Genomic DNA, 72,089 nt, shown 5'->3' with positions numbered 1-72,089 from the left:
AGAGAAAATTAGTCAATAAGCACCACTTAGGAGGAATAAAATATTGAAGCATATGATCACACATCATAATTGCCTACAAAAACAATGTAGAACTTATGTGACAAACTTCAAGAATTGAATGCATATACAATGTAGAGTTAATAAAATGATTTATGATTGGGATGTAAATCACCAAGGCAGTTGCTTACATATCTATCATCAATGATTGAGACTTGTCACATTTTAAAAAACATCATGGATAGTTGGAGATTATAATACTTTCAAAGTGTCTATTATCTCGAGTCCTTATATATATGAAATGCATATATAGTGGCACATACACATATGCACCCTCTCTCTCTCTCTCTCTCTCTCTCTCAACATAAGTCAAACAAAGATTTTTTGTCCATGAAAGAAACTTTATCATATACATTGGAATAGATTTGGAAATGTGGCATGTCTTAGCTCCATCAAACTGATTTGTAAACCACAACACACACATACACACACACACACACACACAATATATCTCACATACACACACGTGAGGCATAAACATTTTTTCCATGAAAGAAACTTTATTAGTAAACATTGGAAGATGATTGATGATGTAACATTTGTAGCTTCATCATAAGCTTTGTAAACCAAAACTATCATTAAGATGCTTGCTCAATCGCAAAGTGAACTCTAGAATAAACTCCTTGACGTCATTTAGAATGAGTTGAACCATTGTACATCTATCAAAACTTGCAAAGACGAAATGTAAGAGGTCATATAAATAATCAATATATATACTTGTGCATATAAAAAAGTGGAGAAAAATGTTTTTTGGTAATTCCATGTATGATTTGGGCAAATGAATTTATTGCTTTGTTTATGTTCTTGAATGGTTTTTTTTTCTCTCATGCATACGCCTCAATCTAGCCAAGCTCTAAAGAGCTACTATGGCTTGTTCATAAATATAAAAGGCTTATGTTATAAGTGACTAACAACTCACTTAAGAGCTACTAGTTGAATGCAGATCCCTTTGTTAGGATAACTATGAAGCCATGAGTCTATGGAATGTAAAGAAGTTCATTCGTGGATGGTAGATAAGTCACAAATAAGTGAGACAATCGAGAGAGGTGAGAGTAGCTAGCCATTAGGAGAGCTTTCAAGTTTTGAAAATGCCTTTTAGGAGATAGAGAGAGAGTGCTCTACACCAATAGGAGGAACGCCTCCATAATGGAACTTCTATTTTAAAAAAGAAAAAAATCATTTTACAAAAAGATATATATATAATAATATTACGAATTTGCATTATCAATATCTATTTTTAGCCTCTTATATTCATGATTATGACATTCTTTGCATTAATGATGTATAGTCTCAGCCACTTTTTTTTAGTAATATGCTTGGATTAATGATAATGACTAGTTTAATCTAAATTCAAATTAGTAAAAAAACTTGACACTTTTTTTTCCTTTTTTCTTTTATTCCTTGTGTTTTTCCCTCCTTTGTGGTAGCCTAGTCCCCCCCCTCTCTCTCTCTCTCTCTCTCTCTCTCTCTCTCTCTCTCTCTGTGCCACACACACATACACAATGTGTGTGTGTCTATGCCATGGACACATAAATTCGACCTTCAACAAGGCATCCAAGATCCCAAATCACATCTATATCAATGTTTAACTCGTTCCAAAAAGATGAATGATGGATTCTTATCATCATTAGCAAAGGCACTTGGATCACCATGCAACAGGCAAAACATGGGAAAACATAAAGATTTGAGAGCTCATTCATCTCTGGTTGGAAAGGTAGAATCCGAGATTTCAATCTTGGAGTAAATAAGAATAGCATAAAAGAGGTACTGGTGCAACATGTGTTTATACATAGGGAGCTATATTTGGAACTTGGAACTTCAAATATTCCAATGCATAGACCAACTTGTAAGATTTTGATTCTTAAAGTCTTTCTTTTCTTGAACTTGGTTTAAGGTTTTTCATTATAACATTTTTTTGTTTGTCTTGTAGATGTCTATCCCTTTAATATTGAGAAATGACAATCGGTCGAGTCTATTGTTGATGTTATTAATGTTATGCATGGTTTGATTGGAGAAAAGATGTACAAAGGTTGAAATAAGATAGAGCTTGTAAAGAATAGAATATTATTTTATGACCATTCTTATATTATCTCCATGCAACGCAGCTAATGGGGATCAATATCCCCCTTTCCTTTGTTTGATTTTTCAAGCCTTGAGTGGCCTTTGCCAAGTCCAGCTCCTAGTGAGTGTTGTAGATATAAAATATTTTCTGAGATACAGAGAGCATTAAAACCAAAATCTCAAGTAGGCTAAGAAAAGTTACTTTTTTCATGCCTATTAATATACTTGTTGACTTCTTTCCTAATGCTAAGATAAGAATATCAAAGAGCATTATGTTGGTGGTAGTCTATTTACTTTAGACCAAAATTTTGATACTTTTAGCAAAGATCCTAGTATAGTGGATCTTGATGTTTGGTTTAATGAGAACATTATTGCAATTCTAAAGATTAGATCATCATGTATGCTATATCAAGTGAGGATGGATTTACAGAATGAAGATATTGAACTACCATGCTCATTTGTGTTTCAACTTAATAACAAACGAGTAAGATTTTATATCATATTATATCCACTTAGGTATATATCTGATTTTAGTAAATATTTGTAATATATTATTTTACAAATATAAATTAGAAAGAGAAGAATATACAATGCAAGGATATTGAATAAAATATATCTTTACTATCAATATAGAATACATGTACAAATTTTAAAGAAAAATTTGTCAACCATATCCATGACTCATACACACAAGGTCTTACAAGTAATGAGGCAAAAATACTACTTTTTTTTTTAGAACTTTTTTTAGGAGAAGGGATATCCTTTCTAAGAGTCATTTTTCCTTTCTTTGATGCTTTGGTTGCCTTGGGTGTTGAAGGCATAGCTCTACTTGTTAGAGTTACATGTACCTCCTCTCCTTCAATGTCCAAGCCCCCACTATTGTCCATTCTTGTTAGTTGTATACAATTGACCATTATATACTTCATGAACTTTGCTCTTATATACCAAACATGCTCACTCATATAGCAATCCCTTATAAATTATCATACATTTGTAAGAAAATATTTTTAGTTCATTATTATTTTTTACAATGGACTATATTATTATCATCAATAGACTATTTTGCAACAAACCTCTATCTTAAAGTTTAGTATCTTTCACATTACCTTTATAAGTTTATCATCATTGAGATAAATAAACTTAACCAATCTTCTTGCATTTGCAATTACTCACCAAGTATATGTTGGAAACTGCAAGGAAGACGAGAGACGAAAGGAAGAGAGGAGGGAAGAGAGATATGAGACACCGGAAGTGGAACCCCAGAAGTGTGTCAACTGAGCACACATGATAGAAGGTGCCGCGGGGGGCCTGTGGGGTTTCGCATGGAAATCCTTGGTGATAGGGTCTCTGGTGGCCACCAACATCCTCAGCCTCTACAGCCTGACGGTGTCACGGGAGGTCGGCTGCCACCTGATGGCGCTCGTCAACACCAGCATCTAGCAGCTCAGCCACCTCGCCCAAGAGCTCGCCTCCCTCTGCCAGTAGCTCGACTGCGACTACCGCAACCTCACCGAGTGGCTCCATCACCAGGAGCCCCCCTCCGTCACCCCCACTAGCACTGTCAATTCCGACGATGACGCCATTGACCAGAACTTCTCCTTCACCCCGTGGCTAATCCCAGAGCTCAAGAAGAAGGTGGAGACGAAGAACTCGCTTTTCTCCATCATCTTGTCATTGTCTCCAGCTTTTGCCCTCTCATGTCTTCCCCGTTGCAGTTATAGGCTTAGGCCTCATAGGGTCGGCAGCGTGCCGCCATCTCTCGCAAGCGCTGCTGGGTTCTGATACCATGTTGGAAACTACAAGGAAGACAAGAGACGAAAGGAAGAGAGGAGAGAAGAGAGATATGAGACACCAGAAGTGGAACCCCAGAAGTGTGTCAACTAAGCACACATGATAGGAATATATAGAGGGGACCTGGGGCGCTATATATAGATAGACTATATATAGCTAACAATACAAGAGTAACTATCATCCTAACGAGAACACTCCAATCAACAATATAAAGTAAGACTATAAAACTTGTGTATGGTAGTTTATAGAATAAATTTTCTTATTATGTTCCAACCATTAAAATCAAGACCTTACTACAACTTGTCTATATTGCATTGGTGCAAGTAAATCAAAAGGCATGGGAGGCTTTTTCTCAAAGACTTCAGTCAATCTTTTTACATCTCTATACTAAAAAGACTAAAATTTAGAGTTATACAAAAAAAAACCAGAATATTTAGAGTACTTGTAAAAAAACAGATCAAAATATCAAGGAGACCATGGATTATATAACTTACCAAAATATCAAGGAGACCATGGATCATATTTCAATAAGTTAGCAAAATAAAATCTCATCAAATCTAATAGGATATCAAATTACTTACTTCTCATTGTATGAGATTAGGAGTACCTCCAAAGTTTCAAAGTCAATTGGGTTGAACCAATAATCAAATGCATTTTTTTATAGTGGAATGGAAAAGTGGCCTCATGGTTTGCAAGATGCATGAGATTAGATTTGATCATATGGCCGAACGAAACAAGAATGGGGGATTCTTGGATGCTAGCATTGATAACAAAATGAAAGATTTGACCATATGGCCATTTTTTATTTTGTAGTGGAATGGAAAAAGTGGCTAATTTGTGGCAAAATGTTATGATATTTATATATGAACATATAGATAGAAAGTTATGAAAAATTGAAATGAAAGAAATGGTTTATGGAAACAAAGTGGTTTGTTTGTTGCACAACAAGTTTTGACCACATGGCGAAACTTCCTATAAATATAGTAGGTAATCAAGGAGTTCCAAGTAGAACATTGTCTTCCTTTTTGGAGATAATAAGAAGATGTTTTTCTTAGAATATTTTTCCATATAACCAAATCTAGCATACCCATAATTTATGTGATCGAACCCACCATAGATTTAGTCTTAATTTTTCAGGATCAATTTTCAAAAAAGTGGTTTGTTTGTTGCAAGACAAGATTTGATCACATGGCCAAATTATAGAAAGTAAGGAATTCTAAGTAGAAACTAGCCTTTCCTTTTGGAAGTAAGTAAGAGTTGATAATATAAGAAAGCATTTGACCAAATGGCGAAATGTCATTCTTGTAGTAAAATGAGCAAAGTGGTTGATTTGTTGCAAGATATTGTGATACTACAAGAGTTTTTATTTTGGCCAAGAGATAGCTTAAGGAGAGAAATCTCATAGTATATTGGGAAAAATAACATAAATTACATCTTATATCATAAGAAAAGATTTGATCTCATGGCCAAATCTTAGATTGTACTGAATAAAATAACAAAAAATACTTCTTATATTGTAAGAAAATTTTCGATCACCATATGGTCTAATCTATAGATTGATGAAAGATCATGATATGTGTTGTTAGAATATCAAAATACATTCTATGGCAAAATCATGTTGAGTATTGGTAAGTATTGTATAGCCATATGCTCATTGCAAAATTATAAAGAATGTAACCATAAAATCTGATGGTAATACTTTTACTATGAAAATATAGTATAATGGAAAGTTTTATATAGTAAAGTATAGTACGATGTATATAAAAACTTGATAAAATGCTCTAATATTACTGAAGGATACAAGAAATATAAGGCTAGATTTATCATTGAGGCAAAACCTTGAGGTATATAGCATTACAGAATAGAAATAAAGGTTAGTATATTGAAAGCACTCATTGATAAAAGCATTGCGCAAACCATTTATTCCATATTCACATGGAAGATAGTTTTTTCAACATTACACAAATCATGTATTTCATATTAAAAGCAAAAAGAGTATTTTCAATAGTGCAAGAAATCATGTTTTTCATATTCACAACAAAGAAGCTATCATTTGCAAGGTAGTGGACAGCAAAAAAGATAGGCGCTCAAGAAGATCAATCAAGCAATCAAGAAGAAGAAGAAGACATTGAATTCTCAAGAGTGAGTGCCTAATCTCATTGCTACAGAAATAAAGATTACATTTAATATTCATACATGATTCTTATTTAGAAAATGCTTTTGGTATTTGATCTGAATATTATTCAATACTAATCATACAAGTGTGATTTGTAGTAATTGTATGGATTGAAATGATTAAAATCAATGTAGTTTAACTCAAAATCAAAAATGAAGTAGGGAAGAGTTGAAAATGTATTGTATTTAGTAGAATTCAGTAATGTGTGCCAACATAACAAAAATCACCTGTGAAGTACAGCTGACACGTTGTGGAGTGGCGATCATTCACTGCCCTGTTGAATTGCTGAAGCCCTAGAGCAAGATTTCTAATTTGAAGACATGGGTAGTTTTGGTCATAATACCTTGATTCGAACCAAAATTTCCACTACACAATCTGTTTCAGTTTGAGAAAATCAAACAATCGAGAGCAATCAAAGAAGAGCAGGGGGATAGAAGCGCCAAAGATTAGGGCTGCAAAACCTACAGTAAAAGAGGGGGGATAGGAGCACAGATAAAAACGCAAAGGATCAAAGATACAAAACCTGCAACTGTAAAAATGCAACAAAGAAAACACTCAAGTTAGAGAGTTACATGGAAGAGAGAGGAAGGGGAAGAGAAACTCATTTTGAAAAACATCATGATTAGTTGTAAAGATTGACCTCATGAAAGGGATCATTTAATGTATCATGCTATTCGAATAACCATAACTTGTTACGGAATACGAGTAGATTTAGATCTTATTTTTGAATCTATTTTTTTAAAATTAAATATTTCAAGTCACGGTTTTTTCAAAAATCACATAATGCTTGCTACCCCTCGGACATTTCCTCAAACTCTCACCAAGGGCATTTCTCCTAGACCTACTCCTTCCCCCTCGCCCTCCTTAAGAACCCACCATTGGGATATTTCCCCTATTTCCACAGCTAGAGATTGTGCTCTCGAACTATCACTAAGGTGGCTTCAAAATCCGCAATGATATTACACATTACATATTAGATACATTAAATATACATAATCTTACAAAATTTGATTTAATATATTTTAATTATGTTTATTATTTATCACTAAATTTTATATATATATATATATATATATATATATATATATATACTATATTCCGTAATATGCATATAGTACAATATACTAATATAACACGATTTAGACTAAAATAGTATAACTTAAAAATAAAATGTAATATGATACATTTTACTATTATCAACAAGTAGGTAGTATAATATTTATAAATATTTAACCATGATAAAAATTATCTTTCCTTCTCAAATAGCTTCTAATTGATGCTGAAATTTTCTCAATCTTTATAACTTTGTGTCAAAGGAAATAAAATTTCCTATTCTTTAGAGGCCATTGTGGTTTCAACATTTAAGCACAAGGTCAAAGTTTCTCATAAAATATCTTTATCCTTGTTGTCATGTGGAATACATGAAATAAAGGTTTTGATCATTTGATCAAATATTTTCTAATGGAGATCACAAAGATTATTTATCTTTTTTAACATACAATAAAGACTTTGACCATGTGATTAAATCTTGTTCTATAGACATCACAAACAATTATTATCCTTGCTATCATCTAGGTTACATACAATACATGTTTTGACCATATGGCTAAATCTTTTCTTGTGAACATCACAAAGATTTTTAATCCTAAGTCTTGTGTAAATAGTTGCAATAGAGGTTTTGACCATCTGGCTAAATCTTTTTCCATAAAGATCACAATGAACTTTTATCCTTGTTGTATGTATTTTGCTTTAGGTTTTGACCATCTGGCTAGATATTTTTCTATGGAGACCACAATGAATTTTTATCCTTTTTGTCATGTGAAATGCATACAATTAAGGTTTCAATCATTTGATTATGTTTTCTCCTATGGGAATCACAAATAATTTTTATATTTGCTATGGTATGGAATACATACATTAGATTTTTGACCAGGTGGCTAAATCTTTTTCTATACACATTATAAATAATTTTAATCGTTGTTCTCATGTTGAATAGATATAGTACAAGTTTTGAACATCTGCTATATCTTTTTCCAATGAAAACACACAAAGAAGTTTTTGCTTACTCAAAGAGTAGCTAATAAAATAAAGCAAAATCAAGGGAAACTAAAAATAATAGAATAAACTTTTCTTATTTACTTTAGGGCATAGTTCATGAGAATGTTTGTTTTTGGCCTTATGGTAAAATCTATCCCCTTTCTGTACAATGTTTCCATTAATACTTTCTATTATGGAAGTTGGACTCATTCTATCTAATGTTTAAGTGATTTTTTTGTTTCAATGAAATTTGATACTTCATTGTATTTAGCAATTTCATTACTATTTTTTTCTTTCTGAGAGGTGACAACATACAAATGATAAAATCTCCATTTTCTCACTTATAGAGGTATCATGAATAACAATTTTTATTTTGGAGAAACTGTGAATTTGCTAGTTGATCATGAGATTGTTGCACTTGGGAGAGTGCATGTAAATAAATGAGACATGCCATGGAGAAACACTTGAAGATGGATATATTTTAGTGGCTATTGATAAATGTTTAAATGTAGCAGCATATTTGCCATTCCCAACCATTGACGCAATGAAGGTTCATGAAGCTTTAGGTGGTTTTGCAAAATGGGAAAAGAAAGACATGGTGATTGTTTCAAACTCAATAATAATTCATGACGGAGGAGATGATTACGAATCAAACCATGTTCTACCTTCTAAGGATATTGATGTGCTTAGCATTTGTGAAAGTTGCAAAGAACGTAGAGTGATGCTATGGACAGAAGGCAAAGTGTGTGTGTGCTCGGACAGGGGTTATATTATTGTCTTTTCCATATGATGTGATAAAATTTGAATTGCTACGAGAAGAGGATGTTTTTGTGGTGGTAGATAAAGCCCTTGATCAAACCATAGGAGTATACATAGGTGACAACCTCCACTATGTCACTTTGGAAAGATGGCCTATTAAACAAGTGACCTTTGATGATGGAATATCGTTGCTACAACAACAATCATACATGCAATTTATCTCTACAAATGCTTGTGCCAAAAACATGAAAGATACCAATGAAGATTATGTTTCTATAAAAAAATAATTTTTTGTTCAAAAGAGATCATATTTTATGGCCAGTAGAAAGCCTTGAATTATTGCCCCTAAAGGTGCAAACTTTAGGACTTTTATGGACTCCATTTCACAAGTTTCCATGATTGATTGTTGCCAAGAAATTAAGTGTTGTCAGTTTGCTGATACGTAAATACTTTTGGGGATTGCAATTTGAAGACCGCACAAACTATGTTCATGACAAGTTTGAATCATCATGCATTATTGATTACTTGGGAACAAGGAAGTACAACTTCATCTTCAATGGACAAGTGGTATGTGGAAGGGCATGGTATGAGATTCATGGAAATCCCAAAGATATCTTTTTACAGGTACAAAACACACTTTGAGCATGGCGTGAGGAGGGCAATGCATGGAAACAAGGGGGTAATAAGAGCAGCTTGGGATCATAGAGAGATGGGAAGAGCCATCCTAGATGCTTATAAGCAGATAGATATATGGGCAAAAGTAAATACAACATTGAGTGGTGTTGAATGTGAGAAAATGTCCTTGTCCAACTTCAATCGTATTTGGAACATAGAGTTCAAGCATGTAACCTTAGCAAAGACAAGTGAGTTCTCCAAATGTAGTATTTGCTCAGAGATTAAAGAGCAACTTGCAGCAACAAAGTGTCTTCAAGAGTGAAATGTTCTTCTAAAGAAGTGTAAATGTCACATGCTACAACAACAAAGTTGTCAAAACATATACTACATGTTAGCTATATATAGTCTGTCTATATATAGCGCCCCATGTCCCCTCTATATATTCCTATCATGTGTGCTCAGTTGACACACTTCTGGGGTTCCACTTTTGGTGTCTCCTATCTCTCTTCTCTCCTCTCTTCTTTTCGTCTCTCGTCTTCCTCGCAGTTTCCAACATGGTATCAGAGCGAGGTTCTACAACATCACAAAGATAAGTTTTCTTTATTGTTTTATTTCTTTGCTCATTAGTAGACCTCTGTTTCATGATATTTTGTCAATTTCATTGATGGGTCGTGCCACTTTCGATCATGGTAATTGTTTTCAAGCTGATCATGGTAATTGTTTTCAAGTTGAGGTAATAGTTTCTCTACCCACACCATCTGATTGTTCAGATGTTTTATGCCTCATGGTTTGAATCGTGGAAGAGCGAGAGATTGTTAAGATGTTTTATGCCTCATGCTTTGATTACTGGAAGCGAGAGAGGACATTCATGGAAGAGAGAGAGAGGACGAGGAAATGATCTCCTGGAACTGGAGAACATTTCCTGCTCCTTGCATTTGGCTTCAAGGAGGACAAGGATTTCTGTGTGCACCCAGTTCCCCTGCCAGTAGGCTCGGTCCCTCTCATCACTAGCATTCAAGTTCTGGGTAGGCTCATCTTGTTTCGCCTGCTCATCACTTTGCTCGGCTGGATGATCAGTGCTCTGTAAGAAAACCTTGGTATCTGCCCTGGTTTCTGGAGCCCGAGCCCTGTCTTCACTCTGGAGGACTTTTCAGGATTACGACTAATTTGCTTGCATGGCACGACAGTTTGAAAAGCATCTCTATTTTCACATCTTATGCCGATTTTAGCCTATTGCCGACCGCGCTGTAGCTTGGCTTCTTTGGCATTGCCTTGAATCACGTCATGGCCAAGGGCTCGATGCATCAGGCGGGTGCCTGCAAAACGATCGCCCTGGACCTCCAGCCGATTCTCGAGCTTGAGTGAGTTGGCCACTCGGCTGATCAGTTCCATCGTGACGTGCTTTGTGGAAGAGGAGCAGCAGGCGAAGGCAAGGGAGAAGGAAAAGGGCCTAGTGCTTCTTCCATGGCCGCACATGCCCGCCCTTTCTGCAGGCTGTTCGACCAGCTGACTGTGGTGGTGGAGACTTCTATCCAGGCCTCTGCCTTTAACTCCTCTAATCCCGTCATTCGCTCATACGGCTTGGTTGCCGTTCGTCCAAATCACTTTGCTTGGCTTCCATCTATGTGTGTGAAGCCCAGGGAGTCTTGGGCATTTCACCTCCATCTATGTGTGCTGCTTGTGTCCCTAACAGATCGTCCATCTTTTTCGTCTTCTTATTATTCAAAATCTTTATTCTCAAAAGCTTTATCCAAAGCTTTACATCAGTGTATCACCAAAGTGATTATAATTATGGTTTTGTCTTTCTACGTATAAACTACCTAGATTCGACAAGATACTCCTTGTCAGGCGATAACGTTAATATATCCAGGTTATTGTTAATAAGCTTCAGTATCAATAGCATCGACATTACGAAAAGAACCAATAATAGCAATGTCATGTCTTATGTTATGGATTCTGTGTCATGTCATTGTTTCATAAGTTTCATAGCTTATATTTTATATTTTTCATTCAATCAATGTTATTCAATTATTATTTCATTCAATGCTTTGGTATGTTGGTATTGCAATGCTTCATGATGCTTGCCCTCGTTCATTATTCTATTGATGCTTCATTCCCTACTTTTGGATGTTGATATTGCCATGCTTCATGATGATCGTCCTCGTTCGTTATTCCATTGATGAGCGTCTATATTCTAGTTGATGATACATTGTTTCGTCTAAATTCCAGCTGATGACACATTATTTCGTTTATATTCGTTCCAGCTGATGAGCGTCTATATTCTAGTTGATGACAAATTGTTTTATTTATATTCTGTTCATGGGGCCTCACATGTGTTATGTTGTCTATAGAGTGGCGTCGCGAACCGTCTCTATAGACCTTGTGTTGTTCTAATGTCACTGTAACGTTTTTCTTTAAGTTTTGATGTGACAGATATACTGCTTATATCCCAAGTTCAGTTGAACAAATTTCTTGGAGATTTAATCTTTTGTAGTGATGTCGATTATCCTTATTTTACATGTTGTATATTTAGGAGTGATAAAGCTCTTTTGATGCCTCTGAATAGGTTGTTGTAATTCAGGAGTGATGTAGCTCCTTCTCTGTTGATGTTGTAATTCACGAGTGATGTAGCTCCTTTGACGCCTATGAATAGGCTCTTGTAAGTTCAATTTTGTAATTTTATATTTTGAATATTAATATAACAGTAGGCCTATATAGAGCTATGGGTTTTTCCATTGAGCCCCCAAGGGTTTTTTCATCCATAGTAAGGGACCTTTATTTGAGTGGGGATGTTAGCTATATATAGTCTGTCTATATATAGCGCCCCATGTCCCCTCTATATATTCCTATCATGTGTGCTCAGTTGACACACTTCTGGGGTTCCACTTTTGGTGTCTCCTATCTCTCTTCTCTCCTCTCTTCTTTTCGTCTCTCGTCTTCCTCGCAGTTTCCACTTGCAACAGACCAAATGTAAGAGATCGTATACATAATCAATATATATACTCGTGTAGAGAAAAATGTTTTCTCGTCATTCCATGTATGTTTTGGGTAAATGATTTTATTTCTTTTTTAATGTTCTTGAATGGTTTTTTTCTCTCATGCATATGCCTCAATCTAGCCAAGCTCCAAAGAGTTATTATGGCTTGTTCATAAATATAAAAGGCTTATGTTATAAGTGACTAACAACTCACTTAAGAGCTACTAGTTGAATGTAGGTCCCTTTGTTAGGATAACTATGGAGCCATGAGTCTATGGAATGTAAAAAAGTTCATTCATGGATGGTAGATAAGTCACAAATAAGTGAGATAGTGGAGAGAGGTGAGAGTAGCTAGCCATTAGGGGTAACACACACAGTAAAAAATTGGACAGCTCATTCATTATCTTTGCTTCAAATTTGAGCATAGGAAGAACCTGTATAAAGAGCTTTTGTTTCCAAGCGGGCTTCAGAAATGTAAGGTTTCCCAAGAATGATAGGATAACTACAAGAGTCTTGAACAAAAAGTGAAAATTGTCATTTATGTCTCCAATAGTTACCTACACATTAGAACATGCAGCATATAACTCTCCAGAAGAATTGTTTGCAGCTCTCATTTTCCAACCCGGATAAACATCTATGGGCTATCCACCACTTTCATAGAGACTCCTTACCATGACGTTTATCTCCGAGCCATGGTCTAAGAGTCCAATACTTGGTGTTTCTTTTTGTCCAATTTTGACGACTGTCTCTGTTGTTGCTGTTGCCTAATGGGTACGGGAGTAGTGACTGCTTGGGATGAACCGATCCTCTTCTTCCTCGTGCATGTGTTGTAGACGGCCTTCTTTTTGAGAGGTGGGCTGCCCAACTGGTTTGGACCAGCCGACCATTACATTTTCAATTTTTGCATTCATGTTTTCTTTATCTTTAGCTTCAATTACTGTAGTTAATTCTTTAACTGCTTCAAGTTGAATTCCTTGTGAAGTCAGCTTCTCTTCATCCTGCACAAAACTTGAAGAACTTGCAAAAAAGCATGCACTGTTTCTTCAGCTTCATCACCAACATATTGTCTTTTCCTTTTTATTACATTAATAATTACATCATGGAATTCACGTTTGGCAATACCATGATCGGTTGCAGATTCTATATCAGACTGCAATTTGTAGCCTAGCTGCTTGCCTTTCTTCTTTCCTTTGGTCTTCTTTGTTTGTGGCACATCTTCCATCTCTTGATCTGAGATTATATTTTTAGTTTGGTTGTTCAGGCGTTCTTCTAGTTACCCGTTTCGGAGGGCCAGAAGAGGAAGACCATGGTTCATCTTCTCTTCTTCTCTTTTCTTCAATCAAGACTTCTTTATGATTGACGTAAGCCAAATGTGCAAAGGTAGAAAAAGAATCTACTGGTTCTTTCCAACTAGTTATTCCTCGAATATACTGACCGGCGTTAGCCAAATCTTCTTTAGTTGCTTTACCATGTTCCATTTGATCTAGTGCCTGCATCCATGCTTTAGATTTCACATTATCTTTACATGCTTTCAAACTTGATTTAATTGGCTCAATTTGCAGCCCATAGGTAGCTACATCAATTGCTGCATAGGCATTCTTTACAGCTAGATCTTCTAATATTTTCTTCATTCCACCATTGCCAAAATTTGGCTCTAGTGGAAGACTAGTTTCATCCGCATGAAATTTTCCGTCTTTTCAAAAGACGAGCTTCTGTGCTTCAGCCTCATGGAAGGTAGAACACTCCCTCTTGTCATGTTGTTGGCTGTCACACCAAATACATCGCCTCTTAAAGCCTTCTCTCATGGGTCTTTGAGTTGATGCTCGTCCTCGCTCTTCGACTTTGACATCCAACTTCTCTACTTTGGACCTAATTTTTGTAAGATTCATATGAAGGTCACGCATGCTTTTAATGAGTTCATCCATTACATCATTTTTAGAAGGAACAGAAGAAGAAAGAGTTGGTTGATTAGTTAAAGGAATAGGGGATTTTGATTTAAGATTCCAAGGAACATGTGGGACCGTAAAAATCACCATTCGTGCCACAATGCTTGGATCCACACACAGCCAATTTCATGTGGCTGAAATGAAAAGGCTTTGCCATGATTCTTTAACATCTGCATGAAGATTTGCTTTTCAGCCGGCAAGAGGAAAGAGTCTTCACCAATTTTCAGCTTTTGTAGACTTTCTGCTGTAAATTGGTGACCAATATCTTTAGGATCACGAAGGCTTGGCTGTTCGGATATCTTTTTTGCCAGTCCTTCGCTTTCAAGCGGTAGAGGAGTAGCTACCGGCTTGACCTTTTTATCAACTGTTTTATACTTTGTTTCTACTCTTACTTCATCCTTGTTTGGCTGTCCAAAAGCTTCATAATCTGCAAATTCTTGAATTGTGTCATACATATCCAATGTACATACCTGTATGGACTGATTTTCAGCTTGATTTTTTGCATGAATGACTGTATAAATTTCAGCCATTGTATCATTATAATTCAGCCCATAAAATAGTCCTGAAATTTCTTTATCTTTAGGTAAAACATCAATTTGCTTCAGCTCTTGTTCCATATGACACAAATACTTTCTTTCATCCCTGTTCATGGCTGAAAACTGTTTATAACAGCCCACACTATTGGTTGTAAAAACTTGCAAATCAGCTTTTGGCCTTGCCTCCTTTATATGTGGAGGTAATTTTTTGTGACATGATGCACTGCCATAGCCTCCACTTATAGCAGTGCTACCCGAAAACCCTTAAATTCTCGGGCATTAGGAGGAACAAGATGATCTCTCAATCGATCCCTATTCCGGTGGTGATTAACACATATGATCAGGAATTGGATAGCTTTGTCATTATCCTTACTTCTTATCCGAGCATATGATGAGCCATCATTAAGAGCCTTTGTCTCTAAACGAGACTCAGAAATAAATGGTTGTCCAAGAATGATAGGATAGCTGCATGAATCTTGAACAAAGAAATGAAATTCATCTTTTATATTACCAATAGTAACTTGTACATAAGGACATGCTACATAAAGATCGCCAGAAGAGTTATTGGCTGCCTTCATGCGCCATCCTGGGTCCACATCAATGGGCCATCCGCCATTCTCATAGAGACTTATTGACATAACATTACTTTCCGAACCATGGTGTATAAGGGCAATGTATGGAGTTTCTTTTTCACCGATTTTAACAACAGTTTCAGTAGTCGCCCTTGCCCAATGGGTATGGGAATAGTGACTACTAGGAATAAAGTGAGCTTCACTTTCTTCTTGCATGTTGTGAAGAAGAGCCTCCTTCTTATGCATGGGCTATACTTTAGATTGAGAAGTCCCCACCATAATGGTTTCTTCAATTTCTGCTTCATAAATGTCTTCATCTTTGGCTTCTATGGCTGCAATCAATTCTTTGATTGCCTCCAATCGAATCCCTTGAGTTTTCAGATTCTCTTCATCCTGCAAATACACATGAAGTACTTGCAAAAAAGCATGTATAGATTCTTCAGTTTCCTCACCAACATATTGTCTTTTTCATTTAATTGTCAAGAATTGCGTGGTGGAGGGGGTTGCTCAAGATGCTGCGCTGAACACACACAGAATCCACAAAGAGAAGCTCACTCAAGAGACAAGAAGAGAGATGGAGGCCAAAACGTTTTCTTGCTGGTTTCTTCTTCTTCTTCCACACTCTTTACAATGTACACAAAGTATAGATAAGATACAACATAAAAGGAAAGTGGCCTACTAAGTCAAACAATGCATAACCGACTACACTAGTCGACTGGCGCTATAACTATGCTAGCTGTAAATAGGTGTAACGACCTGAATATAATAAGTAATGAGTCAGTGGCCATGTGAGATGCATAATGACCATCGACGTACTAAGTGTAGACGTGTGGACCCATCTAACCAGGCAGTCCATCATCCATGTCCACATGTGTTGAGGTTGTCATCTCAACACTCCCCCTCAAGCTCAACTGCATTTCTGCAACTCCAAGTAAGCTTCGAAACTTTTGAAGCTTCTCTGTACCCAATGCCTTCGTGAAGATATCAGCTATCTAATCCTGTGTGCTGACATACACCAAGTCAATCTCACCTGCTAGTACCTTCTCTCTCACAAAGTGGTAGTGTACCTCAATATGTTTTGTCCTGGCATGGAACACAGGGTTCCTAGCCAACTGTATACTGCTCATGTTGTCACAATAAATGACAACTGGACCTTCCACCTGGACATCCAAATCGACCAATAACTTTTGCAGCCATACTACCTCACATGCTGCAACAGCAGCACCTCTATACTCAGCCTTTGTACTTGACAAAGCAACTGTAGATTGCTTTTTGCTGCTCCATGCAACTGTTGCACTACCAAGAGAGAACATGTATCCGCTGGTAGATCTTCTATCAGACATACTACCAGCCCAATCTGCATCTGTGTATCCAAATACCTGTACATCTGTACTTGTCTCATAGAAAATTCCATAATGTAATGTGGACTTCACATATCTCAATATGCGTCTGACTCCATCCAAATGTGGCTTTCTAGGTACTTGCATAAGCTGACTCACAAGACCAACAGCGTAGCTCAAGTCTGGCCTTGTAATGGTCATGTAGATCAAACTCCCCACTATCTTCCTGAACATAGTAGGGTCTTCTATATCATCCCCAACATCAGCACTCAGCTTTACATTCTGCTCCAACGGGACTGAAAGTGGTTTGCATGCAGTCATACCATACTTGGACAACATATCCAAGCCATACTGTCTTTGGGACAGCCATATATCATCATCACATCTGATCACCTCAATGCCAAGGAAGTACCTTAGCTCACCTAAATCCTTCATCTCAAACTTCATCTTCAAACAGCCCTTGACTTCAGCAATTTCACTATCACTATCACCTGTAATAATCAAGTCATCCACATAGATGACTATGATGACCAAACCTGCATCTCCCTTTCTCACATAAAGTGAGTGATCAGCATCAGAAACATAAAAGCCAATATTGACAAGATACTCTCTGATCTTGTCAGACCATGCTCTAGGTGCTTGCTTGAGCCCATAGAGTGCCTTCTTTAACCTGCACACATACGTGGGATGCTCTAAATCTTCATAACCTGCTGGCTGATCCATATACACTTCTTCCTGCAAATCACCATGCAAGAAGACATTCTTTACATCCATTTGCTGCAACCTACAACCTTTGGATGCTGCCAAAGCAATCACACATCTGACAATTGCCATCCTAGCAACTGGATTGAAGGTTTCATCATAATCTATGCCATATGTCTGGGCATAGCCTTTTGCAACCAGCCTAGCTTTGTACCTGCTAATAGAACCATCTTCATTGTGCTTAATCTTATAAACCCACTTACATCCAATAGCTTTCTTTCCCTTCGGCAATGATACTAGATCCCAAGTCTTATTGGCCTCTAATGCAGCCATCTCCTCATCCATTGCTGCATCCCAATGAGCATGACCAACAGCCTCCTCAAAACATGTGGGCTCAACATCCTCAACTAGTTTCACCATATAAGCATAATGGTGAGCTGCATAACCCTCAAAACCAAATCTTTTAACAGGGTATTTCACCCTGCTAGACCTGCGTACCACTGGATCACTCAATGGAGTCTTTGCATTAACACGTGCTCTCTGCACACCTGGAGTCCTCACTGAAGGAATGCCAAGCTCATCATCCAAGCTCTCTGAGCCACTGGAGTCTCCATCAAGAACTGCATCAATGCCTTCTGACACTTTACTCTTTCCTTTGTCTTTACCTGTAGTGCTACTAGATGCACCTGAAGATGTAAAGCTACTCCTTAGTCTCCCAGACCAAGGACTACCAGATGATGTCTCTGGTCCACTAAGAGTTCGTGATTCTTGCTTTTCAGCCTGCACATGAGTGTCATGATCATCATCATCATCCAATGCATCACCACTAGATGCATACCAACTGTTCATTTCATCAAAGATGACATCCATGCTCACTCTGAACTTACATGTGACAGGGTTGTAACAGCGATACCCTTTCTGCTCTAAAGAGTATCCAATAAAGACACACTTTTCAGCCTTTGGATCCAGTTTCTTCCGCAACTCATCTGGCACATGAACATACGCAATGCAGCCAAATACTTTCAAGTGTGAAACATCAGGTTTCTTGCCTGTAAAACATTCTTCGGGGGTCATACCATGAACTGCAGCTATGGGAGTTCTGTTCATAATATAAACAGTAGTATGAACAGCCTTAGACCAAAAATGCTTAGGCATATTCTTTTCAGCCATCAAGGCACGTGCAACTTCTGCAATATGCCTGTTTTTCCTTTCTGCAACCCCATTTTGCTGTGGGGTATACCTGCATGTGAACAGTCTCTTTATCCCATGAGACCTCAGAAAATCACTGAACTCATTGGAGAGGTACTCTCCCCCTCCATCTGACCTCAAGCACTTTACTTTCAAGCCTGTTTCTCTTTCAACTGCAGCCTTGAAAGTTCTAAAGTGCTCAAACGCTTCACTCTTTTCCTTCATAAAATATACCCACAGCTTTCTAGAACAATCATCAATGAATGTGACGAAGTATGAACTACCTCCAAGAGATACATTTTGTGTAGGCCCCCAAATGTCTGTATCCACAACATCAAGGATATTTCTGCTTACATCTCTTTCATGTGAAAAGGGTTGTCTTGCCTGCTTACCAAACTGACATGCTTCACATACCTTCTGAAATTCTGCAACTTTAAAAGTAGGCAAACCTGTAACCAACCCTTTGGACTGCATTAATTTCAGCCTTTGTACATTTTCATGTCCAATGCGTTTGTGCCAAATTTCAATGTCTGCAACAACACCTTTTCCTTTGACATACATAGCAGCATTCATAGTAGGAATTCCAGCATCTAGAGTGAACATACGTCCAACTCTACTTCCCTTTGCTACCAACCTGCACTTGTCATTGAAGTCTTCTACAAAGCAGCCCTTTGCATTAAATCTGACTTGCAGCCCTTGCTCTACCATTTGACCGACTGACACCAAGTTCTTTGTAATAGATGGCACATGTAATACATCTGAAAGACTCTTTGTCTTACCATCATGCAAGGACAAGGGAACTTTTCCAATGTGTGAAATTGGGTGGCATGAGTCATCACCCGTCTGCACATAACTTGCATTCTGCAAATCCTGCATCTCTCCAAACCATTCTGCATGGCTGGTCATATGATTGGATGCACCTGAATCAATATACCAAACATCTTCATGTGTTCCCTTTCCTGTAACAGCATTCAGCATATGCTGCATAACGAACAAACGTTCATTTTTGTCTTCATTCTGTCGTGAAGACGATGCATAGTTTCCTTGCTGCAACTTACCACTGCGGATATCATCTCTCTTAGCATAACATTGGGCTGCAATATGACCTGTTTTGCCACAATAGTGGCACACAATACCAGAGTTGTTAGAACCTCTATTCTACCATCCACCTCTTCCTCTAAAGCTCCCCCTGCCTCTAAAGTTACCACGACCTCCTGAAACCTGCATATCGCCAAATTGCTGATTCAATCTGTTTTGCTGGTTGTCACTACCACGTCCTGTACCACGGCCTCTTGAAGAGAACCTACCACGTCCCCTTCCAGAACTGGAGTAGAAAGCTTAGACCTGTTCACCACTTCTTTCAGATGTCTCACTCTGCATGTTGATCTCTTCAGTGATCATAAGGGAGACCAACTCATCGAAATCTGGAAATGGCTTTCTGACATATACAGAAGTTACAAAAGACTTCCAAGCCTTTTCATTGTTAAGTCCACCCAAGGTAGACGACACCAAATCATCATCATCGGGCATTGCATCAATCGTTGCCAATGCATCTGCAATGCTTCTTACCTTCACTGCATACTCATTGATAGACATCTTCCCTTTCTTTAATGTATTCAACTCTTGCTTGAGTTGAATCTTTCGTACCTTGGTATTTACAGAAAACATACTTTCAAGTATGGTCCAAGCTGCATATGCATTCTCTGCATTTCTAATGTGTCCCAGCATATTATTGTCAATTACTGCAGACAACCAATACGTGACCTTCTTGTCTTTTGCATTCCATTCCTTTTGTGCCTTTGTCTCTTCTGCAGTTGGAGGATCACTCACCTCCGGCTCCTTTTCTTCACCTGAAACGAACTCGTAGAGGCCTTTTCCAATAAGGAAGTTCGTGACATGGAACTTCCATGAAGGGTAGTTGTACTTGTCGAGCTTCTCAATGATGGGGCTTCCACTGTTCTCTGCCATTATCACAAAATTAATACCAACAGCAAGCAAATCTCCTGCAACGCTAGACCTGCAGTGCACAGCAATACACCAGACAGCCTTTTTCACTGTCTACTCAACAAAACATGCAATGTGCAACCTGTTTGCAGATAAACCTTGTGTTTACTCACTGGTAAACACCTTTGAACTTACAGATCTGAAATCTGTAACCTACGCACCCACGTTCGGTCAATACAGTCAAAGTCACAGTGTACCCCGAAACTGCTGTCCGCAACCTTGCGGCTCTAAAACGGGCCCTGAAACGGCCTCAAATGCCCAAAATCACTGCGGGAAAACCCTAAAGGGCTTATCTGCTGAATATACAGTGCTCTTCGCGCACACCAAATCTCACTGCAATCTGAGATTTTTGCTCTGCCCTGCTTCCGGTGCCTCCACAGGCACTATCCAAGAGAAGGAGTGGAAGAATGGGAGAGATTCTTACCCGTAGCTTGCTTGCTCGAACCTTGCTTCTTCTCCTTCACTTCAACCTTCGAAATCAGCCTCTCTCAATGACGTGGCTCTGATACCATGTCAAGAATTGCGTGGTGGAGGGGGTTGCTCAAGATGCTGCGCCGAACACACACAGAATCCACAAAGAGAAGCTCACTCAAGAGACAAAAAGAGAGATGGAGGCCAAAACGTTTTCTTGCTGGTTTCTTCTTCTTCTTCCACACTCTTTACAATGTACACAAAGTATAGATAAGATACAACATAAAAGGAAAGTGGCCTACTAAGTCAAACAATGCATAACCGACTACACTAGTCGACTGGCGCTATAACTATGCCAGCTGTAAATAGGTGTAACGACCTGAATATAATAAGTAATGAGTCAGTGGCCATGTGAGATGCATAATGACCACCGACGTGCTAAGTGTAGATGTGTGGACCCATCTAACCAGGCGGTCCATCATCCATGTCCACATGTGTTGAGCTTGCCATCTCAACATTAATTACATCAATTATTACATCATGAAATCCTCGTTTTGCAATACCGAGAATTTCACCTAATGTAAATTCAATTATACTTCCAAGAATCCTTTCTTCTAGGATCCGTTTAAGATCCGTTGCGGTCTCTATGTCAGATCACTACAACTTGTAACTGGGATGTTTGCTTTTTCTTTTTCCTTCTGTCTTCTTTGCATGAGGGGCATCTCCCATATCAAACTCTGGCGGTGGTGGATTTTCAACAGCCTTCTGTTGGTTTGGTTTACTTCTTGTTATGCGTTTAGTCGGTCTTGAAGAAGAAGGACCGGCAACATCTTCTTCTCTTCTTCTCTTTTCTTCTATCATGGCTTCTTGATTATTAATTTCAGCTAACCGGGCGAAAGCTGAAAATGAATCCACAGGCTCGGTCCAACCGGTTCTTCCTCGAATACATTGACTGGCAGTGGTTAAATCATCTTTAGTTGCCTTGCCTTGCTCCATGCGATTCAAGGCCTATATCCACACTTTAGATTTTGCATTAGTTTTACATACTTTAACAATTTCATTAGTTGGCTCAATTTGCAGCCCATAGGTTGATGCATCAATAGATGCATAGGCCATTCTTGTTGCCAAATCCTCCAATCTTTTTTTCATTCCACCGTTGCCGAAGTTTGGCTCAAGAGGAAGCCCGGTTTCGGTTGCATGAATTTTACCATCCTTCCAAAAGACTAGATTTTGTGCTTTAGCTTCACGGAATGCACCGCACTCCCTCTTGTCATGCTGAAGGCTATCACACCAAATACAACGTCTTTTAAAGCCTTCTCATACAGGCCTTTGGGCAATTGACCGACCCCTTTCTTCTACTTTTATATCAAGCCTTTCCACTTTAGAATTAGTCTCCGTTAGATAAAGATGGAGATCTCGCATGCTTTTAATTAGCTCGTCCATGACATCCTTCTTTGGAGATGGAAAAACAGAATTTCTTGGTTGCTCGGCCCCATAGAGACAGGAGGTCGAGAAATTGGAACAGGCTCCTTCATAGATTCAGTTGTTGCAAGGGTTGATCCCCATCTTAGGCGCAATCTCTCTCTTCGAGCAATCATATTAACTACTTCAGTGACATCACTCCAAGCAGTCTTCAATCCCGTCTCAGAGTCAGGGTCTTCAAGTCGATCAGTTAATTTCTCCTGAAGAGAAGAATCTGCAGCCTTCAGAAATAATTCAATCTTTTGACTTTCCATACCTTGTTGGTCGTCAGGATCTAGTTGGGCAAATTTGCTTTCAAATTCTCAATGAAGAGCAGTGGCGGTTAGACCCTTATTGGGCCTTTCTACCCATTCGGTGAAGACTTTCTTTGCCATAAGGCGAGAATCTTCAAGGAAAATTTCTTCTCAAAGAGCCTTCCATCCTGCATCTTTTTGGAAAAGACCATAAATTCGATCCTGGAGACCATGCACATCCAGACGGGAAAAATAACGGCTCCAGGCATGTTGAGGGACTCCAAAGAAGACCATCTTGTCAGTATAAAGGCGGATAAAAGAGGATACATTTTGCCCATTAAATTGCTTGAGCTCTTGTCCAACTACTTCTAAGGCTTTAATGGCAGCTGCATCAATCCACTCTTCTTCTTGTCTCCGTTGTTGTTGCAATTCCAACTACTGCTGAAATTGCAATTGTTGTTGTTGGCTTTCTTGCATTAGACGAACCAACTGTTGCAAGGCATCTCCTCTCGAACTTGATGATTCTCCCATTGGACTTCTTCTTCCGCAGCGGACCTTCACGTTGGGTTCACCACTGTCGTCGTGTTACGGGCTAAAGGTCTACCACCGTGGCTTTAGTGCAAAAGAGGAGTTTAGGATTCAAAGTTCAGGAAGGGGTACTAGATTGGGGTTTAATAAGATCCGGGATTTAGAAATGATTTAGGTACGAAATAATAATTCAAGCTTTTTCTCTATGTATTTAGCATACATGAACGAAAGAAATAAGTCTATCTTGATTACATCAAATGCCTCTGGATACATACATCATAACATAAAGGATATTTTCAGCTTCTCGATTCAATCATGAATATCAAATGCAAGTTCTAATGGCTTTTATTTCAAGTACATAGATGGATTTCAACCCTTTGGAACAAGTATTATGTTGATAGACTCAAATACATTCAAGATTTGGGCCAATGATACATGAAATGAATTGAAGAAGCATAATTTTAGCTTCAGTCCTATTTTAAAACAGAAAATTCTAGCCCATAATCAAGCTCAAAATGAGAGCATAAACTCATGAAGAAGCTCCTCTAATCATTAATGAACAAAGTCCTGATGAAAAGAGGTATTTTCTTTACATTACAACCACATAAATCTCTTGTATGCTCATAAAAATGGACAATAACAGTGGGCTGCCCTGTTTATGTGACTGGTTATTTCAGCCCATAACAGCCCATATATCTTCAAAATCCTCACTGATGATATGCCAGGGTGACCGTTGTACATTTATGTCACCGACTTGTCAGTTGCAGATGCGGTTGGTACACCGCCCATGAATAATAGCTAGATGACATCTATCCTTATCTACTCTAGTTCGTGGCTCAGTTAGTATGCCACCTTAGTTAGTTGAGTTTGGTTTGAGACCCATATATAGGGTTCTTCTATTTCTATGTACTCGAGTTCTTTTTGGCTTACACAACTAAGAAGAGGAAAACTGTTTTCAGCCTCCACCCTTGTGTGTATTCCCCCATTGTGCAAGCAAGAAAGCTACAAGTGAGACTCCTTCCTTCTCTCCCACAATCTTAACATGGTATCAGAACCTTGTTCGTGATAAGGAGCTCAAGAAAGCAAGCCAAGTTCGCGGTGTTCTGGTAAGAGGACCAGTGTTGCTTTCATTTTTCTGTTTTGGGAGCAAGTCTCTGCAGGTAGCACAGCCGGAAAGTGCAAGAGTTTATTGTCTCAGATTGAGACGCCCTTCGCGGTGTAGCAAGAGGGAAATATATGCTGTGGGAGAGGCCTTTAGCCCTAGGTTGCTCTATTTTTTTGATTTGAGACCATTTCGGGGCCTGTTTTGGAGGCGGAAGTTTTCTGCACGCACTCAGGAAAAGGCCCTGTTTTATGCTGTGCGACCACTGTTCTACAGGTTGGTGAAAAGTTACCATAGAAATTGCATCGTATGCTTGTGTGCAGAGACATTGGGAGTTACAGGATCAGCCTTGGTTATGCAAAATCGTCACTAGGAAGTGACTGTGTGGTCAAATACCACTTTTGCTAGTTTTGCAGATTTACCCTTGTGAGGGTGAAGCTGTGTTTTTTGCAGTGACATAATTTTTTGCAGTGTTCTGTAATGGCATCTGATTCTCTTTCACAGATTGTAACTGAAAAGCTTGACAAGAACAACTTCCAAGCATGGAAGTTTAGAATGACGAATTTCCTTATGGGAAAAGGATATTGGGAATTTGTTGCAGGAAATGAAGAAGAACCAGTTCTTCTTGATGTTCCCAATCAACAACAAATGTAGGCATTTAAAGCATGGCATGAGAGAGCCAGGAAAGTTATGTGCTGGCTATCTATCAGTATTTCAGACTCTATGATTGTGCATATTCAGGATGCAAGTACGCCAAAGGAGGCATGGGATACTTTGTCAAAAATGTATAGCACAAATACGCAAGCTAGGAAAATACAAGTCAAGCAAGAGTTGCATAATGTGCAAAGAGAAAGTATGAGCATCAATGACTACCACATGAAGGTGAAGAAGATTGCAGATGCACTTGCTTCCATTGGGTCGCCAGTGGAAGAAGATGATTTAGTTTCTGTGACCTTGAATGGTCTAGGAAAGGATTATGCACAGTTTTGGACATCCATTTCAGTTCGTGAAAGATTTCCTGATTTTGAGGAGTTGATTGCTCTTCTAATTTCGCAGGAGCAGAGAAATGGTGGTGCATCTTCTTCAGGAGGAACTTCAAAAGAAACTGTCTTCTCAAATGATGGAAGAGGTAGAGGCAGAGGTAGAGGAGGCTGATCTGGAGGCCGTGTTAGAAATCAGAATATGCAGTAGACTCAAGAAAACCAATCCTATAGAGGAGGATGTGGTAACTCTAGAGGCAGGGGGAGCCAAAGAGGTCGTGGTAGATGGCAAAGAGGCCAAAATGCAAACAGCAATGTTGAATGCTACTACTGTGGTAAAATGGGTCATATGGCTAAAGACTGCTATAAAAAGGAGAATGACATCATGAATGGGAATTTGCAACAAGGAAATTATGCATCTTCTAGTAGACAGGGTGATGACAGAAATGAGCATTTGTTTATGGTGCAGCACATGAACAATTCTGTGACAAGTGCAGAAGAAAGCAATGAAGTGTGGTATGTTGACTCAGATGCATCAAACCACATGACAGGTCATGCAGAATGGATGCAGGATGCAAGAAAAATAGAAAAACCAGGATTTGTGGAGACTGGTGATGATACTGCACATCCTATTGTGCAGATTGAAAAATTTCCTTTGTCTATGCAGGATGGGAAAAAGAAATACCTGTCAGATGTATTTCATGTCCCGAATATCACCAAGAATCTGGTTTCTGTTGGTCAAATGGTTGAGCAGGGCTTGCAGGTCAGATTTAATCCTCATGGATGCTTTGTTGAGGATATGAAAATTAAAGGTCACTTGATAGCAAAAGGAAAGAAGAAGGGCAGAATGTTTACATTGGATGCAGACATGCCTGAATTGAGTGCAGCAATGTTTACACATGGGACCGGTGTAGTTGTAGATATTGATATCTGGCATAAACGCATTGGTCATGTTAATATATAGCGACTTAAATCAATGCAGGCCCAAAATATTGTCGCAGGATTGCCTAAATTCAAGGTTATAGAAATGCATAAGGTATGTGAAGCCTGTCAGTTTGGAAAACAGGCAAGGAAACCATTTCCTAGACATGTTCAAGAGAGTAAGAAGCCACATTGGAATTAATCCACTCTGATGTGTGGACAACTAAAGCTGCATCTCTTGGAGGCTGTCATTATTTTGTCACTTTTATTGATGACTATAGCAAAAAAGTTTGGGTGTATTTTATGAAAAAGAAAAATGAAGTTTTTGGGCATTTCAAAACTCTTAAAGCTATGGTTGAAAAAGAAACAGGCTTGTAAATAAAATGCCTAAGGTCAGATGGAGGGGGAGAGTACCTCTCAAATGAGTTTGCAAGGTTCCTGCAGGAGCATGGCATAAAGCAGTAATATTCATGCAGTCATATCCCACAACAAAACGAAATTGCAGAAAGAAAAAATAGGCATATTGGAGAGGTATCTTGTGCCATGCTCAATGAAAAAGGCCTGCCAGATTTTTATTGGGCTGAGATAGTTGCTACAGCAGTCTACATAATGAACAGGACTCCCACTGCAGCAATACATGGGATGACTCCAGAGGAGAGCTATACTGGTAGGAAACCAGATATTTCTCATTTGAAAATTTTTTGTTGCATTGCCTATGTTCATGTGCCAGATGAGTTGAGATCCAAGTTGGATCCAAAAGTTGAGAAGTGCATCTTTATTGGTTACTCTTTGCAGTAGAAAGGGTATAGATGCTATAACCCTTCTACTCGTAAGTTTACAGTGAGCAGAGATGTTTTTGATGAGATGAGTAGCTGGTATAAACCAGTAAATGTGATTGATAATGTAGATGCACAAAATGGTAATGCTGCACAGAATTCACAGCAGCAGTCACAAGATATTAGTGGACCTAGAGCATCCTCTAGCAGTGGTTCACATTCTTCGCCATGGACAGGCAGATTGAGATTAGGAGAATCTTCTCAAAGCAATGCAGATAGTGGTATGCAGGTATCACAAAAAGGAAAAGAGAAGGTAGATCAGCCCATGTTTGATGTGAATACAGGTCACTCTTATGTGGATGGTGAATCCAGTGGCTCAGAAGCAAGCATTGATGATGAGTTGGGTATTCCTTCTATTGCTACACCTAGAGTAAGGAAGACCAGGGATGTTTTGAGAGCACCTAGAAGTGAGCCTACTTTGCGTAGTTCTACCACAGCTAGATATCCTGTGGATAGGTTGAAATATGATGGATTTACAGCCATTCACTATGCATATATAGTCAAAGTAATACAGGAACCAAAACCCACTTCTTTTGAGCAAGCCAAGGGAAAAGAAAAATGGGAGAAAGCCATGGATGAAGAAATGGATGCCTTGGAAGCCTTCTTGCATGGTGATTTGCAAGAAGAGGTCTATATGGAGAAGCCACCAGGTTATGTGCATGATGTTCATCCTGAGTTTGTTTGCAGGTTGAAGAAAGCCTTGTATGGCTTGAAGCAAGCACCTAGAGCATGGTCTGACAAGATAGGACAGTATCTTGTCACTATTGGCTTTCAGATTTCCAAGGCAGATTTCTCACTTTATGTGAGAAAAATAGAGAAAGGTATTATGCTGCTTGTTATTTATGTTGATGATTTGATTATCACAGGTGATAGTGATGAAGATATCCTTCATGTGAAAATGCTATTGAAGCAAAAGTTTGAGATGAAGGATTTGGGAGAGCTGCGTTATTTCTTGGGCATTGAGGTGATTAGATCACCAAGTGGGATATGGCTCTTGTAGAGGCAGTATGGATTGGACATGCTGTCCAAATATGGGATGACAGGCTATGAGCCTATTTCAGTTCCTTTGGAGCAGAATGTGAAGTTGAGCACAGATGCAGGTGAACTTCTCGAAGACCCTACTATGTACAGACGCATAGTAGGAAGTTTGATTTATATGACTATTACCAGGCCAGATTTGAGCTATGTTGTTCGATTGGTAAGTCAGTTTATGCAGGCTCCAAGGAAACCACATTTGGATGCGGCTAGACACATACTCAGATACATGAAGTCCACATTGCAGTATGGACTATTTTATGAGACTGGGGTTCAGATACAGTTGCATGGATACACTGATGCTCATTGGGTTGGTAGTATTTCTGATAGACGATCTACTAGTGGATATGTGTTCTCTTTTGGGAGTGCTGCAGTCACTTGGAGCAGCAAGAAACAACCTACAGGTGCCTTGTCGAGCACAGAGGCTGAGTATAGGGGTGCAGCAATGGCTGCATGTGAGGTAGCTTGGTTGCATAAGCTACTTTATGATATGCATCAGCCTACAGATGGGCTAGTTGTCATTTATTGTGACAACATGAGTAGTATACACTTGGCAAATAACCCAGTCTATCATGCTAGAACAAAGCACATTGAGGTGCATTATCACTATGTGCGGGAGAGGGTTTTACTAGGTCTTATTGATCTAGTTTATGTCAGCATAGAGGATCAGGTAGCTGACATATTCATGAAGGCATTGGGCGCAGAGAAGCTGCGCAAGTTCAGAGACCTGCTTGGTGTGTAGGAATTGGGATTGAGCTCGAGGGGGAGTGTTGAGATATCGAGCTCCACTCGTGATATGCCAGGGTGACCGTTGTGCATTTATGTCACTGACTTGTCAGTTGCAGATGCGGTTGGTACACTGCCCATGAATAATAGCTAGATGACAGCTATCCTTATCTACTCTAGTTCGCGGCTCAGTTAGTATGCCACCTTAGTTAGTTGAGTTTGATTTGAGACCCATATATAGGGTTCTTCTATTTCTATGTACTCGCGTTCTTTTTGGCTTACACAACTAAGAAGAGGAAAACTGTTTTCAGCCTCCACCCTTGTGTGTATTCCCCCATTGTGCAAGCAAGAAAGCTACAAGTGAGACTCCTTCCTTCTCTCCCACAATCTTGACATTGCTTGCCCCAAAGTCGCTCAAGTACTTGGGTACAAGTCGGGCTTCATTGGACCAAGAACGAGGTAGAAAAAATGAGTGAAGTCGTGCATAAGAGCAGGCTCAATACTTTTCTCTTAGATTTCCCCCTTTATAGACAGTTTCAACATGCATTTTCGTCAGACCAAATGGGCAGAGAAGTGGAGCTCTCACCGTGTTTACATCTTCAGCTTCTGGGCCTGTTGATCTTCAGTATGCATGCTCCAAAGCAAGCACCATAGCTTCAGCTTTCTCAAGTTGTGCTCAGACTGTGCAGCCCGCATTTTGCGCCGAAAAATGCGGGTTGCTCCCTGCTCAGGCCCAGGTCACTTTTTGACCTACCCAAGTCACTTGCTAGTCACTTAAGTCTATTACTTCAGGTCCACTGTGAACTTAGTGGACTTTTGGCAACTTTTGACATTTTTCTTGAGTTCTGACCATATTTTTGCACCTGAATCAATGTGATTTATCCTGCAGACTGTCAATTACTTCCAGTTGACCAAGTTGTAGGTTCCCATAGACTTATTTTTCATCAATATACATGGTATAACTGAAAATTATATGCTAAATACAAAAGAACTTATGTAACTAAGTTGGTTATTGGATAACAATGTCTGAATTTTGTATGCAAATTCCTCATATAACTCCCAGTGAAGTTCTTCTGTGCTCATAAGAATCCCATGATTTATATTATGAACAGTAAACTCTTTGACAGCGTAGGATTGAAGGTCATCACAGGGGTTTGGCAAGAGAAGAATGTATGGGGGTTCAAGAGCTTAGACTTTGGAGATGGTAGAGATAAGAGAAGGGTTGAAGGTTTTAAGCCAAGTTCTTGAAGATAAGAGACATCAGGGTGTAGGTAGATTCAAGGAGAGGAGTAGACAGAAGAGAAGGGGTTTGAAGATGTAGAAGAATACTCCCAAAAAGAATTAGAAAATATAGAAAAATATTAACAAAGATTAAGCTTTTTAGTTTCTTTTAGTATTATGAGAAAATATAACTCTAATAGACAAAAACGTGTACAAAATAATACCTTCCTCTATGCTGCTCAAATCGCCAATCTAATGCTTCCAATGGCTCCAAAAGGGGGATTAAATACCAGGACACCTGGCCGGAATCCTACCAAATCACTCCTTCTTCATCTCCCACTTTCAAAGTGTTGCTCACTGCCTGAAAATAGCGATCGTGCGTCATGCGATTTCGCTAATCTCTTTTTTTACATAAAATCCTCTCAAATTGGTTGAAAGCTATATGCTTTCTTTTACATGTCCTCCCAATCTAGAAGTTATCTATAGTTTTATGGATTTTTATAAGAGAGAATATCTAGAATATCAAAAATTGACTAAAAACTTCTTCAAAAAAATCTAATATTTTGAACCATGGACACTAATACTAATGCCTAAAATGGCATGGGCTCTCTAAATCTAAAAGGAAGACACACTCTAGATTTTTTTACACAGTGTGCACGTAACAGCACGACATCCACCCCCTCCTAACCTACACATCCTCTGGCATGTGCTAAAGTCTTACAGATTTGCAGTGTCAGAAGAAGTATCTTCTGCCATGTCAATGTATTCATCTTCTGCCTCTTCTTCTTCCTCTATGTCTTCATGCTCTTGACTTATATTCAAGTCTTCTATCTCATATGTTGAACTTTCTCTTCGTTTGAAGAGCTTGGTTCTCTTTTCAGCTATGGGTATCTTCATGCTTGTTCCATCCAATTCAGCCAATGAATATGTGGCATTGTCATGAACGACCTTTACCACATATGGGCCAAACCAACGCTTTACTATCTTCCTAGAAGCATTGTATTGATTGTCTAGGCTGCTATCATAGACAAGCACCCAATCATTTTCTTGAATTGCTCTTGGCCAGAGTCGATGTCACTTATCAAATCTTCTTTTGTTCTTTAGTCTTGCTATCTTTAGCTTCTCAATAGCTGCTTGAACATCTTCAGGCCTTCTTTCTAGCTGCCATATGCGCAAAGTCAGCAAGTCTTCTCTACTGATGCCTTCCTCCCAAGATAGAAGACTCCATGTGGGAATATATTCTTCAATTGCCATAATTGGTTTTTTTCCATGCATAAGTTCAGCTGGCATATAGCCAATCACTAAACTGTGAGTAGTCTGGTCAACCCATAATGGAAAAGGTAGCATTTTAGGCCATTCTTTGATCTTTTCTCTACAAGACTTTGCTAGAGCTTTGAGAATAGGTTGATGACCTCTCTCACTCTTTCCATTGCCTTCAGGGTTGTAAGATGATGTTAAGGCCAACTTAATACCCAATTGAGCAAAGAAGTTGCATGCCTCATTAGCATCGAACTCTCCTCTATCTGCAGTTACTTTACCCACACAACCATATCTACAAAACACTTCTTCAAGCAAAAAATGACAAATAGCTTGAGTGGATTTGGTTGTTAAGGATTGGCCTTCAACTTGATTGGTTAGATCCCCTCTTGCAAGCACTAAATATCGCATATTCCATATTCCCGTAGGCATGGTTACAAGATCAATAACCCATCTATAATGTATATACAAAGGATAAGTTGGTTGTAACCCATCTTGATGCTTTACCATAGAATACATTTGACACACATAACTGTAAGAGAGGGGGAGCTAATAACGGGGAAACACTAGCTACACTGGCTGGTATATAAGGTGAGAGAGACTTAATTTTTCATTATCTGATAAATATACAAGTCTTCTTTCTCCTTCACCTTGCTCTCCAAGCTTCCATGTCTTCCTTCCCTCTTTTCTAGTCTTTCTCTCTCTATTTTTAGTCTTTCTCTCTCCTCATAACTGTATTTCTCTCTCTTCTGCCCTTCTTCTTCTTCTTCTCTGTAGTCTTCTCTCTCTGCTTTCTCTCTCCCAATTCCTCTCCTTGACAATTGGCATCAGAGCCTAGGTTCTTGGTCCTAATTAGTCTCTCATTTTACCCAGTTACAATTTTCTAGTTACATGAAATTTTGAGTCACAGGTACATAGTACAGGGAGCAGTAGGGGAGTTCCCAAAGACTTCTGGATCATAAGGACTGTAGGTAGGAGCATTAATGGCAACTTGGACCAAGTTTGGAGGGAGGAAGACCGACTTTGGCAGCTCGTGGGTCATTTTTGGCCCATTTTGAAGGAAAACTCTTAGTAATCGTGGTCACAGGAGTTAGAAGAAAGTCTAGCTAGGGTTACTTTTCAAGGAGAGTCTTCTCTTTCCTCCTTCCACAAGCTGCCTCCAAGCTCCCATGGAGGAAACCAGCCCCAAATCTTGCTCTCCCCCTTCTCCCATGAAGCATCAGCCTTTCCCCTTCCCTTTCTAAAGCTTAGGAGCCATTGATCAAGTAAGGCTGAGCTAGGTGGTCATCCCCAACCCTCCTGGAGCAGCCCCGTAATTTGCGGTGCAAAAAATGGGCTGCTTCCTGGCCTGCTGGACAACACCCTAGCCCTCCTCTCCTCCCTGGATCTCACTCCTGGCTCTTGGCAGGTCCCTTGGGCAACATTGAAGGCTTCCTCCTCAGCTCTTGGACTCCTCTTTCCACTTCAAGAAACCCTGATCTTGTGTAGTCCATGGTAGCCATAAAAGCTTGGCATCAAGCTCAAAAATCTTGAAGATTTTGGTCTTTTCTTGGTACCCGGGAGTCCCTCTTCAAGCCTAGCTCAAGATTTCAGCTATCAAGAAGCACGAGAAGAAGATTAGAAGCAAGATTTGAAGACATGCACTTGTGGGCAGCCATGGCTATGGCAGTAGAGCTTCAATTTCAGCAAGAGCTCTTCATGGAAAGGTCCTGAGCCATCCTACCCCCAAGCTATAGCCACATTGGAGCTCATTCTCAAGATTTGAAGGCTTCTTGGAAGCAAGAAGGCATTATGGAGTGCTTATTTGGAACGAATCACCCCCTTGATCAGTCTATGCAAGCAATACCCTTTCCCCATGGAAGAATCCTTCTTCCCCAAGCTTGACTTCATCCTTTCTTGATGGAGCACAACCATTTTGGAGCTATGGAGCATGCGGGATCAAATTGGATCTCTCATGAAGGATTGAAGTGGCATTAATGGCTGCCTTCTTCTTCAAAAGACTCAAGGTAACCGATTCTTGGCTCTCATTCTCTCCATTTAAGCCTCTTGTTGAATCCTATCCACTTGTTTGAGAGAATGTATGAGTCCAAGTAGGTAATAGGAGTCCCAAACATTGTGTGCATGCTAAATATTAATCTCATTCATTTCCCTTTGATCTTATGGCATTGGAATGGATTTTACTCATGTTGAAGCTTCATTGAGATTATATTTTTTCTTATCCATAACCCGTTTGGCTTCTTGTGAATTGGCTGAGCCAAGAATTGATTTAAAAAATCAATTGTATAAGGGTGAGTAGGTAGTGGGTCACTACCGGTAAGCTCTTATCTCTATTCCCCATTCCAATTCCATGCACTTCATGAAAAGCCCAAAATTTTGACTCCTAAAATGCATCTTATGCTAGGTGTTTAATTCATAAATGTCTGCCATGTATATTCCGAGTGAGGAAAAGTCCGATGCCAGGCGAGATGGCAAGACAAAAGAGGGGTGACCCCCTTGCCATCAAAGACCCTGAAGGGGTGTACAACCCAACCCGTGGAATTTTGATGAATATGACATGACACACTCTTGTGTGCATGGGATATACGGATGTACCTCAGCAAATGTACCCTTAGATATGCATGTAGCCATGTATGCAGTGATGTATGGGAATGCATTGTCTTACTTGGGTTGAAGATGGATGTATGTATCATTGGGTACACCTATGCAGTCATGTCTGCAATAATGGTAGTGATTATGCATGTATGAGAGCCTACCTTATTGATACGGTCATGGAAATGCTTATTCTCGTGCTCAGTAATGCTAAAGTGATGCCAAACATGCTAAAGGGTGCTCAAGTGATGCATGATTCCAAGCAAACAGTGAATCCCACAGTGCAATAGAAGGAGAACCTAATCTCTGCCCTCTTGTGACTGTTTCAGAGTGCTAGAGAAATTACTTGCATTTGCAGAGGTGTTGCCACTCCCAATAATTGAGGTGCTAACCTTGGAGAGTACCTTCAGGCCTTGCCAAGAACTCCATTCAGTTTTGGATTCCCACTTAGAGCATACAAAGTACCTATAGCCCATAACAGGCATTTCCTAGGTGTGGATAGGGTGCTGGACTACACAGAACAGTCCCACATTTCTGATTACAGAAATTTAGGTATAAAAGCTGGGAACACTTGCATATTCTCATCTCTAAGAGGGCATCACTGCCTCCATTTTTAGCAAAATAGTAAGTCAATAGGAGTTGTCTAGCTCTAGTTATAGCCAAAACAATGACATGTGGTTGCACGGGACTGCACCTAAACATGGTGGGTAATAGGGGGAAAAACAAAGCAAATGAAGATGTTCAGAAACAAATAAGGGATGCATGCACCCCGAGGGATGATACCAACTTTGAGGTTGAAGAGGAAGACCTCTCCCACTCCATGGAAAGTCTTAGTGCACTCAATCACACCCTCAGCTCACACAAGACTAGACATGCAGAGAGGCATAGGGAAATAATGGAAGGTCAAGCTCAAATGGTGATGGAGATGCACCAAATGACCTCTACCATGGAAGAACTTGCAGCCAAGTTCTCAATGTGGATGGAGTCCCAAATAAAAGGCAAGGAGAAAGAGGATAGAACAAGCATGCAAACTGAAAGAGTGACCATTCCAAGCGTAAATGCAGCCTATGGAAGTACTCAAGGTATTTTGGGAAGAATGGGCATTCCCAACATCAGCTTTGAACAAGGAGAGCCCTCTCAAAGGCATGAAGAGCCCACAAACAATGGGATAAGAAGTACTTCTCAGCCACCAACTGCACCGATGCCACCTATGCCTGCTTAGCCATTTTTGGAAGGAACCACTCAAACAATGGATCATTTCTTGGCAGCCCAATGGATCAGCCCCATTTTGGGTATATGGGACAGTCCCCCCAACCATGAAAGGGAGTTGAGAGACAAAAGCATTTTCTCAAAGTTCAATGGCTAGTCATCCTCCCCAGTTGAATTCGAAGAATTGCTCTTGAAGCTTGAAGACTACTTTGACATAATGCCAAGAAATGATGATCAAAAGATACACTTTGCCACAATACACTTAGAGGGCTTTGCCCACACGTGGTGGCGGTACATAAAGAGGGAAAATCAACAGCTTGTTGACACTTGGGATGCATTCAAAGCCCTTATGATTCAAGTCTTTGTATCTCCGGTTGAGAAGGAGAAGTTTGCAAGGCAATGGTATGGTTTAGAGCAACATGGGATGACAGTGCGTGACTACACAAACCAATTCCTCAATCTCACAATGTATGTTGAGTCCATTAGTGACGATGCAAAGCTTTACAAATACATTTATGGTTTGGATCCCCAACTCTCGGTTGATGTTTCAGCTCAAAGCCCATCAGATTTGTTCAAAGCTATTGATTTGGCTGAGAGATATTCTTGTAAGTACTGCCGAGATGCTTCATTTCAGGATGGGCAACAAAGAGGGGCATCTCAACCACTATTTGGGCATCAAAGAGGACCTATGCAGTCACATTTTGGGTAGTAAATAAGTGCTATAAGACCCGGGTAGTTTGGAGCAGGTTATGTTGGTGGAAATATGCCATCCAGCACCCCAAAGATCCCCACATACCCCACCTTTAATGCCTCTAGGAAAAATGGTAATTTTAGGACTGCAAACCAAGGGAGAGCTGAAAATAGACAAGGGGACAGCAAGGGGAAAAATGACTCAGCTTTTGGTGTTTGCAAGGAATTAAAAACAGTAGTGAATTTCGGCTTACTATAGCCAAGCAGCTCAAGAAAGAGTTCAAGAAACGCTCCCAGATTTTTGTGCTACAATTAAATAAGGAAAACCCAGAACAGTCCCAGAAAATGCAGGATAATTCAGCCCTTAAGGCTCTACTTGCGGAGTATGGTGACTTGTTTCAGCTACCTACATCATTACCTCCCAAGAGAGCGGTTGATCATCCCATTGATTTGGAGCCCCATTCCAAGCCGGTCTCAACAAACCCCCTTACAAGCTGTCCAAATGTGAAAGAGAAGAAGTGGCCAAGCAGGTCAAAGATTTAGTAGATATGGGATTTATTGAGCCTAGCTCATCCCCTTTTGCATCACCTGTCTTCCTGGTCAAAAAGAAACATGGCACTTTCAAGATGTGCATTCATTACAGAGATCTGAATAAGATCACTATAAAAAATAGATACCCTATTCCTAGGGTGGATGTCCTGTTAGATGAGTTGAAGGGAGCTAAGTATTTCACAAAGATTGATTTGAGATCCGGCTACCATTAGATATGCATGCGTGAAGGGGATGAGATAAAGACTGCATTCAGGACCGATCGTGGGCTCTACCACTTCTTAGTCATGCCCTTTGGCTTGACTAATGCACCAGCCACATTTCAGAGCCTCATGAACAAAATAATTCAGCCTTACTTATTCAAATTTGTATTGGTATTTTTCGATGACATCCTCATTTATAGCCGCTCACAGGAAGCTCACCTTATGCACATGAGGCAGAAATTTGATATACTTATATAGCATAGACTATTTGCTAAGGAGACAAAGTGTTCGTTCATGCAGACTGAGGTTGAGTACTTGGGATGCATTGTGAGTGAAGCAGGCATTAGAGCTGGCCCAAAGAAAGTGCAGTGTGTCAGAGATTCGCCAACACCTACAAACACCACCTCCTTGAGAGAATTCTTGGGTCTCTCCTCATTTTACCGCAGATTCATTCGGCACTATGCCACTATTGCAGCCCCTCTCACTGATAGGCTGAAGAAAGAATCATTTTTCTGGGATGCATTGGCAGATAGAAGCTTTAATCAACTAAAAGATTTGCCTACTTTAGCCCCTATCTTAGTATGCTCTGATTTTTCAAGGGAATTCACCATTCAGTGTGATGCCAGTGGGAGAGGAATTGGTGTAGTTTTGCTGCAAGAACATGGGGTCATAGCGTTTGAAAGCCAAAAGCTAGCTGAAAATGAGAGGGTTATGAATGTCTATGATTAGGAAATGTTGACCATCCTTCATGCCATCAAGAAATGGCATCACTACTTGTATGGCATCCGATTTAGAGTGAAAAGCGACCATAGAGTACTCAAGTACTTCTTGTCTCAATCGAATTTGACTCGGAAGCAAAGGAGATGGGTAGCCACCTTACAAAACTATGACTTTGACATCACGTGCACTCGTGGGAAGGACAATGTAGTGGATGATTCCCTATCTAGAATGAGGGCATATAAAGTCTCTACTATCATGGAATTACACAGTGATTGGATACATGAGCTTCAGGAGGCTTACCTACTAGATGCTGATTTCAGCAATGCATTTCAGAAATTATAGCAAGGACAATGCGTGAAAAACTCTTCGTATCAGCTGAAAAATGGGCTTTTATGGTATAATGGCTGAATTGCCATCCCTCATACCTCCCCATTCAAGCAGGAAATCATGCAACAGATGCATTCAGCCCCCATAGCTGGTCATTTGGGAGTCTTTAAGACCTATGAAAAATTTGCTAAAAGCTTACTGAAAGGGCCTTTGGAAAGATGTGAAAGACTTTGTCTTGGGCTGCATGCCTTCTCAGCAAAACAAGGACGGCACCTTAAAACCAGTTGATCTACTTCAGCCATTGCCTATGCGTGAAGGCAAGTGGACACACATCACCATGGACTTCATCGTCGGCCTACCGGTGACCAAGAAAGGTTGGGACATCATCTATGTAGTTGTGGACACACTCACAAAGGCAGCCCATTTCATTCCCACAAAGACTCAGTATAATGCTTCTCAAGTAGCCAGCCAATTCATGAATTGTATGGCTTACCACAGGTCATTGTGCAGGACCGAGATGCTAAGTTTATGAGTAACTTTTGGCAGGTAGTTTTCAGCTCTATGGGCACTCAGTTAGCACCTTCCACTGCTTACCATCCACAGATAGATGGTCAGACAGAAAGGGTCAACAAATGGCTGGAAACTTACTTGAGGCATTTTTTTCATGATGTGCAGCATGCTTGGGACTCATGGTTCCACTTGGCTGAGTTTGCCTATAATAACTCCACACATGCTAGTATTGGAGTTTCACCTTTCAAGGCCTTGTATGGCTACAAGGTGCCCCTTCCTGTGGTGATCTTCAATGATAAAATAAATCCACAAAGCAATGAAGAATTGGAGAGAATGTAGCCCTTACTTCAGTAGTGTAAAGCTAACTTGAAGAGAGCCCAAGATAAAATGAAGCTTTATGATGATGACAAAAGACGGGATGTGGAATTCCAAGATGGGGATTTAGTGCCCTTGAAAGTGCCTAAGTCACGATATGCCTCCCTTAAAGATGGGTCTACCAATAAGTTGGCACACAAGTTCTATGCATCATACCAGATTATCAAGAGAGTGGGAGACTTGGCATATCAATTGGCATTACCCCCATCTACAAAGATCCATAATTTCTTCCATGTGAGTCAATTGAAGCCCTTCATTGGCTCAGCCGTGGACTATGTTGAGGAACTCCCACAAATAGATGAAGAAGGCATTATTCAATACATACCCGAAAAAGTCATAGGACAAAGGGAAAAGAGGCTTCACTCTCACTCGATCATGGAATACTTGATTAAGTGGCAAGGTTTAACACTTGAGGAAGCTTCTTGGAGGCCAGCTTCAGTTTTGGAAGAGTTCCCATAGAAGCAGATTTGGCTGAAATCTAGCTAACTATTTCCCTATTTTCTCCTAAACAGATTGCAGACAGCACTCTGTTTTAAAGCATTTTTTTCTGCACTATGGATAGCAAGGCACACCCTACATGGGCTGAAAGTACTTCTCGAGAGCTCTGTTTTGATGTATAGCACACCCTGTTCGGAGCTCCCACAGAAAGTTATGACAGATTTACTACAGCAGGGTCCTGTAGTAAACAACATGCTGTCCACTGTCTGTAGCCCGCATTTACTCCAGATATTTGGGTAAAAAACCCATGTTTATAACTCCCCAATAAGGCCCATACATCATACATATGCCATGGCCCATCATACACAATAATACCTCTTCATTCATCAGTATACCCTTATAATAGTGCCACAGAGTAGTACTCTGATCAGCCCCTCCCAGCTCTACCACATGTTCCCAAATTGTTTTTGAGGGAAAAAAACCTTTGGGTGGGGATGGAATGTAAGAGAGGGGGATTTAATAATGGGAAAATACTAGCTACGCTAGCTGGTATATAAGGTAAGAGAGACTTAATTTTTCATTATCTGATAAATATACAAGTCTTCTTTCTCCTTCACCTTGCTCTCCAAGCTTCCATGTCTTCCTTCCCTCTTTTCTAGTCTTTCTCTCTCCTCGTGATTGTCTTTCTCTCTCTTCTACCCTTCTTCTTCTTCTTCTCTGCAGTCTTCTCTCTCCTCTTTCTCTCTCCTTGTTCCTCTCCTTGACAATAACAGGTTTCAACAAAATGTGCTATGTCCTAATACATGTTTTGCCACCAATATTTATCTTTGACTTTACTAAAGGTTCCTCATATGCTTCTATGGCCAGCCCACAGGCTTTCATGAAATTCCTTCATTACCTGTTGTTGCAATCTTTTGTTACCTAAAACTCGAGCAGGCACTCCTTTATTCTTCTTTGCATGCTTCCATAGATGTTCTTCTTTAAGAAAAAAGCCATAAGCTTTCCTCTTGATATGCTTGAACTCCTCATTAGTCCAAGTCTCCTTCTTCTTCATTGTGCTCAAATATTGGCCGATCTTTAGCCAATATTCTTCATAATCTTCTTCAAGGAAATGAACTAGAACTTGAGCAATGCAATGAGCATGCTGGCTTCTAGTTGACCATCCTGTTGTTTTTAGCTTTGGACTAGTATATGCAGTAACTGTAAATGTATTTTTAGCACCCATGGAATGAAATTCAGCAAGTATAGATTCTTCAGCTTCATCTTCTTCCATCAGCTCTTCTTCATTGTCATATCTTGCACGTGATAGCATTTCAGCAATTGGATTTTCCTTTCCTGCAATATGATTTAATTCGGGGTTGAGAGATTTAATATATACAATCCATCTTATCATAGCAATGTCGACTGTAGAGAAGTTGGCAATCATGCCCAAGAGTGGAAGACAATCAGTTTCTACCACTATGGAAGCACCTATAAAGTATTCACGATCACACTTTAATGTTGTTACAACTCCCCACAATTCCCTTTTTACTTGTGCATACCTTCTTTGGCGTTCATTGAGAACTTTTGCTCCAAAACAAATTGCATACCTGTTACCTTCGAGATCCTTTTGGCCAACAGCCCATCCTATCCCAATGGGACTTGTATCCATAGTAAGGATGATGGGTTGACCATTTGAATAGTCAGCCCTTTTGAGAGTGGGGGCTGAAATTAATAGCTTCTTTAATTTATGCATAGTGAGAGTATGCTCTTTATTCCAAGAGAATCTTTGGCTTTTTCTTACTAATTGATAAAGTTTTTTGACTATATGAGCAAAATGTCGTATCCATATGAGATAGAATACACATGCGCCAAGAAATCTTCTCACCTCTGAAACATTTGTGCATTTTTCTTGCATCCTGCTGATGGGATCTATGTTGATTGGAGAAGGTTTGCGTCCATAGGGGCAACATAGATGACCAACCACTAGGACTTTTTCTACTCCAAAATTTAACTTAGTTCCAAAAAGGGTAAGATGTACCTCTTTTAGCCTTGTCAAAATCATGTCACAATCATGAATATGGTTAACTACAAATGTCGTGCAACCATCTTCATCAAGCTCCTCATTCTTTTCATTTACTTTGCATCCCTTGATAGGTATATCATCAAGAAATGGAAGGGTAAGTTGTGGAATAAAGTCCCTTAAGACTTTGTGCATGGCATTCATCATATGGGCTACGGAGTTTGTTGCACCTTGTGGTAGCGTGCACATGTGGACCAATCCAAGAGGTGTCTTCATTGTGGTAATGTTTCAACTTTCTAATGAAATCTGAAATTGGTCATATCCTGAATATAGGTCACCCATAGAATAAATTGATCTACCTGCAAAAGCTTCAGCAAACTCATCAACAATTGGACCCGAACCAACATTTTGGATTGTGACATGATTGACAGGCTGTAGATCTTGAATGAATTGTAAAGATCCATTTTTCTTAGAAACAGTAAATCATCGGCTATGCAAACTATTGCCACTCGCAATCTAGTATATCATTATGCTTTACCAAGGAAAAGCCGCTTAGATCTATGTGAGGGCTGCATATATGGCAAATTAGCAAATTCAAAATACCCATCTAGTAGAACATCAACATTCAATCCTCTTGAACTTGTGCAGTCTGATTTGTGTGGCCCATTACCTGTTATGCTCACCCACCATCACTATTTCATCACCTTTATAGATGACTTCACTAAATACACAAGTGTGGCATTCATCCCAAACAAAACTGGACACACTGTATTGAATGCTTTCAAGTCCTACCATTCTTTGGTGACTAATCATATAGGTCTCCCTTTACGATCCCTTCAAACTGACAATGGAGGAGAATATACATCACATATCTCAAATCCTATTGTGAGCAGCATGGAATTCGCCAACGGCTTACTGTACCACACAATCCTCAGCAAAATGGCATAGCAGAAAGAAAGAACTGCTTGCTTATGAACATGGCACGTAGCATGCTTAAGACAGTTGATCTTTCTCCCTCATTTTGGGAAGAAGCAGTTTCCACCGCCTGCTACCTTCAAAATCGTGCTTTCACAAGGAGTATCAAACAAATTCCATACACTTTGTGGTATGGTCAAAAGCCAAATTATGCCATCTTGCGAATTTTTGGGTGCACTGCTTATGCCTATGTTCCACCTTCTCAACGTCACAAGCTTGGTGATCATGCAATCAAAGCCATTTTTGTCGGTTATGGTGAATCCTATGGCATCAAAGGCTATCGCCTATATGATTTTTCACAACGCAAGTTCTTTTACAGCCGCAGCCTCATCTTCGATGAAGATTCTCTGTTGACAACTAGAACTCACCTCCCTATGTTACCTCCACCCTCAACTACGTCTTCTTCTACCTCTCCTTCTCCTATGACCCGGTCCACTACTTTGTGGTGTGCATCACCTGATCCTGCACCTATAGCAGCTGCACCTCTACCTGCTGCCCCGCTCGCTCATGCCCATGCTCTTAATCCACCCCTCAACCCTCCCGTAAACCCACCAACTCAGCCCATCACTCCACTGGTTCCCTCACGGATCCCAGCCAGCCATGGAAGTTCCCGCCACACTCGTTCCTTTACTCGCCTTGATTATGGCAAAACCATTCCCTCTTCATCCTCTCATCCTCCTTGGGACCCAACCGGACCTAATTTAACACGAAGCAAGCCTCCATCTTTGGCACGTGGCTCTTCATCCTCTCGTAAGAAACCTACCTATCAACCACTCGCCATTCAGTGGGATACATTGGAGAAAGATCCTGGTTCACCCTCTTCTACACCCTCTTCTATGTCCCAACCTGTTTCTGCCCCTGAACCCCCATCGTTTGATTGCCCCAGCTCGTGGCCCACTTTGCCAAATACAACCTCTTCTCCTACTACCTCTTCATCACCTCCAGTACCGCCACCTCGCATCAGATCTTTGGCAGAAATCTATAAGGAAACTGAGCCTTCTTTAGCAAATCTTGTGTCCTCGTCTTGTGACGATGACTTTATTGGCTCTACTTTCACTTCCCCGGCGTTACCTGCTGATGATAGTGATACTGACCCTTTATCGGTAGAAGAGGCCCTTGCTGGTCCTCACTCACAACAATGGCAACAAGCCATGCAAGAAGAACTTATCGCGCTGCAGAAAAACCAAACTTGGACACTGGTTCCACTACCCCCTGCACGCAAGCCTATTTCATGCAAGTGGGTGTTGCGACGCAAACTCCATCCTGATGGTTCAGTTGCTCGATATAAAGCTCGTCTTGTGGCTAGGGGTTTCAGTCAAGTTGCTGGTTTCGATTATGGTGACACCTTTTCACCCGTTCTTCGCATGTCCTCATTTCGTCTTCTGCTGGCTCTTGCCGCTGCCCTTGACTTGGAGCTATTTCACCTTGATGTTCAAACTGCCTTTCTTCATGGTGAACTGCCTGAAGAACTCTACATGGAGCAACCACCATACTTTCAGTCGAAGACATCTCCTCACTCTGTTTGCAGACTCCATCGCTCTCTCTATGGCTTAAAGCAATCTCCCCGCCTATGGTTTCACAAGTTCAATGATTTCATGCTTTCGCACGGCTATCAACGGCTTCACTCTAAACCCAATGTGTACATTCGGCATACTCGTGATAGCTTTTTAATTGTGGCACTCTATGTTGATGACATTCCCTTGTTAGGCTCCACTCGTGCAGTCATTGATTCAGCTGTACGTGAGCTCAAATCTGCATTTCCCATAACAATTTTAGGGAATTTGACATACTTTTTAGGGCTGCAAATAATTCGTGACTGCTCTCATCAAACAATAATTGTCCATCAATCATCTTACATTAGTTCTATGTTAAAAGAATTTGGCTTCTCTGACATCAAACCCGCTATCACACCTCTTCCCGTTACATGTAAGCTTTCTATCAAAGATTGCCCAACCAATGCGCATGAATAAGAATACATGTCGCAATTCCCATTCCGGCCTCTCATTGGTAAATTGCGGTACTTAGTTACTGGAACCAGACCTGATATTTGTCATTCATGCAACCTCTTATCCCACTTCATGCATAATCCCGGCATGGCGCATTGGAAATCACTCCTTCGGGTTATCCGCTACCTCAAACATACTACTAATTATGGGATCAAATTTTCTTCTCAATCTACGAGTCAACCCATTTCTCTTCTTGGATGGTCTGACTCCGATTGGGGGGGGGAAATAGATACCCGCAGATCTACTGCTAGATTTGTGTTTATTCTTGCAGGGGGTGCTATCACTTGGCAATCCAAAAGGCAAACTTCAGTGACACTCTCAACAGCTGAAGCGGAGTTTGTAGCTGTGGCATTAGCTGCCAAAGAAGGACTATGGCTACAATCAGTCATTGAAGAACTCAGGCTAATTCCTAAACCATCTTTAAAGATTTTTTGTGATAACATGTCATGTATATTTTTAGCCAGCAACCCAAAGCATTCCGAAAAGACAAAGCATGTGGATTTGAAGTACCATTTTATACGCGAATTGGTGGAATCAAAGAAACTTGAGCTAGAGCATACATCAACACAAACAATGTGGGCTGACTTCCTAACCAAAGCTCTACCAGCTGATAAACACAAAGAATGTTCAGAACATGTTGGCTTACTCAGAGCTCTCACAGAAGAGGATGCCCTCGTCAAGGGGGCGTGAAGAAATACTTGTGACAGCTGGCATCCACTATTTTCTATTTTAAATATTAACTAAGCGATGCAAGCCAAAAGGCGCACCGAATGTGTATAAAGAAAACAGACGCGCCTAATCAAATAAACCGATTCAGTTTTCTGTCTCTGCACGTGCTTCACAGCGCTGTCTCCCTTCTCTGTGTGTATTTCGTTTTTCTACAAGAAATTAGGTCTCACACTTACCAGTGCCCCCCAGAAGAGTGACTATTGAATAAAGCTACATCCTGCTTGCAAACACTGTCAATCAGTGCAGACAGCAAATTTGCCCGCTAAACTCTGTGAGACTCCCCAACCACTGTATATCTACCAGCTGCATTTATGACGCTGATCGGAACTGGTGATGGGAAACATGACAACTAATTGTGAGAGTAGTATGTGGCTATTCGCTCAGTTCAATCTGAAAAACTCTGAAAAAAGCAAAGTAGACTGGAAAGTTGATAAAAGCCAAATTTGGTGGATAAGATAAGAAGAGCTTGATATAAGATCAGGATCACTGACAATTTTTGGAGACTACGCATCTTTGAGTAGTTCAAGGGTATTGAGCGATAGAAATGGTTGTTGTCAAGTTGCCTGCATCACCCACAACAAAACTATTCTCACCCGGCATTTCTGCTCCAGTCTAAAAGACAAGCACTGGTGGTGATTCCCCGTTCAAATCATTGCTGTCCAATAACCTGCACTCCAAAAAACATGCTAACATGCAGCAGTGACCAACTCTGGTGGTATTGTCCGTGTTACCACTGAGTAGCCTGCAAGTTCAATTTGTTACCACTGAGTAGCCGGAAGTTCATGTTCTGCTAAGTCCCGCTAAGTTTCCAAAATCTGGTGCGAGAGTCCCAGTAAAGTTCATGTTCTGCCGTATCAGAAGACTAAGCAGGAAGGGGCAGGAGGACGTACAGCGTTTACATCATCTTCTAACGTTTACATCATGTTCTAATTTAGTATTTGCAAACCCTCATCCACGAGAGTTGATCTCTACCACACCCCTACGCATGCTTGCTTCTATCACCCCACCCCTCCAAAAGTATGGTGCCTTATCAATATATTTGAAGTGGAAAGCTCTCGAGAGAACAATTTGTAGAATATTGGAGTGCTATTTATAAATGTAACTTGTGTAACTCAATCTACAAAGAGACACGCATCCAACTCAACCAAATGAAACCATCAACCACAATTGTAGCAATTTGTAATCAACGAATTTAGCAACTTCAAATAAGATTTGGTCTCTTTATTTATAGACCTATGGATGCATAGAGATGTAGGCGCATCTATAAATGATTGTGTTCACACACTTTGTTATAGGTGTTAGTGTAGAAAGACATTTATCAAAGGCGGTCCCATCTACCATGAGAATGATTTTCTCATCTTCATTTTTGAGTAACTAAAGCTGATCATGACCTATTAACTTCAATAAATGATAGGATTTGTGGATCGACTCGGAAAATGAGTTATAAAACACAAAGTGACTCTGCTTCATGAAGACAACAAAGATTGAACCAAATAGATTTATTTTGTCCAACTCCCATGATATGCTCTCTAGTGCAGTGATTGATCATCGAATCACTTAATTTCTAAAATGTTACAAAATCTATATTTCTCTTTCATAAGTATTGTTAATACACCCTCTCTCTTGCTAACAAAGGCATGTATACACACAACTATACTTCATAATCATGTTCGATTCGATTTCATGAATGGCATGTTCAACTATGCATCTTTGTTGTCCATGCAAGCTAAACAAACAACTTGCAAAACTGTTGAGTGTTCACCCAAGCAAGTAAGGAACATGCACAATGGTCTCACATATTTTTTGTGGTAATGTACCTAGTAAGGTTGCCTTCTTACTTTAAATAGGGTAATGGTGGAGATATATGAGTGTACAACCTTAATTCAATACACAATATTATTTTCATGAACAATTTGGTTCACTCCCACTCAAAATAAGCACACTAATGTATCTATTCTATATATTATTTAGAGTTTTGCTTTGGGGTTTCTGAACCAACTAGAAGGCTCCCAAGCCTATATGGCACAAGGAGGAAAAAAGGCTCTCAAGCCTATGTGGCACAAGAAAAAGAAGTTTTGGTATTCAAGAAATAAAGAGGGTTTTTTCTTGAAGGATAAGTAGGGGCTATATATATATATATATACTCTCTCTCTCTCTATTGAAGATAAGATATGAATATGGCAAGGAGAAAGGTAAGTATTTGCTTTGAAATTTTTGTTGTGTACAAATATATATAATATTTTAATGTTTGAATATGTGTAAACAATGTGTACACACTCTAAAAACATCCATAAATGCACATACACTATAAAAAAAGAGTTGAAATTCTTTTTTCATTCAGAATATGGGATGAGATAAGAATTGAAATGGTCGAAAATTTTTTTGCAATGTATACATACTCTAAAACCACACGTATATACAATTATATACATATATATGTATGCGAGCACGTGCACACACACATATGAGAGAGAGAGAGAGAGAGAGAGAGAGAGAGAGAGAGAGAGAGAGAGAGAGAGAGAGAGAGAGAGAGAGAGAGAGAGAGAGAGAGAAGAAGAAGAAGAAGAAGAAAAAGAAGAAGAGAGAGGAAAAGAAAGGAAAAATGAGATCGAAAAAAAAGAGATGAAAGAAAAATAATAAGAGATGCATACTTATGAGTTCACATAGATAGACACATAGATATTAAACACATACACACTAGCACACATCTAAACATATATATGAGTGAGAGTAAAAATGGAGAGAGAAAGAGAGAGAGCTTAGAAGAGAGATTAGATACACACTTATAAAATACACAGTTACAAACATGCATACACACATATATAGACACACATCCACACACAAATATGCATGTATAGATATATGCAATGTATGCACACATGTACATACATGTGTGTACATGTGTATGTACATATCTGTATATGTATATACACATATACACACATGCATAGGTAACATACATATATACAAGATGAGAGACACGAGGAAGAAAATAAAAGGAGAGAAAATAAAAATAACGAGAGAGAGAGAGAGAGAGAGAGAGAGAGAGAGGGTGTGTGTGTGTGTGTGTGTGTGTGTGTGTGTGTGTGAGCACGTTTATAGGACCACACAAATAGACACACTAGTATTAAATACAAACATGCATTCATACACATATATACACATGTATACATATATATATGTAGATGTGCACATGTACATATACACATACAAAGCATAGAAAAAAGAAAAACACACACACAAAGTATGTATATGTACCCTCCAACAAATATGGAAGTCTTACAACACTTTGTACTCCCTACCACATATCACAACAACAATAGCTGTATAAAATAACTTTTTAAAAAAAGAAAATATATTGCATTGCATGTTGCATATATTCTTGAATGGACATATTGAGATAGCAATCAGATACCAAAAATAAAAATCAGGCAACACCAAATGACCAAGAAGAAAAAACAACACCTTATCGTGATGCTATGCGGACACAGTGTGAAAAAACATGAAATGCATCATTATCTGACTTCTTTATTGATCTAGATAGTCAATGTGATCTGAGTCATTAGTACTAGTGTGACTTGCATGGATTATCCAAAAATACTAGATTTTTGGATAACTTTAGCCTATTTTTGATATTATTTATTGTAAAAATCCAAAAAGTTAGAAAAGCTTCTAGATTAGGATGACATGCAAAAAGCAAGTTGCTTTTTCAACCAATTAGGATATTTTTCATAAAAAGATAGATTGGCAAAATCGCGCATGTCGTGATCACTATTGACAGACTGAAAACTGCAATTTGAACTAGAAGAGGAAGAGGAAGTGATCTGGGAGATCCATGATCAGGTGTCCTTGGGTTTTAACCCCCTTTCGGAGCCAACGGAGCTATCAAATTTGGATTCCAAGCAACAAAGAAGGAGCTGTTATTTCTGATCCACGTTTTTGTTCTACAAGGGAGCTCTAGGAGATCTAATGCCTAGAGAGTGCTTCTGAGTAGTACCAGACAAAGGATTTTAGGTTCTGTCAATACATATTGATTTGATTCATTGTTCTTTGTCATTATTGTGTTTACCTCTTGTGTATTATTTATCTTCTCTTCCATCTCCTATCTCTACTTCCTTCTACATCTGATCCCCAGTGGATTTGACCTTTTGAAAAAAGACCCTCCAAGATTGATGAACCCGATGTGAAAGGTCGTCAGAAGAAGGAAAGACAAGATGGGAGAACCTTCGAACATAATCTCCACTGATGTTTTTCAACAGTTGGTGCAAAATATGAATATGATTATGTAGGTACAACAACAATAAAAGGTGATGCAAGCTTCTGCTCAAATTGAAAGTGTTGTAATGAATGTATCTGCATATGTACATACCTATGCTTAGAAGATGGAATTCTTTGGGGCCGCTCAACCTGCATGGAGCCAGTATTTTGTACCTGCCACCGTACATGAATTGAAAGCGTGAATCATTGAGTTATACATGTAGGATGTTGATTGGGTAGCTTTCAAGAAGACAGTAAGGGAAGATTTTTACATTGAGGATACCAATTTCATTATGCGTAAGACTTTTCAAGAGTGGGTTTTACAACCCAATAAGGGTCTTGTGGCAGAATTGTTAATAGAATCTGAAAGTTGATTTAAATAGTTGGATCTTGTAGAACAACAAGCTCTTGCAAGTCAGAAAATTGAATTATTTCTATAGGTAGCTAATCCTAAGCTTCAAGAGAAGCTTGATGATTTGGTAAAGGATCAGACTACAGAGACAAGTCTTAAAATAGAGTGGAGACATGTCAAGGAAGCTGTTACTACACTTGTGAAGAAGCATAGAAGAAGAGAAATATTGCATGTCTCTAGCTTGCCCATTGTTATGTGCAAGACAGTTGATGTATCCAGTAAGCCACCTACTTCACTGGCTAACCCTATGGCTGTACGTGCTATTATTCCCTCTGTTAGGGAAGATGTCTTAGATGAATTGGTCAAAGGCATGTGGGATCTTCAATTGAAGGTTGCAAACTTGGATGAAAAAGGACAAGAGGATAGGGGACGGGCAACAGTCCCTAAGCCAGGAAAAAGATGTATGTGGTGTGATAGTTTGCAGCATGAGAGAAAGGATTGTGCTACCGATCAAGAGGCCTTGGCACAACAACTCATCTTTTGGAAAGATGGCAAGATCCATGCATAAGCAATGGGATTGCCTCTTGCTTTGAATTTCGAAAAGGGAGGTATGCAAAAATTGTTGGAAGACTTGGCAGTTTGAAATGCTTATGCGGTGATACATGCTTCTACTTTTGGTCTACAGTTGGATAGAATGCATAACCAAGTGATGGTTGGTCCAAAGGCTGAAATATGAACACATGCTTTACATGCAACTAAAAAGAGAAAGGTCACTGATAGTGAAATGTCTCATGTGAGACAAGACATTCATGGCATAACTGGTTGGGAATCACCAGTAGATGCATATTTAGTGTATACATATTTAGCAAAGGTACAAAATACGGATGTACTTGTGGAAGAAAAATGAAAAAGAGATGAAGATAATGTAGGGACATGTAAAAGAATGACAAGAAGAAGTGTGGATCAGCCTAAAGCTACAAATCAGCCACCTCTCAAGCATGTTATGGAAGAGGTTAGTAAGGAGCAACAACAGGATAACAAACAAGAGGGAAAAAAGAAGGGCAACCAGCCCAGATATAAGTTACAGTTTGACATTGACACAGTCACAGATCTTAAGAAGGTTCTTGAAGAACGGATCTTAAATAGTTGGGTGGAATTTAGTACCTTGGGAGAAGTGTTTAGCATCGCCAAGTGAGAATTTATGAAATCATTGACATAATTAAGAGGAAGTGTCCATTTCTTTGTGATACCTCTAGTGCATTGCTGCAATTTGAAGAGGAAACTAGTTTATTGGGTATTTGGGCTGAATATGAGCATGAAGTAAGTACTGGATTATCTATGCAGGATGCTACTAATAGTGGATAGCATGTGGAAAAGAGAAGAAAGTGGCTGAAAATGCATTGTCTTATAGCAATATGCATGGTGGAGTAAGGCAGATGCAACAATATGGGGAAGAAACTCTAGGATTTATTCCTTGAAGTCACTACACAAGAAATCATTGGGCTAGGGCTACCACTAAAACGGTAGTGAAAATAGGGAAACGTGAAACTCCTTGTGTTGCTTTACTTGACCATGGGTCTGAGATAAATGTCATTGAGCGTGGATTGTATGAAAATGATGCATGGCCTGTAGACACTAATCATGGTTGGTGTATAAGGGCTACAAATAATTCTTCGGGAGAGCTTTATGCTGCATGTCCTAATGTAAAAGTGACAATTGGTAATGTACAAGAAGAGCAACACTTCTTTGTGCAAGATAATTCCTCATATGCACTGATTTTGGGACAGCCCTATATTACAGGAGTGCGTATGGAAACAAAGGTGCTTGATGATGGTTCTACTTATGCAAGAGTCAGAAGAAAGGATGGGAGGAAAGCAGTCAAATTTCTTACTGTTTGTGTTAATCATCCTAGAAATTTGGATACACTTCGAGAGTCTCCTTTGGCTCTAAATGCAAGAGAATTAAAAGACCTGGATTTTCATTAAGCATTGCTGTAATGCAGGGCTACTGTAGTGTTGTTCAGAGGGTGTACTCGCCTCTTGATGAAATGAAGCATGGATTTCCTATTGGTTATTTTTAGTTTACAACAAATAGTTCTTGTTGGTTTAAGCCTATGGAAGCTATGTGCAACGCTGAACGCATATCTATGAAATGGGCTAGTAAGGAACTAAGAACTTTGGGGTTCTTAGCTAAAAATGATGGCATTTCAGGCATCTTTTATGGGCTGAATATTAACGACACTATGGCTCAAATTTCAGCAACTATACATGCAAAAAATAAGGTTGAAAACAGAGTGTTGTCAATATGTTCTTTGGATATGTATGATGTCATAGCATTGTTTGCTTAGCAGGAAGGATTACAATGGCTGAAGCACTTGTGGAAACAAAGTATAAGACAATTGACAAAAAGGTGAAACCAATTGCTTTGCCACTTCCACTAGAGAGTGAGGGTTTGTATGAAAAAGTGTCAAGACAGTCAAGCTTATGGGATCCTAAAGATATATGTCATCATTTTTCAGATTACAGGAATTGAAAGTTGGTGCAGAAGTATTTCTTTTGCCTATGCTGAGAGAGACTATTTTATGTGGATGTTGGCTAGGCATTGAAATGAGTTTGCATTTTAGCCAAGTGAAATAGGTTGTGTGGATCCAAATGTTGTCTCTCCTATGGTAATATTTACTATGCCACATGTACCATGGAACTTGAGGTCTATTCCAGAGCCTAAAGCTTACTTGCCAAAGCTAATGGATTTGTTAAATGAAAAGATTTGCATGAAGATCTTGGAGCCCTCTTCAACCCCGTACTCAAATCGTTGATTTACTGTGCCCAAAAAGAATGGGGCTTTGAGATTTATTCAAGACATGCAACCGGCCAATAAAGTGACCATAAGAAATGTGGGTGCAGGTCTTGTGGTTGATGAATTTGCAGAGGCTTTTGGAGATAGAGCAATCGATTCTTTGGGCAATCTTTACTCGGGGTATGACCAATTTCAGCCTTGCAATTGAAAGCAGTGATATCACAACCATGAAGACTCCCTTGAGGTTAGTACGGATGTGTACTCTCGTACAGGGTGCAACAAACTCAATGGCACACATGACAAATGCTATGAATAGGGTATTGAGGGATTTTATACCAGAATTGACAATGCCCTTCTTGGATGATGCTCCAATCAAAGGGTGTGTAGTGGAGTAAAAGAATGAAGAAATGGATGCTCATGGGTGTAGACACTTTGTTGTAAACCATATTGTGGATTGTTTGAGGATTTTGATGCGTCTAGAAGAGGTGTATTTAACTCTTTCTAGACAAAAGTTTGTCTTTGGAGTTGAAGAGGTTTTGATTGTTGGGCATATGTGTGGGCCCTATGGGCAAAGACCATCACCAACAAAAATAGATGGGATTGAAAGAATGCAAGATGTCAAATGTATCAGAGGTGCGTAGATTGTTGGGAGGATGTGTGTTTTATTTGATATGGATTCCTCACTTTGCACATGTAACCGATGGTCTATATCAATTTCTGAGGAAAGGTAAGAGATTTCATTGGGAAAGGAAGCATCAGAAAGCAATGAAGAAATTGAAGCAACTCTTAAAATCTGCTCCTACATTGAGAAAGGCTGACTATTCAAATGGAAAGCCTATCATTATTACTGTTTATACAAGCCCCGTCGGGATTGGATGTGCAATTAGGCAAGATGATGAGGAAGGAACTTTTCTTAGGAGACAGGACATCCTTTCTAAGAGTAATTTTTCCTTTCTTTGATGCTTTGGTTTCCTTGGGTGTTGAAGCCATAGCTCTACTTGTTGCAGTTACATGTACCTCCTCTCCTTCAATGTCCAAGCCCCCACTATTGTCCATTCTTGTCAGTTGTATACAATTGACCATTATATACTTCATGACCTTTGCTCTTAATACCAAACATGATCACTCATATAGCAATCCCTTATAAATTATCATACATTTGTAAGAAAAGACTTTTAGTTCATTATTATTTTTTACAATGGACTATATTATTATCATCAATAGACTATTTTGCAACAAACCTCTATCTTAAAGTTTAGTATCTTTCACATTACCTTTATAAGTTTATCATCATTGAGATAAATAAACTTAACCAAACTTCTTGCATTTACAATTATTCACCAAGTACATGTTGGAAACTGCGAGGAAGACGAGAGACGAAAGGAAGAGAGGAGAGAAGAGAGATATGAATCACCGGGAGTGGAACCCCAGAAGTGTGTCAACTGCACACATGATAGAAATGTATAGAGGGGACCTGGGGCACTATATATAGACAGACTATATATAGCTAACACCCCCATAGAGAGATATGCAATTCACTTTGGTACTAAAGTATTGATTGAATGATAGAGAAGATATCCATAAGTAAAAAGAGAATTATGGGGAATTGTGGCAGCCCTTAAATGTGATAAGGAGTACTTTATGGGTGCTCATGTAGTCATTGAGACCGATTGTTTGATGGTATTGGGTATGATTAGTAGTTGTGCTACTTCAGACATTGCTATTCTCCGGTGGATTGTACACATCAAATCTTTGAACCGTGAATTTTAGCATACTGTAGGAAGAGATAACCCAATGGCAGACATTTTATCTTGGGTACACTATGAGAATGAAGATGGGATGATGGATGAGGAGGAAGAAGATGACTTTCATGTGGTTGAAAATGATATTGCAAGAGTGAATTTAGCAATGCAAGGTGTTGCTACAATGGCGTTGCTACAACATTAATGGAAGCTTGGACAACAAAGATAAGACACTTTATGTGTTTTGCATCTTGTGTAGAAGTGTTTTTGGAAGACAAATATGTAGGAGAGTGGCTGAGAATTGGCCAATACCTCAATACATTAACAAAGAGAGATGAATGGTCAAATGAGGAGTTTAAGAAGATCAAGAGGAAAGCCTATGGGGTTTTCTTAAAAGATGGATACTTATGGAAACATGCTAAGGAAATAGGATATGCCATTGCGAGTTTTGGGTGACATAGCTTCACAAGTAAATGTTATGCAAGAATTTCATAAAAGCTTGTGGGCTGGTCATAGAGGTGTTTGGGGTACTTTTGCAAATATCAAAGAAATATATTTGTGGCAAGGTATGTATAAGGATGTTTCTCACTTTTTTGAAACATGTACGACATGTCAAATGTATTCATCTATGAGAAATCAGGATGGATTGCAGCCCACATATCCATTGTGTCTTCATTTTAAGTTGGTAGTGGATTTAGTCATGATGCCTACAAGTCTTTGGCAAATGAGATATCTTGTGCTTTCCTATGAAGACTTGACTAATCAAGTGGAAGGGAGATCTTTACATACTAAGAAAACAAATGTTGTGTGTACTTTTCTCTCTTAGAAGAGATCTTTTGTAGGTCTGGTTGTGTGGGTAAAATTACAATAGATAGGGATGAGTTAGATGCAGATGAAGCTCATGATTTCTTTGCATGGTTGGGGATAAATCCTGATTTAACTTCAGCCTATAACCCTAAAAGGAAATGAAAAAAGTGAAAGAGGTCATCCACCTATTATGAAGGGATTGGAAAAAGCATGTGGAGAGACAGTAAAAGAGTGGCCACGATTGCTCCCTTATGCTTTGTGGGTTGACAAAACAACTCATAGTGCCGTTACAGGATATATGCCTGCAGAATTTATGTATGGTCAAAAACCTTTCACGCCGATAGAAGAGATGGCAGTCACATGGAGTATGCTACCTTGGGAGGAGGAGTTGAATCGAGAGGAGTTATTGGCCTTATGCATTAGACAATTGGAAAGGAAGTTAGAAGACATAGAGGAAGCAGTTGCAAAATTAAGGGCACCAAGGATAAAGAACAAGAAACATTTGATAAAATACATAGACTAAGACCAAGAACCATACAAGATGGGGATTGGGTATTGGTTTATGATACCAATTTAGACAACTAGCATAGTGCCATATGTAAAGTTTTCAAAAGATGGTTTGGATCCTATGTGGTAAGACAGGTGTTTGGTAATGCTACTTAAGCATTAAATGAGTTGGATGGGATAGCCATAAGACTTTCGGTAGTAGGGAAAAGAATCAAATTATTCAAGAGGTGGGAATCTACTGCCTATGAGCTGCCAGAATTGGAAGAAAATGGTTGCCACAATGTCGTATTGCTATACGCACACCATGTAAAAAATTCTAGAGTGTGGCTTTCTTTTAGATTTAGAGAGACAATGCCACTTTAGGCATTAGTATTAGTGTCCATGGTTCAAAATATTAGATTTTTTTGGACAAGTTTTTAGTCAATTTTTGATATTTTAGATATTATCTCTTGTAAAAATCACTACAATCTCTCAAAATTACTCTCAATAATCACTCTTAGGTCGTGGATACCCCTCCCAAGAGGTATGTCTGATATGAAAGGTCACCAGAGCCACTACAGTGTCTCTTCATAGCTCACTACTGTCACTTCACTCTAGTCTTCTCTTGAGTCTTCAGCAGCTACTTCTTCCACTTCCTTCAGCTCTTTTGCACTTGTATTCACCTCTTTCCAAGGCTAGAAAACTTTCCCCAAAATCACACATACATTCCACAGAACACTTACAAAACAGTCTACAGAACAGTACCAGAACAGTTACAGTACAGAACAGAACAGAAACAGAACAGAAGCAGAAGCTCTACAGAAGACCTACAGAAGGTTACAGAAGGTCATCAAAACTACATAACTCATTCTCAAACCATTCAAAACTCTCACAAACCATTCACTAAGCTTTCACAATATCTCATTCTTCATCAATCCATACTCCATCCCTCCTTACAGAAGACAATCAGATAAAAAACAGACCAAAACAGAGCAAAACAGAAGGTATACAGAACCAATCAGAACCTATCAGAACATCACAGAACCATCAACAAACATCATAATCTTCCAAAACACAATCATTATCATCCAAAACACTCTCAAACCACTTCCAAATCAATCAATCATCCCATAAAATCAACCATTCAGCTCTCAAAAACAACAAAAATCAGCCAAAAAACAAGTCATTTCAACACTCAACATATCCCCACACTTAATAAGGAAGCGTCCTCGCGACCCAGGAAAAAGGGAATACAAGTTCATTTCAAAGCTTCACTTTGATCTTCAATATCTTCTTACAAAGAATCCATCCACCACGACCCCATCTTATAACCTGTTTCTGATATAAAAATACGAAGAAAGGAAAACTCTTTCACACATTAACACCTCTTATCAAACAAGAAAATCACAACAAATTTGTAAAGGATATAAGAGGTTGCTTCTTCTTCTTCTGCATCAGCTTCAACTTTCCAACCACGACCCCAACTCGAAAAATTTCCAAAATATAGCTCGTACACAAGATCCAATAGGAAACCACCACGTTCGTTTGACATAAATGAACTCAGAACACTAATACGAATACACAACACAACCATCTGAATGACTTCTTCAAAAAGAAGAGTTTGGCATTAAATAGCTTTCACCATACATTGGAAAGGTATCAATGAAGATGATCCCTCTTAAAAGATTGATGTTGTCTGAATCGATCCATAGATAAGGATTCATCTACAAAGTTTTTAGGAGGATTTTGAAAAAATTGGAGACAGCACATCCTTTCCAACAGGACTAGGTATCTGCTAGGCAAACAAAGGGCATGAAAATACAATATCTCCAACTGTTGAGAATCAATGCTAACATTGACATTCATGCACAACGTGGGGATAGGCTTTGAATCAGTATGGGAGTGCCTATGCATATACGCCAGATACCAAGCAAAGTGAGCAGTTAATCTCACTGAGGGATCTGCAGACTGTGAATATTGTTGGGCAAAATGAACATAGTTTTGATAAGCTTGACTTGAAACTGTCCATTCCCCTGGAATTATTGGCCAATTAATCTGCGGTCCTGTAAGGCAATCATCCGTACTCCATCCCCTTCTTCTGGAAATCTGAGTATCAAAACCGGCACAGTCACTAACCAACTGAGGTGGTTGAGATATGGAAGTGTTAGGAGAGGGTAATGGAATAAGAGAAAGTGGATGTAGGGAAGGATAGGAAAAATCATAAAAGGAAGAAAAGGTTAAAGAAGGAGTGGCAGAAATTTGTAAGGAATCACTAAGGAAAGGTGTTAATTGATAAATAGGAAATGTGGAGGGTACATTTATGAGGGGTGAAGGACAGGGTGGGGAAGGGGAAAATACCCTATCCTCAATAAAGGAACAATAAGTGAAAATAGGAATTTGAGGGGAATTTGAAGGTTGGAAAAGAAGGGGTAAAATTACTGTGGAATTTGTTTGACAAAGGGAAAAATATATAGCATAACGGTGAGCCAATTGTTGGTAATAAAGGAGGGTAGGAACAGAAGGTCCCAAAAGAGATCGTCTCTGATAGGCATCAAAGAAAGTAGCATCAAATGGATTATGTTTGGAAAGATAGGTTAAGAGATCCGTCCTCAGTTGGTAAGTACTCTGTACAAAGGTAGGAGCTGTGTTTTGTCTTTGATTTAGGACCACTGACTCAATCATGGGATGCCACGAATTATCCTGACAATCAGCCACTTTGGAGGAATAACTTTGAAACATTTCAGCTATGCGCAACTCCAAATGATTGACATAGAGAACAGCCTGTAAGACCACATCCCCCACATACCATGCCATATCTACTTCATCTGGAATTAACAAATCTCCTCGGAGATACATGTATGACATCAGCATGGTGTCTGGCGTGACAGAATCTTCAAAGAGCATTCTAACTACCTCTGTCAACAACTCAGCAGACCAAGCCCCACTCCAGCCATCCTCTGGAAAAGGTAAATCCATCGTGGAAAGCTTCATATAGAAGACCAGCTTCTGTAAATGGTAGTGGACAAAGAAAGAATGGTCTGGTAGGACATAGTCCTGAAATTGTTCAAAGGTAGACCATAACAAGTCCATTCTGGACTGCAATCTTTCCACTTTGTCTTGGAATAAAGGGCACAAAGTAGCCTGTCTCTGTAATGCAGCCAAGTCCTGCTGTGAAAGAGAAGGAATTAATGGAACAGGAGGGCTTGGAGGAACAGAGCGGGACTTCGCAAGCTGATCTTGCAACTGCTGGATGTGGGAGGCTTGGTTGGCCACTGTGTCATTAGCCATCTGTAAAGCTGAAAGCTTGTCATCTAATTGAACTTGGAATTCTTTCGCTTCGGTGGACATCCGCTCCTTCTCTGCTGAAAGGCTAGTAACCTGTGACTGAGCCTCGAATAACTGGGTTTTCAATGAAGAAATCTCATCATTTTGGGTGGCAACCAGTTGGGTTTGCTGTTCCATTTGCTTGAATAGATCTGCTAGGGTATCCTTAGTAGATGCTAATTCAGATGTTGCCTTATGCAACTGGTCTTTGGACTGCATGAGCTCCTCATAGAAAGATGCGTACAGCTGTTGAACACAGGCTGTCACTGACAACTCAATGGAACTTTGAATATCCTTGCAGAGGAAAGGAATGGCATCTCCTGAAACGAGACTGTTCAGGGAAGGAACTGAGATATCCAAGGATCCTTCTCTATGTGCCCTGAATAGGTTATTGCAAGTGAGAAACCCAGGGAGTTCACTAGCAGAAGTAGCAGGGATAGGCACTGAGGGAAGTACAGCAGGGGCTTTGTCCGCTACCCTCTTCAAGCGTTTGCGCTGTATGACCAGGGGAGGCGGAGAATCATCATCCTCAATGTCAATAGGTGCTGACTCTTCGGAAGGTGGAGGAGGTGGTACTGGATCTGATGGAGGAGGTGGAGGCACAGTCTTCTGTAAACCTGAATAGGTCAAGAAGGCAGACAAATAGGATCCATAGGTAACATTGGTAACATTACCCCTCGTGACTTTAACAAAATGCTGATCCATCTTAGTAAGGAGGTATGTGCTCCAATCAATGGCAACTCCTTTTAGCACCATCCTGGAAGCTGTGAAAAGCTCTTTGGACAAATAATGGGATGGCGTTTTGGCAGGCATGAACCTGTCCTGAAGGAACTGGCACATCGTCTTCCAGACGGGATCAGTAATCATAGAAAACGAAACTCCTGAAGAGTTTATCACTTTCTTAACATCAAGGACCTCCCGTGTCTGCTTCTGCAACAATTTGAGAATCTCTTCATTAGAGAAGAGCTGTCGAGTGGTCACAAAAGGTTCTCCTTTGAAGGGTAAAGACAGAGCCTTCCCTAAGCCTCGAGACGTCAATGTCATAGACATGCCTTGGACTACTCCTGTCTTCTTGCTGTAAGAGGCCAGGAACTCATCACATACGGACGGATCCTCAGGAAGTAATGGAAAAGGAGTGGCCACAAAAGCAGCAAGTCCTGCCTTCGTGAGGGGCTCAAAAGTAAGTAGGGACGAGTAATCCCTACTAACTAATGGGACGTACTGGATAGGGGGAGGAGCATGAGAAGGCGCCATTCAGATAGTTACACACACACCACAAACACAGACAATCAAAGAGAATGCCTGCAAACCAACAGACAAAAACCAAGGATAAGAGAATTACCAATCAAACGTGACCCGACCTACTAACCCCAGGCAAACCACATCCTAGAAAAAATTTGACATGACCTCGAGACAAATGCGACCGAAAGCTTCATGCGATGCATCAAACAAACACCCTGAACCCCGTATCAGGCAATAAAAGAAAAACTACATACCGTACCCGTAACCGGAACTAAGACATAAAACCAAAACCATACCATAACCGACACATATCAATACGACATCTGTGATAGAACCAAGACTGGACCATGGAAAATAACATTAATGACTACGTATACCCATCCCACGAAACGTTTCATTAAAAAGGGAATTAAGTGCAGTGAGGGGGGAATGAATTTAATGAAGGGTTCATTGGAATCAATTATTAAAAATGGGTGAATTTTTATTAGGTGATAAACCTTAATAAGAAAACGGCGGTTCCTTATTACAAATTTAATTATCAATTATTAGGTTAAACCGGTGCAGTTACACGAGTCCCGGACTTCGATTCCCGACGGGGTCTCTAAATGCAATTCATTGATTATAATTAAGGTGATGTGGAGCGCTTTTTTGCCAGCGCGTGCTCATGTGACGGCTGGTTGATTTTATTAAAATTTTAGAGTGCCTCTGTAGCGCACGTAGCGCGTGCTAAGTGAACGGTTGGTTTATTTTAATTTTAAAAAAAATGTGTATTTAGCGCGAATGCGCATGCCATGGTGGGTGAATTAAAGAATTGATTTTAACAATTAATTCGTGATTAAGGGGGAAAAATAAATAAATAAATAAATAACAGAAAATAAATACCTGGAAGGGTGTGTATGAAATGCAGGAATGCGCACGGAAGAGTCCCAGGAAAGGAAAAGCAAAAAGCACTGATGAAACAACAAATAACACCTTAGCAGATGTGTTAATTTGATTTATGTTGGGTTTTTATTTTTATTTATTTAATTGTATTTTTAGTTGTAATTTTTTTATGTTTGAATAAATGGAAAATGAGCAAGGGAGGTGAGGGAAATTTTTTAGAATGTTTTTATAATTTTTTAGAATTTTTTATCATTTTTAAAATGATTTTTCTATATTTTTTTGGCAATTTATGGGTAATTTAGGAAAGATGGATTTTTCTAAAATTATAGGAAAGGCAATTCCTAGCAGACAAAGGTCCAAAAATTAACAAAAGACAGAAGGAATTTTTTAGAAATTTTTTGAAATTTTTTTATGAAAAAATGAATGTTGTGATTAAATAAGTCACATTAATCACATTAAGCACATAAGTCACATTAGTCACAAGTCATTTAAGGCAGGTAAGTCAGGTAAATCAGGTAAGTCGACCTAAGTCTAGTCAGGTTAGTTAACCTAAGTCTAGTCAGGTTAGTTAACCTAAGTTAGTTAAGTTAGGTCTGAGTAAGGTCTAACTAGGTTAGTTAGTGAGGGCTAACTAGGGTCGAACTAGGTTAGTCAGTTAGGGGCAAACTAGGGTCGAACTAGGTTAGTCAGTTAGGGGCTAACTAGGTTAGTTAGTTAGGTTAGGTTTAGTGTTAACTAAACTAGAGTTAGTGGTAGGTTAGGTAACCTGGGAGGGAGGTTTGTAGGAGGTGGAGGTTGGAGGTGGAGGGTGGAGGGAGGCGACGACGGTGGAGGTGGGCGAACCGGCGGCGCTGCGGCGGCGAGGTGGCGGCGAACGCGGCGGGCGGCGACGAGGGCGCGGCGTTGGCGGGTGTTGGCGGGCGGAGCCGGCGGCCGGCGGAACGGCGAAGGCGCTGCTGGGCTCGGGGGCGGCTTCAGTGGGTGACGAGGGCGGCTGCAGTGGGCGACGAGGGCGCTGCGGGCGCGGCCGACGAGGGCACTGCGGGCGACGACTGTGCAGACGGCGGGGCGGCGCAGAGGGGAGGAAGGAGAAGGGGAGGAAGAGGGAAGAGAGAAGGAGGGAGAGAGAAGGAGAAGAGGGAGTGGAGGAGGTCGAGGGAGGAGGGAAGGAGGAAGAGGGAAGGAGGAAGAAGAAGAAGGAGGTAGAGAGGAAGAAGAAGGGATGGCGGGCAGGAGAGAAGGAGGAGAAAGAAGGGAGAGGAGAGAGAAGAAAGAAGAAAGAAGAGAGAGGAGAGGGGAGAGAAGAAAGAAGAAGGGAGAGGGAGAGGACGTGCAGAGAGGGAGAGAGAGAGAGAAAGAAAGAAAAAGAGAGAGAAAAGAGAAACGGTTGGCGGGAGGGGTACCCCTTTTTTTTTTCTCTTTTTTTTAAAAAAATATTTATTATTTTTCTTTTTTTTTTTGGTTTTTGAAATAAAAGGTGGGCGGGCAGGGGGAAGGGAGGATGGGCGGGGTCAAGAGGGGACGGATCCCCGTCCCGCGCACGTGCGCGGGGCGGGGTAAAAAAATTTGCCGTGACGGGATTGAAATGACGTGGGGATGACGGTACGGGGTACGGGGACACGACCGGGGCGCGTGGAGACGCGTAAAATCGAAAACGGGCGCGTTCACGCGCAAAACGAGCGCGAGAAAAAATGTAAAAATAAAGAAAATTTAATAACTCCCAATCCGGATGTCAAAACGAAATAGCGTAAAAACGAAAAGTGGGCAGGACGACAGGGGGGAAACATTAAAAATACGGGACGGGGGTTCCGGGAGGGGTAAAGGGCGTTCACGTGCAAAAAACACAAAAAACGAACCAAAAACGCAATTTAAAAATTAATATCGAAAGATCCGTGCATCGGAATGAGGTGCAGCAAAAAGGAAAACTAGGCAAAAAGATGTGCCCGACAATCCTATCACATCAAAACAGAATTCCGACTGAGGTAAGACGCGTTCACATGGGAAAAACCCAAAAAACAAACCCGAAAATGGGATCGAAAATTAATATCGGACGAACCGTTTACCGGAATGACATGCAGTAAGAAGGAAAAATGTCCGCAGAAAGGAATGGCACAGGGTTATCACGTTAAACTGTAGTTCCGGCGGAAATAGGAGGGGTGTACATGTGAAAAACTCCAAAAAGACTCCCAAAAACTCAGTTAAAAATTAATAAGTAAAAATCCAGAAGTCGAAAAAGGGTGGAGGAAAAAGGAAAAAGGTAGGGGAAGGCACAGGGGACATGGCTGTCAAATCAAATTGGAATTCCGATGCAAATAGGGCAGGTTCACATGGAAAAATGTCAAAAATACGCACGAAAAAGTTGCGAAAAGCCGGAAAATTAATAACGGACAAACCATGTATCGAAATGATACGGAATAAAAAGGAAAAATGTCAGGGGAAAAGCGCTAGTCAGGGCTATGATGTCAGAGCATGATTCGGAAGCAAGAAAAGCGCGTTCACATGGAAAACCGTCTAAATTGCGTAAAATGCGTCAAAAATTAATAACTCAAAAACCGTGCACCGGAACAGGGGTAGGTAAAAAGGAAAAATGGTCAGGTCAATGGGAGAAACAGGGCTATAAGGTTGGATGTGGATTTAAGTGAACTTAGGGTGCATTCACATGGCAGGACCGCAAAATCAGGGAATGAAGGAAAACTGCAAGGGAATAGCCCCAAGGGTGGGTGGAACATAACCGGGTGGGTGGGAAGGGACCCCAGGAGGGTAAAAGCAAGGCAAGGCATTCATGCATGAGCAAGATAAGGCATATGCAGATGGGTATGCAATGTAGACGCGCAGGGACGCGTCCCCACACTTAAGACCTTAACGGATAGGGTTAACCGAACAACAGGGACCTAGGACCACGCCACAGACCATCCACTAACTTCCCCACACTTAAAACATGACCGGCACGAAAAAACCAAAGTGTAGGGTTAGAAGAACTTGGCCCATTTCGTCAAGAATCAAGGTTGAGTGTCGATGGCACGTCCAGTGTTGTTGTCGGCGCTGGAGGGACCAAGGCATCTTCTCGGCACACGTCCATCATGGAAGGGACCACGCGGTAGCACCCAGGGAGGTAGCTGATGGAAGGAATCGCAAGAAATTCGTCGATGATGAGGGATATTGCACTCAACTCACAGTCACTCAAATGAAATGAAAGAACAGTCACTCGCCCCATGACTAATATCATTCAAGGAAGAATGATGGAACCCCATATCTCATACCCGGTTGAGGAATCAACAAGGGGGAATGGTGCAGGAGTATGCCAGGGTGCACAGTTGATGGTGCATTAGTGCATCCAACCCATCTGGCATAAGTGCAAGGAGGAAGGCAAGGGAGCCTTACAGTGCAGTGCACAGAACAGGGTGATGTGTTTTGTGATGACGGTAAAAACCCATCCCGTGGGTGCATAGGGAAACGGGAACATACCTGACTCCAAGTGTCATAACGTCCCTCAATCTTCACCTCTCGGTATTTGATTGAAGAAACTCCAGTCACACTCAACCCACCCTCTGTCTCACTCTCTGTTGATAGATACAGGAGGGCAGCCTTTTCCTGAAACCCATTGATGTAATCCTCACAGTCACTTGTGCAAAAGTGTATGCCTTGTGCGCATTTGATGGTGCAACAGTGCATCCCGCCCTGTGCCGGCATACGGTGCAAGAAGGAAGGCCAGGGAGCCTTATGGTGCAGTGCACAGAAACAAATTGTGCTTTGTGCATTGAGAGGCCCATCCCGTGCGTGCAACACTTCATTCACACTTCTCACCTCTCATTCGATTAGAAGGGAAAAGACTGGTCTCTCGCCCCACCCTCTGTCTCACTCTCTGTTGATAGATACAGAGGGCAACCATACTCACGTCCCCATCCGGTTAGGATGAAAGCTCACATCACTCAAGGGGTTGTCGATGAAGATCGCGTCATCAGTTGTTGAAGAAGCGTACCCAGGGAGGTAGCCATCAAATCGAATATTGTGTTGGATAGGAATATGTCGTCTGCTGGAGAACAGGTACTCACTTTGCAAAGAGACCCAGGACCCAGCGTACCAAGGGAGGTAGCTTCGGGATTGGATCCGAGGGATATCAATCAATGAATCCACTTTCTGGACTGCTGGGTGTTACCACCTTTTCCACAGCCAGCTTCTCGCCCAAGGGTGTTTATCACCTTTTCTTGGAACGAGGCCTGCTATGACAGGGAATTGCTTCCTTTTCTCTCATAACAGATTTGTTTGTTTGTTTTTTTTTTCTTTTGTTTCTTCTTTGTTTTTTTTTTTTTTTTCTCTTCAAATTGAACAAGGGAATGGTAGAAAAACCATATGTCAAGACCCACCTCGCCACTGTCGCTGGTGGAAAATAGAGGATAAGAGATCAAGGCTAGAAGGGGGTTTTGAGGGGACAGAGGGTTGCGTCCACTTCATCAGGAGTGATTGAAGAACGGCTATCAAAAGTAGCATCATAAGAAGTACAGTGCCGCGCCAACGAGGGAAAAGAGTCCGTAATTGTCAAGATCCCCAAGGAGGAAAGTACTTCTTCAGGCGATATCCATTGATCAGAAAGGGATCATCAGAGGCATCAACGGTCTGCACTTGGACAGAACCATTAGGGTTGATGGCAAGTACCTTATAGGGGCCCATCCACCGCTGTTGGAGCTTGCCAGGAAACTTGCCAAATCGTGAATCATAGGCTAGGACCAAATCACCTTCTTTGAACTCCTTGTGCTTGATGAAGCTGTCATGGTAAGCCTTACGTCGAGCTTGCGTGGCTTCCATGCACTGTAGAGCCATCCTACGAATTTCGTCCAAACATTCCAAGTGCAGGAGACGGCATTGCAGTGAATCGTCATCCCCCAAACGCTCTTTGATCGCCACTCTCAAAGAGGGTAGTTCCAGTTCAACAGGAAAAACTGCTTCTGTACCATACACCAACTGGAAAGGTGTCTGTCCTGTTGCTGCTTTATGGGAGGTTCTGTACGCCCAGAGGGCCTCTGTAAGTCGATCGTCCCAATCACGACGATGTGCGGCAATCGTTCTTGTCAGAATCGAGCAGAGGATGCGATTGGTGACTTCGACTTGGCCATTGGCTCTGGGGTAATAGGGAGTGGACTTGCGATGGCGGATCTTATACAATTCTGTCAACTCCTCCATGACTTTGTTAAGGAAATGAGTGCCTCTGTCACTTACCAACTCTAAGGGACTGCCAAAACGGGTGATGATATTCTCGTACATAAACAGGGCCACGCTGTTACCATCGTCCCGCTTGAGGGCTTTAGCTTCACACCACTTTGTGACATAATCCGTACATACGAGGATGTATCTGTTCTGTTTCCTTCTAGTAGGAGGATCGATTGGACCTACGAAGTCAATGCCCCACTTCTCAAACGGCTTCAACGGAAGGATAGGGTGCAGCGGCATGGCACTTGTCTTGGTGGGTTTCCCCATTCTTTGACAAGCATCACATCTTTTACAGTAATCATAGGAATCTTTGTGAATGGTAGGCCACCAATATCCTGCTAGCAGAGCCTTCCTGGCCGTAGCTTCTCCTGCAAAGTGACCTCCACATGGCTCGTCGTGGCAAGCCTTCAGAACAATCCCAATCTCTTCTCCTGCAACACATCTTCGGAGCACTTCATCTTTGCCCTTCTTGTACAGTGCACCACCTAGCAAGGTGTATGGGGCTGATTCTAGCATGAGCTTCTTCCTTTCCCGACTGGAGATACCAGGAGGGTATTGTTGGGTTGCCAGCAGATTGGCAATATCCGCATACCAGGGAGTTACAGTTTCCACCAAGAATAGGGAAGCATCAGGGAGGTCTGGATCATCCTGCTCCTCGTCTGCAGTTTGTGGGATACGCGACAGATGATCAGCCAGGACATGGGAACGACCAGGCTTAGTAATCACCTCAAAGTCAAACTCCTGGAATAAAAGGAGCCACCTCATCATTCGTCCTTTCACATCTGCTTTGTTCATCAAGAAGGACAGGGCCTCATGATCCACATAAAATTTAAAGTGGGTAGATAGGAGGTAATGGCGAAACTTCTCTAGGGCAAACACCATTGCCAAGCACTCCAGCTCTGTCACTGTATAGTTTCGTTCCCTATCAGTGACTTTTCGGCTTGCATAATAGATCGGTTGATCCAGCTTCGAGGAGCCCTTTTGGCAGAGGACAGCACCTAAGCCTTCAATTGATGCATCAGTGTGTACATGGAACTCTTTCGTCCAATCAGGAGGTTGCAGGATGGGTGCCTCAATCAGACACTGCTTCAGAGTGTGGAAAGCTTTGTCACATTCTTCCGTCCAAGTAAACTCTGCATCTTTCCTCAGGAGCTTGTGCAAGGAAGTTGCCTTTGTTGCAAAATGGGCTATGAACCTTCTGTAGTAACCCACATGGCCTAGGAATCCCCTCAACTGTTTGAGGTTGGTGGGTGCTGTCAGAGCTGAGATCTTTTCGATCTTTGCAGGGTCTATTGATATCCCTTGTGCTGAGACAATGTGGCCCAACAAGACTCCAGAAGAGACCCCAAAGATGCATTTGTCGGGGTTAAGGGAAATCCCATACTCCCGGCATCGATCAAAGCATTGTTCCAGGTGGTCCCAGTGTTCACTGATCAAACTATAGACACAGAAGTCATCCAAATATACTTCAATAAAGTCATGCAGATGATTTTGAAATGCGGCCATCATGACTCGTTGGAAAGTAGCAGGGGCATTGCAGAGCCCAAATGGCATCACTCGGTAAGCATAGGTCCCCCATTCTGTGGTGAAGGTTGTTTTGGACTGGTCTTCTTCTGCGATCTGCACTTGGTTGTATCCACTGAACCCATCCAGAAGAGAATAAAGTTCATGTCCTGCCACTGTGTCCAACAGTTGGTCTGTGGAAGGGATTGGAAAGTGATCCTTCTTTGTCTTGGAATTAAGCTTTCGAAAATCCACACATATTCGCAATTTGCCATTCTTCTTGGGTACAACCACGATGGGTGAAACCCATTCACTGTTTGCCACTGGATAAATGAACTCGGCTTCTAGAAGCTTCAGCAGCTCCGCTTTCACCAATGTGGAATAATTCGGGTTCATTCGCCTCTGTCGTTGCCGTACTGGCTTGGCATCAGGCTCCAAGTCAATATGATGTTGACATATTGTGGGATCAATCCCCTTTAGGTCTTTGTAAGACCATGCAAACACGTCCAAATTTTCTTTCAACAAATTGTACAAGGTTGACAACTCCTCTTCTGGGAGACTGCTACCCACCTTCAAGTGGCGTTCAGTGCCTTCTGAATCCACAAAGGTTAACTGCCTTTCACCTTCTACTTCACGGATGAAGGTCCCGCGGACTGCTTCTGGATACAGATCCGACTCCTTCAAGGGAGTGGTGTCCTCTTCTGATGTCCCACTAGAACCAACTTCTTCTTTTGGTGGAGACTTAGGTTGCTCCTTAAGACGTTGGAATGGGATAAGCGCCGTTTCGGATTTGGTTTCAAGGTTAATTACCTCGTGGCTTGAAGACTCATCTTCTGATGATACATCCAGGAACGTCACATAACAGGGACCTACTGATGCCTGTTGGGTTTGTGGGACTGGTGCTTGTTGGCATGGTGCATCATCATCATCTTTCTTTGGCAAGGATAGGTTAGGACGGCAGGAGCCACACTTAAAAGACGGCTTGCTCTTCTTTATCCATTTCTTATAATGGTTTTGCATATGAGAAGATCCATTTACCAGACCAAATGGTACCATCGCCATTCTGTCCCATAGCATGAGCTCATCGGCTTCTGATGCTTCTGAAACTTCTTCCCCAAATGTATCCTCTTCAGGTGGGATAGACCCCTCTGGCTCGCTTTCATCATTCTCTTCGTCCATATCATATTTATCCTCTTCTGTCTCTGTCTCTGCTTCTGCGTCTGCTTCTGCTTCTGCTTCTGTCTCTGTAGGAGCTCTGTAACAGAAGAACAGATTCTCTGGTTCCTCTCCTGCCGCTGTCTCTGCTTCTGCGTCTGCTTCTGCTTCTGCTGTGACCATGTAACAGGGAGAGCAGTACATCCATGCTTCTATCTCACTGTCAGAAGTGATTTCAGAAGTCATTCCCGGTTCAGGCAGGAAGTATTCACCCATTGATAATGGCTTTGCATCTTTTGGAAGTCGGCTTACTGTATCCACTGTTAAGGAATGTGCCACTGTTTTCTTAGGAAGGATCTGTTTGACAGCATCTTCGTCTGCTGATGTTCCATCTATAGCCTCGTTAGGGGAATCAGAAGATAATTCCAAGGAGGTGGATCCATGTCCTTTTTGAGAACCATACAGTTTCAGCACCACTTTGTTGGGTCCTCTGCCCAAGGTCAAGGTTCCTTTAAACCAATCCGTCCTTGCTCGGGCTTCAAAAAGCCATGGTCTACCTAGTAACAGAGGATAGGATGTACCATAAGAGTTTGGCTTCACCACCAAATAGGTCAGCCAATAATCTTTTCCCGCCACTGTAGTCTTCACATATGGAAGAATGCCCAGAGGCTTGATTCTGCTCTGATCCGCCAGTCTGATGAGCCATTGGGTTGGTTGCACACCTTGTAAGCCTAGATCCTTCATTGTAACATCCGTCATAATGTTTACTGATGAACCACCATCAATCAATGCATTTGAAATAAAGCAACCTTCTATCCATACGCCAGTCTCTGGAGTACCCGGATCTAGAAAAGCATTAGCCACATCCACTTCTTTTACAGGCTCTGGAGCCTTGTTGGACTTTGTTGCTATTGAGGGAGCAATCCTTAAACCACGTCTTTTTGTCAGTATGCTTTTGAATCTTTTCCGGCAACTGGGAGACAACATCAATAATTGTCGGAATGTGAGGTTTGGTTTAAAGGTATCTAGATCTCTGACCAGATCGTATTCCTTAATAGGATCCACTGGCTTCTCTAACCGGTTAGGAAATGGGGCAACACCCATTTTCATTTTCCCTCTTTCTTCCAACAGAGGCATTACAGGAGCTTCTTCTGCCACTTGTGGCACTTCCTCCTCTTCTGCCTCCTGGGCCTCTGGTCCTGTCTCTGTAACTGTCTCTGTAACTCTCTGTGGCTCTGTAGGGCTCTGTACGACACTGTTAGGCTCTGTTCTGTTCTGTTCTTCTGGTGGAAGACTGAACTTCACTGTTCTGGCAGGAGGGTTATTTTCTTTCTGGGTAGGTGGTTCCTTCTGCTTTGCACGAGTGATGGCAGCAACTTCCAATTCCACTAAATTGGAGGTAGGCTCTTGGACCTTGGACGGACTATCAGTAGCACTGTTTTTCACTGGGGCTGGGCTTGGACAGTCTTTTGCAGTGTGGCCTTCTCCTTTGCATCGACTGCATAAGGGCTTGTAATCCACTGACCTTCGAGGATTTGGACAATTTGGTGAAATGTGTCCCTTTTCTCCGCATCTGTAACACTCCACTTCTGATCTCTGACCACCGCCAGACTGTCTTCCTCTATAACTTTGAGAGGGAAATCTTCTGGGTCCGAAATTAGGACCAAACTCTCTAGGCTTGGGTCCAATATCTTGTGTTGTCATTTTGGATTCCAGCAAGTTAAATCTTGCGTCTTCTTCCTTTCTTCTCCTATCATGCATCTCTTTTAGGGAGCAAATGTCCTCTGTATGGTTCTTCCGCAAACAATAGGAACAGAAGGCTCCAGGGATAGTTGGTTTCCGTGTACATTCAGTGGCTAAATGGCCTGCTTGATGACACTTACCACACCAAGTATTTGACCGCATCACATCTCTTCCTGCTCCTGCAACGTTGGATATGCTCGCTGTGTTCACTTTCAGCGTCTGTAGTTGCTCTGTAATCACATCCATCAACTCTTTTTTTATGTTTGCAACTGAGTTGGATAAATAATCCTTCAAGCTTTCTCCTCCAGACGTACTGACAGGAGGGTTTTGAGGAGTCTCTGTAATCACTGCATAAACGGGTTGGGCTGGTACAGAGGGGTCTCTGTTCTGGTTCTGATTCAGTGCTCCTGTTTGAACTGTTGGCTGTTGACTCCAGTTGGTAGGATTCCACTGTTGCTGCTGACTTGTCATTGAGGAAATTGGTTGAGACCATGGTTGTTGTGGTTGAACCATCATTTGAGGCATGGATTGTGGCCACTGTGGATTTGGTGCACTGTACTGTGAGACCGGGGGCATCTGTTGGTAGGAGTAGGGAACAGTCCCTGGGACTGCATTTGGTGGGTACATCATTCCTGGCACCAGAGGAGGTAGGACTCCTCTTCCTGTATTCATTGCTAATCTAGCTTCCACTTCATCGTATAGTCTTGCACCTTCTGTTGCAGCTTGCAAGGTGGCTGGTCTTTGTAGCTCCACAAACTTACGGACTTCTGGTTGTAATCCTCTGAGAAACACTCCCTTCTGAATGCCATCATCTAGATTATGGTTAGTCCATCTCTTCAAGATGGATTCCATTCGTGAGACATAGGCTTCTACTCTTTCTCCAGAGGACTGACTTAGGTTCATGAATTCCTCTCTCATCCGCTCTTCAAAACCTTCACGCCTGAATTTAGTGAGGAAGGCCAACTTCAGGTCATCCCATGTGCCAAAAGTTCCTGCTGCTTGTCTCTCATACCACTGAAACGCCGCGCCCTTGAAAGTGGCGGGGAATATTGCTAACCAATGCTCAGGGGTTCTGGCATTGTTAGCCACACATGCTACCATAAACTCTGCTACATGAAGATCGGGGTCTTCATTGTATTCTCCCTTAAAAACTGGCAATGGGACTACATTCGCTGGTCTGTCATCAATATTTCCAGGACGGATCTGGCTTGGAAGTGGACCTCCAGCAGGAGGAGGAAGGGCTTGATGTGCCATTGGGACTTCTGTAAAGAGTTCCGCAAGGGCGTCAAAGGCGGCTTCTGCTGCGAGCTCGCTCTTGGCTCTGATTCTTGCTTTCTCTCTTCTTACGTACCTCTGGACTCGTTCTAACGCTTGCCTTTTTATTGCGTCATTCATCAGGGGGTTGACTCCACTATGTTGTTAGTGCTCCACAGAGGGTTAACAGAAGGCTTCAGTCTTTGGAGGACTCTCTTGCCAACATTTCTTCTACTTCTTTCTTTTCAACGTCCCTGAATTCTGCTTTCATGCCACTGCACAGGGGAAGGTATTCGGTTCTGAAGGTGTCAAAATGCATACGTCTGAGCATGGTGGTGGTGCCATCATCATAGTAATGCCAGCTTCTGATGGTTTCAATAGTGTATATTGTGAAAAACACTCTGTCTACCAACTTCCAATGGGTTGCTAATTGAACAAACAGAAGATTATCAGTACACCAAGCATCCCATGTATCTTGCTGTTGAGCATCCACGAACAAATTCCAACTCTTTTCCTTCTTGTCTTT

Source organism: Lygodium microphyllum, chromosome 2 (genome assembly GCF_053477565.2).
Source record: "Lygodium microphyllum isolate KBCC chromosome 2, Lygodium_microphyllum_v1.1.10, whole genome shotgun sequence".
Lineage (NCBI taxonomy): Eukaryota > Viridiplantae > Streptophyta > Polypodiopsida > Schizaeales > Lygodiaceae > Lygodium > Lygodium microphyllum.
Note: the sequence above shows the minus strand (reverse complement) of the source record.